The sequence below is a fragment of the Zalophus californianus genome, chromosome 11 (assembly GCF_009762305.2).
Source record: "Zalophus californianus isolate mZalCal1 chromosome 11, mZalCal1.pri.v2, whole genome shotgun sequence".
Classification (NCBI taxonomy): Eukaryota; Metazoa; Chordata; class Mammalia; order Carnivora; family Otariidae; genus Zalophus; species Zalophus californianus.
The window spans coordinates 61,435,067-61,490,145 of NC_045605.1; the positions used below are offsets into that span (position 1 = coordinate 61,435,067).

A 55,079-nucleotide genomic window follows, 5' to 3' on the forward strand; every position below is an offset into this window, starting at 1 on the left:
TGGGTACCTATTTTCCTAGAAAACTTCCTGGTTTGCTGATAATTAGGCAGGTCCAAAATTATATGACTGGAGTTACGTGATTTGTGTCTCTGGGAAAAAATTATTTTGATACCACTTCTATTATGATGAAATTGTAAGGAAAAGTTTGGCAGGTATTTATTAGTAAGGAGAAGAGACAAGCGACAGTTTATCACTTTACAGAGCTGAAAGTGATGGGATAATATTGAAGAAGGCTCAGAGGTGGATATCTGTAGATCACTGTAACAATCAGCCATGAAATTTTTATTTTCAGGCTATGAGACATATCCAATCCAAGACCATGACGGCCACATTCAACTTGAGCAGCTTCAATCCAGGTGCATTCATCCTACTGGGAATCCCAGGGCTGGGGGAGTTCCATGTCTGGATTGGGATTCTCTTCTTTATTATCTACCTTGTGGCCCTTGCAGGCAACAGTGTCCTTCTCTATCTTATTTCCGTGGAGCGCAGACTTCATGAGCCCCTGTTCTTTTTCCTCTCCACGCTGGCTGCTACAGATATCATCCTGTCTAATACATGTGTACCCAAAACATTCAGCATCTTCTAGCTAGGTCCTCAGGAAATCACCTTTCCTGCATGCCTTACGCAGATGTTCTTTCTCCACTACAGTTTTGCTATGGATTCTGCCATTCTGCTGGCTATGGCATTTGATCACTATGTTGCTATTTGCTTCCCCCACAGGAGCTTTTGTATCATCTTCCCATGTGTGTTCCTATTAAAGCGACTGCCCTTTTGCTGAAAATTCATCATACCGCACACATACTGTGAGCACATAGGTGTTGCCCAACTCGCCTGTACTGACATCTCCATCAACATCTTTGCTGTACCTATGACTGTTACATCAGACATGATCCTTATTGGCATCTCCTACAGTCTCATCCTTTGTGCCATCTTTAACCTTCCATCTCGAGATGCTCGCCAGAAAGCCCTAACACATGTGGTTCCCATGTTTGTGTCATTCTTACATTCTATACACCAGCCCTGTTCTCTGTCCTCACCCACCGTTTTGGTCACAATATTCCTTGCTCCTTCCACATACTGGCTGCCAACCTCTATGTAGCCATCCCTCCTTCACTCAATCCAATCACCTATGGGGTGAAGACCAAGCAGATTCAGAAAAAATCGTCCTACTCTTCTTCCCTAAAGGGAACCAGTGACATGAGACTGAGAGCTTGGGAAAGGAAACAGGTAACTATATTGACTTTGGTAAGCATTTCATTTTTTTTACAGCTAAAATATCTACAATGGTGATTTAAATACATATGAAATCCTAAAAGTTTTCTATGTGTTGGAGGAATCAGTAAGACTAGGTAAGGAAGTAGATGTAAAGAAGGGCAACAAAAAAAGTTGAAGAAGATATGTCTGATTGAAAAGATAGACCAGAGGGAAATTTCTGTTTCATTTTGGGATAGATTTCCAAGACTTACAGGATAGAATATTGATCGTATATAATGTGGATGAAAAAATAGAATATTATTTTTAATTAACAGGTTAAAAGAGATGACTAAAGGTCTAACAATTTGAGATATCTTTGTTGGATACCTTCCGGACGAAAGTTGGTAAAGTTAACAGCAAATGATTACCTTCCTTAGTAATCATCCAGGAAGATTAATCATCTAAAAGCATGGTTCTCAAACATTGATGAGTATCAAAATCACCTGGGGAATTTGGGAGAAATGCAAAGTCCCAGGTTCTATCCTACTTCATTGGGCCTCTGTGTTCTTTAACAGTTCTCTGGGTGATTCTGATACCTAAGAAATCTTGGACCCTTCCAAATCAGAAAAGTCCTGGTCCTTTGAAATACCCATAGACTTGGTTCTTCTAGTAATTTCCTGGGCTTGGAAGTAACATAGCTTCCTTTTATGCTCCCCATAACTGCCTCTTGCTTAGTATTAGTGATCCATCTTAAAAATCCATAACTGTAAATCTCATATCATCAAAATAATTATCAATTACCTCTACTTATTGTAGTCTTTGAAGGATTTCACTTTTGGCACAAAAAATTCTTGTCATGATTGTCGGTTCTTTTAATAAACACAGAGATGACACATTAATAACTCTGTGTGGTATTCTGTAAAGATAGCCAGAGTACTACATTCCATCTTCCATGCTTTTCTGCAGTGTGAACTTGCCATTCCCACATTACAGTTAGAGTCTAATTCTACTTATCTTGAATCTGTTGTTAAACAGCGGGGTTCCATGATAAACAGAATTCAGTGAAAGTGACATTCTGAGCCTTCTGAGGTTAGACCACAAAAATCTTTGCAGCTTCCACTTGGGTCTCTTGAAATGATTTATCTTGGTATGCTCCCTCTTGGAATCCAAATACTGAGCTACAAGTTTCCAGAGCAAATGGAAAAGCCATGTCTAAATATTTTGGTGGACAACCTAAATTGAGATCCCAGCCAACCATCCACAGCAACTATCAGTCATGTTGGTAAGGTACCTTGAGACTTCAGGTATCTGTAGGCTCAACTGGCATCTCTCTGTAATGTATGAGAGACTCAAAGAGAGAACTACCCAACCAATTGAAGATAAGTCATAGAACCACAAGAAGTAATAACTGGCTGTTTTAAACTAATAAACTTGGGGATGGTTAGTTATGCAGCAATAGATAAATGATGCAGAAATTGGTAACAGAAAGTGAGGTGCTGGTGTAGCAAAAACCTAACACAGGTAGCATTAGCTTTGGCATAGGCAGCAAGCAAAAGCTGAAAAGACCTTCAAGAAGCTGTAAATGAAGGTCAAAGACAATGAGAAAATTATCTGAGGCTGGAGAAAAAGGTATAGGTACCAGATAGTTGTAGGAAGTTTGAAAATACCATAACTTGGAAAATAGAAAATATACCTAATTAACTAATGCATTTGGCCAAGGAGATTTTGAAGTAGAGTACTGAGCATATCAACATTATTTTTATGCCACAGATGATAAGGTACAGATAAATGTAAGCTACAGTGAAATTATTCAGTGTTCAAGCATAACTTAGAGTAAATACAAAGGAGTCATGGCTGGCTGAAATCAAATGAAAAAGGAATCTCTCCCCTCCCCATCCTCTCCAAATAACAAAAGACTCTCAAAAGAAAAACAAATGTCCTCAGGGTGTAATATCATCTCTAGGATGAGACTATAAAATCCTTTGCTAAGAGTAGAGAAACATTTAAGGGTATGCCTAATTAATCTTTTCAATTAGACAAAGAAGCTTCTAGGAATCTTAAGGAAATTTGCCCAGAGAACCATAACTGTCAGGCAAAAATCAGATAGGGAGCAAGCTAGAGGTATGATTTTTTTGTAATGGAATAAACCCCTAAAGGATTAATAAAGAACCACAATTTTTAAGAGAAATGTACAGAGGTAAGCATCATCAGCTTCAACTGAAAGGGACAGAGTTAATGCAAAATGAAAAGGGGCCTTTGGGTCTCCAACTTCATTAGGCAGGAAGCGGATGAAGAAAAGTTCTCAGATGTAAACACAGGGCACTACTCAATGAGAAGCAAAGATGACATAGAATATAAAGCCAAGTGCCCGGAGGTTAGACAAAAGCCATGAAAAATCATTTCCAGGAGGCAAGATTGGGTCCTTATTAAGAAACTGGTGATATTAATCTCTGGCTGGATTTTAGAAACTCTAATGGACTAGTGACTGTAATGTGATTCTCCCAATATTTTACATATGAGTATCAATTGCAGCTCTCCGTCTCAGCATCACCAGAGTGTGTAGATTGCAGATTTTTTTCTCATTTCTTTACTTCACAGGTCTTCATATTGAAAGGAACTGCATTCAGGAATCTGCATACAAGGAACTGAACGGGAGGAGCCCTATTCACACTTGGTCCTGATTTAGAGGCTGAGATCTTGGACTTTGAACTAGTCCCATAATGGGAATGAGACCTTGGGATCTTAGGGAAGAGGTGAATGTATTTTGTTTTTATTTTTGCTTTGTTTTTTTTGCTGTGTATTTTTGTTTTTGTTTTGTTTTGTGAATGTTTTTGTGCGTAAAAGGAGATTGGTCTTATTGTGGCCTAGGGTGCACTGTTGCAGGCTTTATTTTCCAAAGATGGCCTAAACAATATCAGGCATCCAATACACTTTTCTGCAATATGATCTTGCTACTTCTCTAAGAGGTCTGGTGTAATTCCACTCCCTTCTTACCTGGGCTGGCCTTAGTAATGTCCTTGAAAAAAAAGAATGTAATAGATGTGACATTTCAGGATATCCAAGGTTGGATTATAAGAACACTTCCATCTTCCTCATTGGTGTTTTTGGATAGATATTTGCATTTTTGGACATTCTCCCTAGAACACAGCCACCATACTGTGAGAATCCCAGACCGCATGGAGAGTTCATGTGCTTAACAGCTTGGCGGAGCTCCTAGTTAACAGCCAGAATTAATTGAATTAATTGCATCAGTTGTTTAGAAGTAACTGCAGCTCCATCCACAATCTGGTTGCGGCCACATGAGAGAAAGAGAGAGAAGGAGAGACCCCAAATGACAACTGCCCGTATGATCCCAGGAGATCTACAGAATCATAAGATAATAATAAATTGTTTGAAACCACTACTTTTGGAGGTAGTTTGTTATGCAATAATAAATAATAATTGGAACAATTAGACTCTCAGTTCTCTGAATTTTTCTCTAAAGATCTTGACCATCCTACCTCATCTACTTTATTACTTAATTCCTTAGAAACACCTTCGAATTTGTGTTTCCACAAATATATGCAAGTTATGAATAATCTAAATTTTAGGCATTCAGTTCCTGATCCATCACCTCCTATTTTCACTTTACCTCAAATCCTAGTCCAATAATCTACTCTTTTTTTTTAAGATTTTATTTATTTGAGAGAGAGAGAGAGCACAAGAGCAGAATGAGGGGCAGAGGGAGAAGCAGACTCCCCACTGAGCAGGAAGCCCGATGCGGGACTCAATCCCAGGACTCCGGAATCAGGACCTGAGCAGAAGGCAGCCGCTTGAGCAACTGAGCCAGCCAGGCGCCCCAATCTCTCTCCTTCAATGCATTTATAATAAATTGATCCTATTACCTTTTTACATTTCCTTCTTTTTCTCCTTTTTCCTTCCTCTTTACCAGCATTAATTTCATGATTCATTCTTAGAATTACTGTTGATTACAAATTATTTCTCTCTTTTCACCCTCCTTCCTTTGTAACACACACACACACACACACACACACACACACACACACACACACACTTCACTGTGCTTTTCTAGTAACTTTTTTCTACATCTAACTGCCCACTCTATGTCTGCAGCTATGGGAAAATTGTAAATATGCTGACTCACCTTATTTTAAAAGAATGTTTTTAGTTATAAAGAGACCACAATAATTTGATAATGATAAGGAAAGATAATTTCACCTAGACATAGGTATAATGTCATAATATCATATCATAATATCATATCATAATATCACCCAGATATAAATTGGGACTTTCCTGGGCAAGCTGGAATATACAGCACCTAAATTTTTTAATTCATGGCAATTATATCACAGTTCTCTATTTATTTTCATACTCTTTTTTGTTTTGTTTTGTTTTGGGGTTGTTGGGTTTGTTGCCCCCTCAGACACTAAGGTTCCCCAGCAAGCAGCTGCTTCCCTGGGCTCTGTGAGTGTCTTGGGCAGTTTTCTGGCTCTATGTGCTGTTTGGCCCTCCCAACTTTCAAAACCTGGAGTTATGGCATCTCAATGCCCCAGAACCTCCTAGGCCCTGCCTGGTCCCAGACCGAGGGCCAAGTAAAACCCTCCTATTTCATTTTGCTAAGGAGCCTGTGAATGAAGTGCTATTATTATCTCCATTTTATAGATGAAAAAACTGAGGCCCAGAGAGGGTATCACTTTGTCCAAATTCACACAGCTAGAAAATGGAAGAGCTGGGATTTTAACGCACGCAATCTAGTCTCAAAGTCCACATTTTCAACCACTAAACCTTAAATCTTGGGGAAGACACAGGGAGGGGAGTGGATTAAGTTTTAAATTCTATGCACTATCTTACCTTTACTGAATTTAGTTTCAGAAAGAATATTTCCTGGCCACTGGGATGTGTGTTTGTGGGGTGGGGTGTATCCCACGAGCTTTCCTCGGCCATTGGGACTCTCCATCTCCCAGTTACAAAGGCCTGCCTGACTGGATAACTTCCAGTCCTCCCTAAAGGCCCTCAGGCTGCAGCCACCCGCACCTCCAGATCTTCACCAACCCAGAGCCATAATTGTCACACTACTAATTCATGAAATGCCCTTGCTGCCTCAGTATCCATGCCTCTGCCCATGGCCTCCTGCAAGCTCCTCTGCCCATTGCCTCCCGCCCTGCCTGCCACCAAGTGCCCCATGAGGGTTGGTTTAGGATGTGGGTGCTAGGGGGAGAGACCTCCTGGGTTCTCCAGACACTTTAACCATTGAAGTCACCTGGGGCAGGGGACCTATGAATCTTAGCATTGTTATCTGTAAATGGGGATGAAGCAGATACTGTAGGGATGGTGTTTAGTACCTGCTTAGAGAAAGTCTCAAAAAATGCTAGCTCTGTCACCTTTTGACCCCCTTCAACCATTTCTCAACCCCCACCAACTACCACCAATCATCTGTTCCCTGTGTCCATGAGCAAGCTGTTTTTTTTTCTTGTATTCTACATGTAAAAGAAAGAAAGATGGTATTTACCTTTCTCTGAGTTATTTCATTTAGCATAATGCTCTCTAGTTCCATCCATGTTGTTGCAAATGGTGTGATTTCATTTTTATTGCAGGATAATATTCCATTATACACACACACACACACACACACACACATACACACCACAATTTCTTTGTCCATTCATCTATTGATGGACACTTAGGTTGTTTTCTTATGTCCACAAAGTCTTACAGCAGTTGACAACTCTCAAGGGCAGTTTTTCTCCATGCAGTGACTCAGGGACCCAGGCTGCTTGTAATTTGCAGTTCAGTGATGGCAGCATGGCCTCCTTGTCACTGCAGCAGATGAAGAGAAAACAGAGTGTACACACTTGTTCTTAAACATTTTAGCCTGACATGACATTTGCCATTTCTATTCTAACCTCATTGGCCATAAAAAGTCACATGGCCCCCTCTAACAATATCAGGAATGCACTTATATAGAGAAAGGAGAGAGAAACCAGATAGATTTGAGAATGAAAAATCTCTATTACAGAATCTAACACAACCTTGACTTCTTGTGCATTGCGGGTCACATCTACTTCTATGTTACCCTGACTTACATGCTTTTGCCATACTTGTCTTCTTGAATCTTCCCAACTACACCAAGTACATTCCCCCTCAGAACCTTGATAATCTCTACCTGCTATCATGCTTAGGTTTCATGCCATATAAATTAAATCAGCATGGTTGTGGGTAGGATTAAGACATCTGCATTTTTTAAAAAGCCCCCAGGAAGTCCCAGCGTACAATAAAGTTTTGGAACCACAGACTTATGGTGTAATCAATAGCTCTATTCTGCAGATGAAGAAACTGAGGGCCTGAAAAATTAAACAATCTATTCAAAATTTCTCATCTAGTAAATGTCAGACCTGGGATTCAAATCTATATTTCTCTCATTTTAATTTGCTTTATTTTCTATAAAATAGATTCTCCTGTGTAGCAGCACTAGATTAAGGGGAATCACCTTTTAAGTTTCTTTATACTTCCAAATTACTTTTTTTAAAAAAATCTTTAACCAATTTACACACCAGCTTGCATGAAAGAAGTCACAGACAAATTGTCAATATTATTGTGCTCTGAATATGTACTTATAGTTCAATACTAATGAGTCAGATGCTTAGGGCTGGAGTGAGGGAGAAGAGGCATAACTAAGATGTTTATAGTTCTATGAGATCTGCCTGCTAAGTACAGTTGAAATGAATCTGAGTCCACTTTGTCCATTCTTCCTAGAAAGCTATCTCCCATGGCTCAGATACACCCTAGTCTTGGAGAGTTCCAGATGACAGTCCAGTCCTGGGAGGAAATGCTATTGTAAGTTATAAGAGTCTCTCCTGACCCAATCAATTCAACATATATTTTGCATCTTCCTTCCAGGTTATTTAGCAACTTGGCCTGAGTGAGACTTTGATGAGGAATAAAGAGAAACATTTCAAAGGGCCACCTTGTCATTACCTCAGTGTGTTATGGGAGAAGAATGCATTTTACACTGGACTGTAGCAGTGTCTTTGAATCAGTAGCTTATCCTCTCATCCAATGAGATGAAGGAGAAAAGACAAAGAATTACCCTAATGAAGACACCAACTGTTAAAGCGAGGGGCGCCTGGGTGGCTTAGTCATTAAGCATCTGCCTTCGGCTTGGGTCGTGGTCCCAGGGTCCTGGCATAGAGTCCCTCGTCGGGCTCCCTGCTCCACGGGAAGCCTGCTTCTCCCTCTCCCACTCCCCCTGCTTGTGTTTCCTTTCTTGCTGTGTGTCTCTCTCTGTCAAAATAAAATAAAATCTTTAAAAAAAAAAAAAGAGGGGAGGAGTAGGAGACCTGGATTTTGTCTGGTCTCAGGAATTCAGCTGGATAGGGATCAAACCATTCTGAACACCTACGAACTCAACAGGAGATCAAAGAAAAGAATAGCAGCAACTCTCTGAACAGAAAAGCGACCACTTTCTGGAATGTAGAACAGGCAGAGAAGTGAATCCGAGGCGATATTCGGGAGGATAGATGGCGGGGGAGGGAGGCTCCGTCGGCCGGTTCTGGCAAGTGATAGAGCCGTGGAGCACAAAATCGGAACCTTTAGAAGACGGTTCCGCTGAGGGACGTCACTCCAGTGGCTAAGCGGGGGATGGAACCCTCGCGGGACAGTGTGGTCTCAGGACCCTCAGGGTCACAGAAAGACCAGGGGTGCCTGAGTGCAGCAGAGCTCCCAGGTATCGGAGCGGGGAAGCCAGCTGCAGAGACGGACCCAAGGCGCGGGCTCTCAGCTCGGGGTTGCCATAAACTGTGATCGGGGATACAGTCAGGCCACTGCTCCTCCAGCAGGGACACAACAAGCACCTGCACTGCAGGGATCTGCTGGGTTTGGAGACTCCACACGGGGTCGGGTGCCAGAGATAGAAACACTTGGTCAAAGGCCGGGTGAAGCATGGAGTGCGGCCAGAGACCGGGGAGACAGGAGTGACTGACTGCTTTTCTCTGGGGGCGCACTGAGAAGTGGGGCCCCAAGTTCTCTGCTCCTCCCCAGGGGGAGATTGGGAGGCCGCTATTTTCACTCTCTTCCTCCAAAGCTGTACGGAAAGCTTGCAGGGAACAGAAGCTCCTAAGAGCAAACCTGAGCTGATTACTTAGCCCAGACCCAGCAAGGGCGGGGCAATTCCGCCTCCGGCAAAGACACTTGGAAACCACGGCAACAGGCCCCTCCCCCAGAAGATCAGCACAAATAGCCAGCCAAGACCAAGTTTACCGATCAATGAGAACAGGAGAACTCCAGCGCTAGGGGAATACTGCACATAGAATTCATGGCTTCTTTTTACCAAGATTCATTAGTCTTTCAAAGTTAATTTTTTAACTGTTTTTTTCTCTTTTTGAATTTTTCTTTTTCCCTTTTCCAACCAACAACTTATCAATCCCTTTTTTTAAAAAAAACATTTTTAGTTTTGATTTTTAGAGTCGTATTCTATCCCTTCATACTAGTTACCTTTATTTTAGGCATATATATATATATATAAGTTGTTCTCTCTTTAAAATTTTGAGATACAGTTTCTTCTAATGTATCAAAATATACCCTAAATCTCTAGGGTATGGCTTTTTTCCAGTCTCCTGCCTGATCACATTCTCTCCCCTTTTTTTTCTTTCTTTCTTTCCTTTTTTTAAAATCCTCTTCTTTATTTTCTCAAACACCTGATCAATTCCTTTTTTAAAATTTTTTATAATTTTCATTTTTACCGTCGTATTCCATCCCTTCATTGTATCAACCATTATTTTGTACTTATATAAGTCTTTCTTTCTTTAAAATTTTAGGAGGCACTTTCTTCTAACACAAAAATACACCCAAAATCTAGTGTGTGGAACTGATCTATGCACCAGCCTGATCATATTTGATCATATTCTGTTTTCTTTGTTTTGTTTTGTTCTGTTTTTGTTTTTATCTTTTTGTTTTTCTTTCTTTCCCTTTCTTTTCCCCCAGTTTCAGGTATCTTCTGATTTGTTTAGAGTATATTTTCTGGGGATGTTGTTAACCTGTTAGTATTTTGTTCAATCATTCATCTATTCTTCTCTGGACAAAATGACAAGACAAAAAAATCACCTCAACAAAAAGAACAAGAGGTAGTACCGTCTGCCAGGGACCTACTCAATAGGGACATTAGTGCGATGTCGGACCTAGAGTTCAGAATCATGATTTTAAAGATACTAGCTGGGCTTGAAAAAAGCATGGAGGTTATTAGAGAAACCCTTTCTGGGGAAATAAAAGAACTAAAATCTAACCAAGTTGAAATCAAAAAGGCTATTAATGAGGTGCAATAAAAAATGGGGGCACTAACTGCTAGGATAAATGAGGCAGAAGAGAGAATCAGCGATATAGAAGACCAAATGATGGAAAATAAAGAAGCTGAGAAAAGCAGAGATAAACAACTACTGGATCATGAGGGCAGAATTCGAGAGATAAGCAATATGATAAGATGAAATATTAGAATAATTGGGATACCAGAAGAAGAAGAAAGAGAGAGAGGGCAGAAGGTATATTGGAGAAAATTATAGCAGAGAACTTCCCTAATGTGAGGAAGGAAACAGGCATCAAAATCCAGGAGGCACAGAGAACCCCTCTCAAAATCAATAAAAATAGGTCAACACCCCGACATCTAATATTAAAACTTATGAGTCTCAGTGACAAAAAGAAAATCCTGAAAGCAGCTCGGGGGAAGAGATATGTAACCTATAAAGGTAGAAATATTAGATTGGCAACAGACCTACCCACAGAGACCTGGCAGGCCAGAAAGGACTGGCATGATATCTTCAGAGCACTAACCGAGAAAAATATGCAGCCAAGAATACTATATCCAGCTAGGCTGTCATTGAAAATAGAAGGAGAGAGAAAAAGCTTCCAGGACAAACAAAAACTAAAGGAATTTGCAAACACAAAGGCAGCCCTCCAAGAAATATTGAAAGGGGTCCTCTAAGCAAAGAGAGAGCCTAAAAGCAGCATAGACCGGAAAGGAACACAGACAATATACAGTAACAGTCACCTTACAGGTAATACAATGGCATTAAATTCATATCTTTCAATAGTTACCCTGAATGTAAATGGGCTAAATGCCCCAATCAAAACACACAGGGTATCACGTTGGATTAAAAAACAAGACTAATCAATAGGCTGTCTGCAAGAGACTCATTTTAGGCCCAAACACCGCCAGATTGAAAGTGAGGGTGTGGAAAACAATTTACCATGCTAATGGACACCGAAAGAAAGCTGGGGTGGCAATCCTTATATCAGACAAATTAGACTTTAAACCAAAGACTGTAATAAGAGATGAGGAAGGACACTATATCCTACTTCAAGGGTCTATCCAACAAGAAGATCTAACAATTGTAAATATCTATGCCCCGAACATGGGAGCAGCCAATTATATAAGGCAATTAATAACAAAAGCAAAGAAACACATTGACAACAATACAATAATAGTGGGGGACTTTAACACCCCCCTGACTGAAATGGACAGATCATCTAAGCAAAAGATCAACAAAGAAATAAAGACTTTAAATGACACACTGGACCAAATGGACTTCACAGACATATTCAGAACATTCCATCCCAAAGCAACAGAATACACATTCTTCTCTAGTGCCCATGGAACATTCTCCAGAATTGATCACATCCTAGGTCACAAATCAGGTCTCAACTGGTACAAAAAGATTGAGATTATTCCCTGCATATTTTCAGACCACAGTGCTTTGAAACTAGAACTCAGTCACAAGAGGAAACTCAGAAAGAATTCAAATACATGGAGGCTAAGGAGCATCCTACTAAAGAATGAATGGGTCAACCAGGAAATTAAAGTAGAATTAAAGAAATTCATGGAAACCAATGAAAATGAAAACACAACTGTTCAAAATCTTTGGGATGCAGCAAAGGCAGTCCTGAGAAGAAAGTATATACCAATACAAGACTTTCTCAAGAAACAAGAAAGGTCTCAAATACACAACCTAACCCTACACCTAAAGGAGCTGGAGAAAGAACAGCAAATAAAGCCTAAACCCAACAAGAGAAGAGAAATAATAAAGATCAGAGCAGAAATCAATGAACTAGAAACCAAAAGAACAGTAGAACAGATCAACGAAACTAGGAGCTGGTTCTTTGAAAGAATTAACAAGATTGATAAAGCCCTGGCCAGACTCATCAAAAAGAAAAGAGAAATGACCCAAATCAACAAAATCATGAATGAAAGAGGAGAGATCACAACCAACACCAAAGAAATACAAAGAATTATAAGAACATATTATGAGCAACCCTATACCAGCAAATTAGATAACCTGGAAGAAATGGATGCATTCCTAGAGATGTATCAACTACCAAAAATGAACCAGGAAGAAATAGAAAACCTGAACAGACCTATAACCATTAAGGAAATTGAAGCAGTCATCAAAAATCTCCCAAGAAACAAGAGCCCAGGGCCAGATGGCTTCCCAGGGGAATTCTACCAAATATTTCAAGAAGAATTAATACCTATTCTTTTGAAACTGTTCAAAAAATAGAAATGGAAGGAAAACTTCCAAACTCCTTTTATGAGGCCACCATTACCTTGATCCCCAAACCAGACAAAGACCCCATCAAAAAGGAGAATTACAGACCGATATCCTTGATGAACACGGATGCAAAAATTCTCACCAAAATACTAGCCAATATTAGCCAATTAGCCAATACTAGCCAACAATCCAACAGTACATTAAAAGGATTATTCACCATGACCAAGTGGGATTTATCCCTGGGTTGCAAGGTTGGTTCAACATCCACAAATCAATCAACGTGATACACCACATTAACAAAAGAAAGAACAAGAATCATATGATCCTCTCAATAGAGGCAGAAAAAGCATTTGACAAAGTACAGCATCCTTTCTTGATCAAAACCCTTCCGAGTATAGGGATAGAGGGTACATACCTCAAAATCATAAAAGCCATCTATGAAAAACCTACAGTGAATATCATTCTCAATGGGGAAAAGTTGAGAGCTTTCCCCCTAAGGTCAGGAAAGCGGCAGGGATGTCCACTATCACCACTGCTATTCAACATAGTATTAGAAGTCCTAGCCACAGCAATCAGACAACAAAAAGAAATCAAGGGCATCCAAATCAGCAAAGAGGAAGTCAAACTCTCACTCTTTGCAGATGATATGATACTTTATGTGGAAAACCTAAAAGACTCCACCCCAAAACTGCTAGAACTCATACAGGAATTCAGTAAAGTGGCAGGATATAAAATCAATGCACAGAAATCAGTGGCATTCCTATACACCAACAACAAGACAAATTAAGGAGTCAATCCCATTTACAATTGCACCCAAAACCATAAGATACCTAGGAATAAATCGAACCAAAGGGGCAAAGGATCTGTACTCAGAAAACTATAAAGTACTCATGAAAGAAATTGAGGAAGGCACAAAGAAATGGAAAAAGTTCCATGGTCATGGATTGGAAGAACAAACATTGTGAAGATGTCAATGCTAACTAGAGCAATCTACACATTCAATGCAATCCCCATCAAAATACCATCTACTTTTTTCAAAGAAATGGAACAAATAATCCTAAAATTTGTATGGAACCAGAAAAGACCCCGAATAGCCAGAGGAATGTTGAAAAAGAAAAGCAAAGCTGGCGGCATCACAATTCCCAACTTCAAGTTCTATTACAAAGCTGTCATCATCAAGATAGTATGGTACTGGCACAAAAACAGACACATAGATCAATGGAACAGAATAGAGAGCCCAGAAATGAACCCTGAACTCTATGGTCAACTAATCTTTGACAAAGCAGGAAAGAATGTCCAATGGAAAAGAGACAGTCTCTTCAACAAATGGTGTTGGGAAAATTGGACAGCCACATGCAGAAGAATGAAACTGGACCATTTCCTTACAGCACACACAAAAAGAGACTCAAAATGGTTGAAAGACCTCAATGTGAGACAGGAGCCCATCAAAATCCTAAAGGAGAACACAGGCAGCAACCTCTTCGACCTCAGCCGCAGCAACTTCTTCCTAGAAACATCGCCAAAGGCAAGGGAAGCAAGGGCAAAAATGAACTCTTGGGATTTCATCAAGATAAAAAGCTTTTGCACAGCAAAAGAAACAGTCCACAAAACCAAAAGACAACTGACAGAATGGGAGAAAATATTTGCAAATGACATATCAGATAAAGGGCTAGTATCCAAAATCTATAAAGAACTTCTCAAACTCAACACCCAAAGAACAAATAATCCAATCAAGAAATGGGCAGAAGACATGAACAGACATTTTTCCAAAGAAGACATCCAAATGGCCAACAGACACACAAAAAAGTGTTCAACATCGTTCGGCATCGGGGAAATCCAAATCCAAACCTCAATGAGATACCACCTCACACCAGTCAGAATGGCTAAAATTAACAAGTCAGGAAACGACAGATGTTGGCGGGGATGTGGAGAAAGGGGAACCCTCCGACACTGTCGGTGGGAATGCAAGCTGGTGCAACCCCTCTGGAAAATAGTATGGAGGTTCCTCAAACAGTTGAAAATAGAGCTACCATATGATCCAGCAATTGCCCTACTGGGTATTTACCACAAAGATACAAATGTAGGGATCCGAAGGAGTACATGCACCTCAACATCATAAGGTGCATGTACTATATATAGTACATGCATAATGTTTGTAGCAGCAATGTCCACAATAGCCAAACTGTGGAAAGAGCCAAGATGTCCATCGACAGATGAATGGCTAAAGAAGAAGTGGTATATCTGCACAATGGAATATTATGCAGCCATCAAAAGGAATGAGATCTTGCCATTTGCAATGACGTGGATGGAACTGGAGGGTGTTATGCTGAGTGAAATAAGTCAATCAGAGAAAGGCATGTATCATATGACCTCACTGATATGAGGAATTCTTAATCTCAGGAAACAAACTGAGGGTTGCTGGAGTGGTGGGGTGTGGGAGGGATGGGGTGGCTGGGTGATAGACATTGGGGAGGGTATGTGCTATGGTGAGCACTGTGAATCATGCAAGAGTGTTGAACCACAGATATACCTCTGAAACAAATAATGCAATATATGTTAAGAAAAAAAAAAGAAGAAGAAGATAGCAGGAGGGGAAGAATGAAGGGGGGTAAATCGGAGGGGGAGACGAGCCATGAGAGATGATGGACTCTGAAAAACAAACTGAGGGTTCTAGAGGGGAGGGGGTTGGGGGGATGGGTTAGCCTGGTGATAGGTATTAAAGAGGGCATGTTCTGCGTGGAGCACTGGGTGTTATGCACAATGAATCATGGAACACTACATCAAAAACCAAAGATGTAATGTATGGTGATTAACATAACAATTAAAAAATTTTAAAAAATTAAAAAATGAAAAAAAGACACAAACTGTTAAAGGGAAATAAAGACTCAGGCTCAAGGTCAATGTGGGGAAATTCAGATTAAGCAGAGTGATTATTTTCTTGAGAGCAGGTAATATGTGGTATTGAATTAGAAACCAAAGGAGTCATGCAAAATCTAACTGAAGGAATATCTCTTCCCAGTCTATCTTCATCCCATGTCACCTCCTTTCTCCCTGAATTTCCCCTCCCCAACCATTTGACACAATTTGGCTATGTGGGGTTTTGTTTGTTTTTATTGTTTGTTTTGTTTGTTTGTTTTGTTTTTGCGTGTGTGTGTGTGTGTTTTGTTTGTTTGTTTGAACGCTGGGCAGATATCAACTTACTGTAGGATAGTAATGACACTTCCCTTGCCTTAAAAAAATGTCTAGCCTTTATGAGAAGACTCTGATATGACTGGTGTGTCTCTCCAGGGATCTTATTTGCAAATTCACCTCTCCTTTTAGCAGCTGGGACCTTTGGTACTCTGAGTCACACCACAGTCTCCCTGAGTCAAAAAAGTCTTCGGAAGGTGGAGATAAATGAGACCAAATCATACATCCAGGAGCTATGTTACTTGTGCAAGATCAAGATTTCTCCAGTACGGCTAACCGCCAAGGCTGGGGTAAGAGTTAAATGGATGAAATGGACAGAAAATAAGGTTCAGGACAGTTCTGTAAAGCCAGGAGGAATGGTAGGGGAAGATACAGAGGGATGGAAATCATACAAAGATAATGATGTACTTGGCCACTCCGGAGGTCATATCAGATTATCCCCTGACTCCATTATGAGAGGTACAGTTTCCTGAATTCCTCAGGTATTTGCATAGTCTGATTGCATATCAAAATGTATCATCAGTAATTCCTTTTTTCTTTGCATTTCAGTCCTTTATGTTGCAGTTAGAGATTTTAGTCTCTTGTCATTTTCCTTTTGGGCTCAAGGCAAGTCAGTCAGATAAATCTCTGGGAACAGTCTTTCTTAAAGCAATGATGAATTCAGAATTTCTTGATAATAGCTGTATTTTGTTCTCACTCATATCAACTTGGCAGGAGTGAATCCATCTATCTATCTATCTATCTATCATGTATCTATCTATCATCTATCATCTATCTATCTATCATCTATCTATCTATCTATCTATCATCTATTTATTTAATCATCTATCAATTAGAGAGTAACCTTGTGCTTGACTACCTAAAATTCTCACAGTGCCCCCAGAAAGCCTAGGGGATCAGCAAACTCATCTGATTTCCAGCCTCACCAGGGTCCAGGTATAGCTGTCACCCTTTCAATCAATTCTCTAATTCTTTCCAGTAATTTCACATGTAGGAAACTTAGAAGCCCACCAAACTGGAATCTCTGCTTCAGTATCTCCTGGTTCTATTGTCTTTTCCAGGGCAAAACCAGATGACTGTCTTATTGAACAGCCTAATAGAATTTCTTCCTTTAACTCAAATAAGATACACATTTTTCTTCATCTTTACTGTCTCTTATTGGCAGCACAGAACATGCTTGTTCCTGTTGTACTGAAGGATCCCAAATATCACAATTGTTTCTTGGTCTCCAAAGGAGATTAATGAGGGGAACTCAATGACATTATCATATTGATGGGATTGGGATCATTGAGAAGCCATTCTATCTCAGATCTTGGGAGAGTCCACCAAATCCAGCTGAGAAGTGGTCTTGGATATCTCTGAAGATCTTAATTTAAAAGTGGATGAAATCACAGTGCCTTCACCCTTGGATTACAGACTCAAGAAAAGCCAGTATGTCTTTCAACTTGAGGTACTAAATGAAGTTTCTTCTTCTGAGAGGCATTGCACTCTGACATGTGCAAAAGTATGAGAAATATCTGTGTTATAATACATGCTTATTAAATTACAGAAACTGTATTATGTTTTACATGATTTTTCTCAATTCCTTGACAACCTTATAAAGTAAGAATTATCATCTGAATTTTATATTAAGAAACTGAGAACAGAGGGGAATAAGACAATTAGCAAGTAACTGCAATTAGGCCAGACTTTAAACCCAGGCTGTCTGAATTTAGTCTCTGATCTCTTATTTTGCAGACCACATAAAGAGGGTGACAATCCTAGGAAGTGAGTTGCCTAAGAGATGTTTGAAGCATTTGAGGAAGATTCAGATTTGGAGACTAAATTTTATTTCCTTTGTGAAGCTTTCTCTGAATAAGAACTGGCTTGTGTATCTTTTCTTCATAGCATATATCAACATAGCATTTCCACATGTATATTGGAGATTATCTGATTAATTATGTCTTCTCATTAGCAAGACTAATGTATCATGGAACTTGCATATTCTTACTCTTTAGTATATACAAAACATCTAGAAGAGTGTCTGGAACATAGTAGTCTATCAATAATGTGCTTTTTGACAAAGAAGCAAAATGAAAGAACAACTTTAAAAATGATATTAATTTCATAAAATTGGAAACCTAAGACACTGAAGAGGAATAGTGCTTGTCTGATGTGGATTGTTTACAAATATTGACTTAAGGAAAAGAGAAATACTTTTAGACTCAGAGGGTCTGAAATTGAAAATGGATGCTTCAAGAAAGCATAGATTTTCTGCCATTAGAGTTGTATAGGCAACTTCCAGGTGACCACTTTTCAGGATATCACATTTGGGAGCCAAGCATCATAAATTATTGAACTATACATGCTTTGCAACTTATTTCCAAAATAGATGAAAGAGCATATTCCATTAATTTTTCTATTGTTTAAAAACCAAAGGTATTCCCCGGATAGAAGTAAAAAAAATATTTATACTTTCCAAGATGGAAATTGAAATGTTTATACTCACTTGCTTTTATAACTTGATTATTGGATTTTTAAGGACATAAAAAAATGACAATAGAATTGTAGTAAATTCTATTTTACGGCTTAGAAAGTTAAGCAAAATAATAATTCCACTAGTAATTAAAACTTGTAATAACATTATAACCTAGGTGATTTGTAGCTATAGTAATTGTTAGCATGAAGTAATAAACTTGCAGTAGTGTATGAGAAATGCATATTGCAATTAATAAAACAAACAAAATTAGTTGGTCTTTTATTTTTTTAAATTTTTTCTTGTTATGTTAATCACCATATATTACATCATTTGTTTTTGATGTAGTGTTCCATGATTCATTGTTTGTGCATAACACCCAGTGCTCCATGCAGAATGTGCCCTCTTTAATACCCATCACCACACTAATCCATCCCCCTACCCTCCCCCCGTCTAGAACCCTCAGTTTGTTTTTCAGAATCCATCATCTCTCATGGTTCATCTCCCCCTCTTACTTAGTCCCCTTCATTCTTCCCCTCCTGCTATCTCCTTCTTTTTCTTTTTTCTTAACATATGTTGCATTATTTGTTTCAGAAGTACAGATCTGTGATTCAACAGTCTTACACAATTCACAGCGCTCACTATAGCACATATCCTACCCAATGTCTATGACCCAGCCACCCCATCCCTCCCACCCCATACCACTCCAGCAACCCTCAGTTTGTTTCCTGAGATTAAGAATTCCTCATGTCAGTGAGGTCATATGATACATGTCTTCCTCTGATTGACTTATTTCACTCAGCATAACACCCTCCAGTTCCATCCACGTCATTGCAAATGGCAAGATCTCATTCCTTTTGATGGCTGCATAATATTCCATTGTGCAGATATACCACTTATTCTTTATCCATTCATCTGTCGATGGACATCTTGGCTCTTTCCACAGTTTGGCTATTGTGGACATTGCTGCTATAAACATTGGGGTGCACGTACCCCTTTGGATCCCTACATTTGTATCTTTGTGGTACCCAGTAGTGCAATTGCTGGATCGAATGGTAGCTCTATTTTCAACTGTTTGAGGAACCTCCATACTGTTTTCCAGAGGGGTTGCACCAGCTTGCATTCCCACTGACAATGTCGGAGGGTTCCCCTTTCTCCACATACCCGCCAACATCTGTCGTTTCCTGACTTGTTAATTTTAGCCATTCTGACTGGTGTGAGGTGGTATCTCATTGAGGTTTTGATTTGGATTTCCCCGATGCCGAACGATGTTGAACACTTTTTTGTGTGTCTGTTAGTCATTTGGATGTCTTCTTTGGAAAAATGTCTGTTCATGTCTTCTGCCCATTTCTTGGTTGCATTATTTGTTCTTTGGGTGTTGAGTTTGATAAGTTCTTTATAGATTTTGGATACTAGCCCTTTAACTGATATGTCATTTGCAAATATTTTCTCCCATTCTGTCAGTTGTCTTTTGGTTTTGTGGACTGTTTCTTTTGCTGTGCAAAAGCTTTTTATCTTGATGAAGTCCCAAGAGTTCATTTTTGCCCTTGCTTCCCTTGCCTTTGGCGATGTTTCTAGGAAGAAGTTGCTGCGGCTGAGGTCGAAGAGGTTGCTGCCTGTGTTCTCCTTTAGGATTTTGATGGACTCCTGTCTCACGTTTAGGTCTTTCAACCATTTGGAGTCTATTTTTGTATGTGGTGTAAGAAAATGGTCCAGTTTCATTCTTCTGCATGTGGCTGTCCAATTTTCCCAACACCATTTGTTGAAGAGACTGTCTTTTTTCCACTGGACATTCTTTCCTGCTTTGTCAAAGATAAGTTGACCATGGAGTTGAGGGTCCATTTCTGGGCTCTCTATTCTGTTCCATTGATCTATGTGTCTGTTTTTTTTTTTAATTTTTTTATTGTTATTTTAATCACCATATATTACACAATTTGTTTTGGTGTAGTGTTCCATGATTCATTGTTTGTTCATAACACCCAGTGCTCCATGCAGAATGTGCCCTCTTTAAAACCCATCACCAGGCTAACCCATTCCCCTACCCTCCTTCCCTCTAGAAACCTCAGTTTGTTTTTCAGAGTCCATCACTCTCCTGGTTCGTCTCCCCCTCTGACTTACTCCCCTTCATTCTTCCTCTCCTGCTATCTTCTTCTTAATCTTTTTTCTTAAAATATGTTGCATTATTTGTTTCAGAAGTACAGATCTGTGATTCAACAGTCTTACACAATTCACAGCGCTCACCATAGCACATACCCTCCCCAATGTCTATCACCCAGCCACCCCATCCCTCCCACCTCCGACCACTCCAGCAACCCTCAGTTTGTTCTGAGATTAAGAATTCCTCATATCAGTGAGGTCATATGATACATGTCTTTCTCTGATTGACTTATTTCACTCAGCATAACACCCTCCAGTTCCATCCATGTCATTGCAAATGGCAAGATCTCATTCCTTTTGATGGCTGCATAATATTCCATTGTGTATATATACCACCTCTTCTTTATCCATTCATCTGTCGATGGACATCTTGGCTCTTTCCACAGTTTGGCTATTGTGGACATTGCTGCTATAAACATTGGGGTGCACGTACCCCTTCGGGTCCCTACATTTGTATCTTTGGGGTAAATACCCAGTAGTGCAATTGCTGGATCGAATGGTAGCTCTAATTTCAACTGTTTGAGGAACCTCCATACTGTTTTCCAGAGGGGTTGCACCAGCTTGCATTCCCACCAACAGTGTAGGAGGGTTCCCCTTTCTCCACATCCCCGCCAACATCTGTCGTTTCCTGACTTGTTAATTTTAGTCATTCTGACGGGTGTGAGGTGGTATCTCATTGAGCTTTTGATTTGGATTTCCCCGATGCCGAGCGATGTTGAACACTTTTTCGTGTGTCTGTTGGCCATTTGGATGTCTTCTTTGGAAAAATGTCTGTTCATGTCTTCTGCCCATTTCTTGATTGGATTATTTGTTCTTTGGGTGTTGAGTTTGATAAGTTCTTTATAGATTTTGGATACTAGCCCTTTATTTGATATGTCATTTGCAAATATTTTCTCCCATTCTGTCGGTTGTCTTTTGGTTTTGTGGACTGTTTCTTTTGCTGTGCAAAAGCTTTTTATCTTGATGAAATCCCAAGAGTTCATTTTTGCCCTTGCTTCCCTTGCCTTTGGTGATGTCTCTAGGAAGAAGTTGCTACGGCTGAGGTCGAAGAGGTTGCTGCCTGTGTTCTCCTTTAGGATTTGGATGGACTCCTGTCTCACGTTTAGGTCTTTCAACCATCTGGAGTCTATTTTTGTGTGTGGTGTAAGGAAATGGTCCAGTTTCATTCTTCTGCATGTGGCTGTCCAATTTTCCCAACACCATTTGTTGAAGAGACTGTCTTTTTTCCACTGGACATTCTTTCCTGCTTTGTCAAAGATAAGTTGACCATAGAGTTGAGGGTCCATTTCTGGGCTCTCGATTCTGTTCCATTGACCTATGTGTCAGTTTTTGTGCCAGTACCATACTGTCTTGATGATGACAGCTTTGTAATAGAGCTGGAAGTCCGGAATTGTGGTGCTGCCAGCTTTGGTTTTCTTTTTCAATATTCCTCTGGCTATTCGGGGTCTCTTCTGGTTCCATACAAATTTTAGGATTATTTGTTCCATTTCTTTGAAAAAAAGGGATGGTATTTTGATGGGGATTGCATTGAATGTGTAGATTGCTCTAGGTAGCATTGACATCTTCACAATGTTGGTTCTCCCAATCCATGAGCATGGAATGTTTTTCCATTTCTTTGTGCCTTCCTCAATTTCTTTCATGAGTATTTTATAGTTTTCTGAGTACAGATCCTTTGCCTCTTTGGTTAAATTTATTCCTAAGTATCTTATGGTTTTGGGTGCAATTGTAAATGGGATCGACTCCTTGATTTGTCTCTCTTCTGTCTTGTTGTTGGTGTATAGGAATGCCACTGATTTCTGTGCATTGATTTTATATCCTGCTATTTTACTGAATTCCTGTATGAGTTCTAGCAGTTTTGGGGTGGAGTCTTTTGGGTTTTCCACATAAAGTATCATATCATTTGCAAAGAGTGAGAGTTTGACTTCCTCTTTGCCGATTTGAATGCCTTTGATTTCTTTTTGTTGTCTGATTGCTGTGGCTAGGACTTCTAATACTATGTTGAATAGCAGTGGTGAGAGTGGACATCCCTGCCGCGTTCCTGACCTTAGGGGAAAAGCTCTCAGTTTTTCCCCATTGAGAATGATATTCGCTGTAGGTTTTTCATAGATGGCTTTTATGATGTTGAGGTATGTACCCTCTATCCCTATACTCTGGAGAGTTTTGATCAAGAAAGGATGCTGTCCTTTGTCAAATGCTTTTTCTGCATCTATTGAGAGGATCATATGATTCTTGTTCTTTCTTTTGTTAATGCATTGTATCACGTTGATTGATTTGCGGATGTTGAACCATCCTTGCAGCCCAGGGATAAATCCCACTTGGTTGTGGTGAATAATCCTTTTAATGTACTGTTGGACCCTATTGGCTAGTATTTTGGTGAGAATTTTTGCATCCATGTCCATCAAGGATATTGGTCTGTAATTGTCCTTTTTGATGGGGTCTTTCTCTGGTTTGGGGATCAAGGTAATGGTGGCCTCATAAAATGAGTTTGGAAGTTTTCCTTCCATTTCTATTTTTTGGAACAGTTTCGGGAGAATAGGTATTAATTCTTCTTTAAATGTCTGATAGAATTCCCCTGGGAAGCCATCTGGCCCTGGGCTTTTGTTTCTTGGAAGATTTTTGATGACTGCTTCAATTTCCTTAGTGGTTATAGGTCTGTTCAGGTTTTCTATTTCTTCCTGGTTCACTTTTGGTAGTTGATACATCTCTAGGAATGCACCCCTTTCCTCCAAGTTATCTAATTTGCTGGCATAGAGTTGCTCATAATATGCTCTTATAATTGTATTTCTTTGGTGTGGGTTGTGATCTCTCCTCTTTCATTCATGATTTTGTTGATTTGGGTCATTTCTCTTTCCTTTTTGATGAGTCTGGCCAGGGCTTTATCAATCTTGTTAATTCTTTCAAAGAACCAGCTCCTAGTTTCGTTGATCTGTTCTACTGTTCTTTTGGTTTCTAGTTCATTGATTTCTGCTCTGATCTTTATTATTTCTCTTCTCTTGTTGGGTTTAGGCTTTATTTGCTGTTCTTTCTCCAGCTCCTTTAGGTGTAGGGTTAGGTTGTGTATTTGAGACCTTTCTTGTTTCTTGAGAAAGGCTTGTATTGCTATATACTTTCCTCTCAGGACTGCCTTGGCTGTATCCCAAAGGTTTTGAACAGTTGTGTTTTCATTTTCATTGGTTTCCATGAATTTTTTTAATTCTTCTTTAATTTCCTGGTTGACACGTTCATTCTTTATTATCATGCTCCTTAGCCTCCATGTATTTGAGTTCTTTCTGACTTTCCTCTTGTGATTGAGTTCTAGTTTCAAAGCATTGTGGTCTGAAAATATGCAGGGAATGATCCCAATCTTTTGGTAGTGGTTGAGACCTGATTTGTGACCTAGGATGTGACCTATTCTGGAGAATGTTCCATGGGCACTAGAGAAGAATGTGTATTCTGTTGCTTTGGGATGGAATGTTCTGAATATGTCTGTGAAGTCCATTTGGTCCAGTGTGTCATTTAAAGTCTTTATTTCCTTGTTGATCTTTTGCTTAGATGATCTGTCCATTTTGGTTAGGGAAGTGTTAAAGTCCCCCACTATTATTGTATTGTTGTCAATGTGTTTCTTTGCTTTTGTTATTAATTGCCTTATATAATTGGCTGCTCCCATGTTCGGGGCATAGATATTTACAATTGTTAGATCTTCTTGTTGGATAGACCCTTGAAGTAGGATATAGTGTCCTTCCTCATCTCTTATTACAGTCTTTGGTTTAAAATCTAATTTGTCTGATATAAGGATTGCCACCCCAGCTTTCTTTCGGTGTCCATTAGCATGGTAAATGGTTTTCCACACCCTCACTTTCAATCTGGGGGTGTCTTTGGGTCTAAAATGAGTCTCTTGCAGACAGCATATTGATGAGTCTTGTTTTTTAATCCAATCTGATAGCCTCTGTGTTTTGATTGGGGCATTTAGCCCATTTACATTCAGGGTAACTATTGAAAGGTATGAATTTAGTGCCATTGGTTTGCCTGTAAGGTGACTGTTACTGTATATTGTCTGTGTTCCTTTCTGGTGTATGCTGCTTTTAGGCTCTCTCTTTGCTTAGAGGACCCCTTTCAATATTTCTTGGAGGGCTGGTTTCGTGTTTGCAAATTCCTTTAGTTTTTGTTTGTCCTGGAAGCTTTTTATCTCTCCTTCTATTTTCAATGACAGCCTAGCTGCTTATAGTATTCTTGGCTGCATATTCTTCTCGTTTAGTGCTCTGAAGATATCTTGCCATTTCTTTCTGGCCTGCCAGGTCTCTGTGGATAAGTCTGTTGCCAATCTAATATTTCTACCATTATAGGTTACATATCTCTTCTCCCGAGCTGCTTTCACGATTTTCTCTTTGTTTCTGAGACTCGTAAGTTTTAGTATTAGATGTCAGGGTGTTGACCTATTATTATTGATTTTGAAAGGGGTTCTCTGTGCCTCCTGGATTTTGATGCCTGTTTCCTTCCTCACATTAGGGACGTTCTCTGCTATTATTTGCTCCAATATACCTTCTGCCCCTCTCTCTCTTTCTTCTTCTTCTGGGATCCCAATTATTCTAATGTTGTTTCATCTTATCATATCACTTATCTCTCGAATTCTGCCCTCGTGATCCTGTAGTTGTTTCTCTCTCCCTTTTTCTCAGCCTCTTTATTTTCCATCATTTGGTCTTCTATATCACTGATTCTCTCTTCTGCCTTATTTATCCTAGGAGTTAGTGCCCCCATTTTTGATTGTACGTCATCAATAGCCTTTTTGATTTCGACTTGGTTAGATTTTAGTTCTTTTATTTCTCCAGGAAGGGTTTCTCAAATAACTTCCACGCTTTTTTCAAGCCCAGCTAGTATCTTTAAAGTCATGATTCTGAACTCTTGGTCCATCATGGTACTAATGTCTGTATTGAGTAGGTCCCTGGCTGACAGTACTACCTCTTGTTATTTTTGCTGTGGTGATTTCTTTCGTCTTGTCATTTTGTCCAGAGGAGAATAGATGAATGAGAGAACAAAATGCTAACAGGTTAACAACGTCCCCAGCAAATATAGTGTATACAAATCAGAAAAGACCTGAAACCAGGGGAAGAGAAAGGGAAAGAAAGAAAAAGAAAGAGAAAAAAAAAGATAAGAACAAAAACAGAACAATACAAAAAAACAGAATACGATCAAATATGATCAGGCTAGTGCATAGATCAGTGCCACACACTAGATTTTGGGCGTATTTTGGTCTGTTAGAAAAAAGTGCCTCCTAAAATTTTAAAGGAAGAAAGACATATATGTACAAAATAAGGGTTGATACAATGAAGGGATGGAAGATGATTGTAAAGATGAAAATTATAAAAGATTTTATAAAAGGAATTGATAAGATAAGTTGTTTAAAAAAAGAAAGAAGATTTAAAAAAAAAGAAAAAAGGGAGAGAATGATCAGGCAGGAGCCTAGAACAAAGGCATACACTAGTGATTTAGGGTATATTTTGATCTGTTAGAAGAAACTGTATCTCAAAATTTTAAAGAGAGAACAACTTATATATATATGCCAAAAATAAGGGTAACTACTATGAAGGGATAAAATATGACTCTAAAAATGAAAAATAAAAAATGCTTTTTTTTAAAAAAGGTATTTATAAGATGTTGGTTGAAAAAGGGAAAAAGAAAAGTTTAAAAAAGTTAAAAAAGTTAACTTTGATGAACTAATGAATCATGATAAAAAAAAAGCCATGAATTCTATGTGCAGTATTCCCCTAGTGCTGGAGTTCTCCCATTCTCCTTGATCGGTAAACTTGGTCTTGGCTTGCTGGCTCTTCCTGCTGATCTTCTGGGGGAGGGGACTGTTGCCATGGTTTCCAAATGTCTTTGCAGGAAGCTGAATTGCCCCGCCCTTGTCGGTCCAGGCTAAGCAAGCTGCTCGGGTTTGCTCTCAGGAGCTTTTGTTCCCTGAAGCTCTCGGTACAGCTTTGGAGGACCAGGGCTAAAATGGTGGCCTCCCAATCTCCACCAGGAGGAGCTGAGAACTCGGGGCCCCGCTCTTCAGTGCGCCCCCAGAGAAAAGCAGTCACTCCCGTCTCCCTGGCCTCCGGCCGCACTCCATGCTCACCCGGCCTGTGACCGAGCGTTTCTATCTCTGGCACCCGACCCCGTGTGGAGTCTCCAAACCCAGCAGATCCCTGCGGTGCGTTCCCGCGCCGCTCCTCCCTGGGAAGGAAGGGGAGTCTCCCCAGCTCTGCCATTTGTTGGGTCCCTGCTGGAGGAGCAGTGGCCCGAGTGGGCCGCGGATCACAGTTTATGGCAACCCCGAGCTGAGAGCCCGCGCCTCGGCTCCGTCTCTGCAGCCGGCTTTCCCGCTCCGGTACCTGGGAGCTCTGCCGCACTCAGGCACCCCCGGTCTTTCTGTGACCCCAAGGGTCCTGAGACCCCACTGTCCCGGGAGGATTCCACCCCCTGCTTAGCCACCACAGCGACGTCCCTCAGCGGAGCCGACTTCTAAAAGGTCCGATTTTGTGCTCCGCGGCTGTAGCACTTGCCAGAAGCGGCTGACGGAGGCCCCCTCCCCCGCCGTCTATCCTCCCGAATATTGCCTCGGATTCACTTCTCCGCACGTCCTACCTTCCCGTAAGTGGTCGCTTCTCTGTTCAGAGAGTTGTTGCTACTCTCCTCTTCGATTTCCTGTTGAGTTCGTAGGTGTTCAGAATCTTTGATCCCTATTCAGCTGAATTCCTGAGACCAGATGAAATCTAGGTCTCCTACGCCTCCGCCATCTTGTTCCACCCCCCCAGTTGGTCTTTTAATAATACAGTTGGACATGAATAGGGGATTGAAGGAAAGATATTCTTTTTAATTATTATAGAATTTTTTATCTTGTGTTAGATGTTTGCATATTCTAAATTCTTTTGAGGGGAGGACAACTGGATGAACTTAATGTCCCTTCTAAAAAAGAGGATCTTTGAGTCCCAAACACTGGAGTTCAATAAGGTAGGAATGATGACTCTGACTTCACCTACAAGGATCTTTCAAGGCAAGATGACTCCAGGGAAAGATGCCTCTCTCACTCTTTTCTGCTTGGCTATTGTCATAATCTCAATCTATAGCCCAGTCTCTCCCAAAAATCTTCCCTGATTTAATTCACCTGTGAGCCCCTGGTCTCTGACTTTCTACTTTCCTTCCCATGGCATGCTTCACTTGGAGAGTTTAGGGAGTACCCACCTGTGAGGCTCCTGGCCTGACTGATCATATCAGGGCTCATACTTTAAGGCTAACAAAACAGACTAAGGCAGATATGTTTTACAATCCAACTCAATCATATGGCCAATCAAGAAAACAGATAGAGGTTTATTATATATGTAGATTAGATTAGACTACATATGTATTGAAGAGCTAAATAGGAGCACATCCTGGAGTATATTGAGTGAAAAGAACATGATGGGGATCATAGATCTGGTGTGAAAAGATCTTGTCTGATCCAAAAAACACCATTTTTTAACTGTGGTCACTTACAAAAGTCTGTTAAAAAAAATCATTTGCTGTGTTCAATCTTTTATCCATTTACTTGTCAAATGTGTTTTTTTCTTTTGGCCTTATGTATGTAAGGCATTAATGCTAGTTGTAGAAAAAAAAATGAGACTCAAATTTCATAGTATAATGGGGCAAGAGACATACACATCATCAGAAAATAGCTTATATTTCCTAAGGGAGGTATACTGAAGATGTATGACTGTCTCACCATGACAGCAGGGACCACAGAAGGGCTTCATCGAGGGAGACATATTCCTGTGGGTTTTGAACTATTAAATAGCAGTTCACCAGGTGACCAATGGGAATAGCTATTCTGTGCCCCCCAAAAGCAGCATATGAAAAAGCATGCAGATGTGACAAAGCATGCTTTTGGACAATTCAAAACACTTAGATATGGCTGGAACATGAAGTATGTGGTGGAATGGGATGGTGAACAATCTGAGATGTGGGAAAGCGTGAAAGCAAGAAGAGCTTTGCACGCCATATCAAGATCCTAGCAGGAAATGGAGCTCACAGCTACATTAGGAACATTCAGGGCAGTGTAATACAGAAACCATTTTCAAAGATGTGGGTAAGTGTAGGGAAGTCACAAGTGCTTGTGAACTTCCTGGATTAGTAACAGCAGGCACTGGTATTGTCCCTTGGACTGAAAGGACAAGGGGAAGACATGGAGACAAGGAGAAACCAAAGTCAGAGAAAGATATTTACAGAGAGATAAAACCAGCTTGCAGCAATTCTGCAGGGAGGGAGCTGAAGGAATAAATCTCTCACCTGCCTTTAATCCTCTGTTGGTGTTTCTTATTGTCAAATCCAATCAGAAGTGAGAGGGCAGGGGAGTCTCTGGATGTAGTCCAGTGTCCCAGGACCTAGAACATGATGGGAAGTGGTGGAGGGTAGACCAGAGGAGGGTGATACAAGGGATTCTGAAGAGCACACACTAAGAAAGGTTATATTTGTGTTATTGTTGATGAATTTCACATGATAGAATACTTCCTTAGCAATGTAGAGGCTTCACTGGAAGATGGAAATCCTAGAAGTAGGCATATTAGTTACAAAGCTATTTTAATACCCCAGGCAAGACGTGAGGAAGGCATGAATTGGAGTAGAATTGGTGGGAATGAAACAGAGGCAAGAAATTGAATACGTGGGAGGAATAAATAACATCTAGGATGATTCATTTCATTTTCTAACCACTTTCAGGGAGATAAAGCCGTGTGTTTTCTTCATCATTATGCTTTCTGCATCAGTCACCAATGACACTGCCTTCCATCCTTCCACGTTTATTCTGCTTGGAATCCCTGGGATCCAAGACCAGCAAGTGTGGGCTGCCATCCCCTTCTGCTCCATGCATATCCTTGCTCTCGTTGGAAATGGCACCATCCTTTACATCACCATGACAGATAGAACTCTGCATGAGCCAATGTACCTCTTCCTGTGCCTACTTTCTATCACTGACCTGATTCTCTGTTCCACCACATTGCCCAAAATGCTAACAATCTTCTGGCTTAGGCCCCACATAATTTCCTACCATGGCTGTCTCACACAGATGTTTTTTGTTCATACTGTCTTTGCCACAGAGTCGGCTGTTCTACTGGCCATGGCTTTTGACCGCTACGTGGCTATCTGCCGTCTGCTTCATTATACATCCATCCTTAATGCCACAGTGATTGGGAAGATTGGTCTGGCATGTGTGGTCTGTGGCCTCCTCTTTGTTTTCCCTTTGTCATCCTCATTGAACGTTTACCCTTCTGTGGACATCACATCATCTCCCACACCTACTGTGAGCACATGGGCATTGCCAAGCTGACTTGTGCCAGCATCAAGCCCAACACCATTTATGGTCTCACTGTGGCACTTTCAGTCACTGGCATGGATGTGGTCCTCATCACCACCTCCTATGGCCTGATCCTGCGGGCTGTGCTACACCTGCCCTCCAAGGATGCCCAGTTCCAAGCATTTAGCACTTGTGGAGCCCACATTTGTGTGATTCTTGTTTTCTATGTACCTGCCTTTTTTTCTTTTTTCACCCACCACTTTGGTCACCAAGTACCTCCTCATGTCCACATTGTACTTGCAAATCTCTATCTCCTTGTGCCCCCTGTTCTCAACCCCCTGGTCCATGGCATTAATACCAAACAGATCCGCCTGAGAATATTTGGCTTTTTTATGGGAAGGAGGTACCTAGAATCTCTACGTACCCCAAGGACCAATGGGAAAAGTTATAATTAATCTGTCACCTTCCTTGGACTAGAGATTTCTGTTTCTGCTAATTCTAGCAAGCCAGTATCATGTATTATCTGAAACTTTTTGAAGTATTTAGAACAACACATTGATACCTGCTAAACCTACAGATTACTATTTTCTTGTAAGGCTATTATGTGGCTCATCAATAGGCCTGTAGGTTTTGAATCTTTGTAGGAAAACATCAGGAGGCATTGTTGTAGTACATTTGACAGTAAGAGCCAGTAAGTTACTCTATGTTCAGAAAACCCAGCGCTGGAAAGAAGAAAAGTGATCAAAAAAGATCTCCTCACGTATAGCTTTAAGAAATTGAGAATAACACACACATACACATTGATTGATTGATTGTCGGCACTTTCTTAAACCAAGAGTGTTTGCAGTAAGAGTATCAACCCTAGAAGAAAGATGGTCTGAGGCAGCCCAGGATCCTCTGGATCCGGCATTAGATTTAAACAGATGGAGATGGGGCGCCTGGGTGTCTCCGTTGGTTGGGCGACTGCCTTCGGCTCGGGTCGTGATCCTGGAGTCCCGGGATCGAGTCCCGCATCGGGCTCCCTGCTTGGCGGGGAGTCTGCTTCTCCCTCTGACCCTCTTCCCTCTCGTGCTCTCTATCTCTCATTCTCTCTCTCTCAAATAAATAAGTAAAATCTTTAAAAAAAAAATTAAACAGATGGAGATGACTGCTAAGTGATACTTTGTAAGAAGTCTGGAAGCACATGTATCAACGGGAAAGCCGCAACTCAATTTTCTCAAAGAATTGCTTCAAAAAATGACACTTTGTAGCTAATATATTCACTTCATTTCTGTTGATCTTTGCATTTTTCCCTGATATTCTCTGAGATGAACTTGATTTACATGTAAGTGATTTTGTGGGCCACTAGGGAGGTAGTCTGACCTTTTGTTTGCCTCATTTAGTCAACGCTTTGGGTATATACAAATCCTGGGGACACAGAGTTTCCTGCTAATGCTAGCCAGCGTAACACAGGTTAATCAGAGCTGACAAGTTGCTTTCTGCAAATAGCTGGCCTTCATGCTTTAGCACACGCTGGCCTTCTGTAAGGAGCTGGGGTGTTTGTTTTTGGATACCTCGAAAGGGATGAAAGCAAGTAACCAGTCTACCCTCATACACAATACATCAATCTTCTCCTGAGCCACTTTTTCACTGTATGTTGTCTTTGACCAGAAATTCTCCATCTTCTAAGGCATTTGTGCCACTTTTCAACTTCAGTATCCTTATCTTTCTTTTTCTAAGATCTGAGATTCAACTTATAGACTTGATTTAATTTGTAATGTGTTGTTTGAAGCATAAGCATAAGGGTCATATATAAGCAGAGATCAAAAAGAATTTTTATTGTGCTATTATAAAATATATCACATAAAATTTGCCTTTCAAACCAGTATGTTGTATAACTATTAGCACTATGTATTTCCAAATATTTTTTTAAAGATTTTATTTATTTCTTTGACAGAGAGAAGGAACACAAGCAGGGGGAGTGGGAGAGGGAGAAGCAGGCTTCCTGCCAAGCAGGGAGCCCAATGCAGGGCTCGATCCCAGGACCCTGGGATCATGACCTGAGCCAAAGGCAGACGCTTAACGACTGAGCCACGCAGGTGCCCCTGTATTTCCAAACATTTTGTCACCACAAATAGAAACTTAATAACCATTATGCAATAACTCCCCATTCCTACCTCTGCCCAGTCTTTGGACATCTCTAATCTACTAACAACAAGAAAAATAGGCCTTTTGCAAGAACTTTAGAAAGACTGTTTATTTATTTACCCCTTTAGATGAACATTCATTCAAAAGTATATATTGAAGATCAACCATGTAATAAGTACAATAGACACTGAATTTCACAGGTGAATAAGACACAGCATGTGACTTCGGAAAATTCACACTCTAGAGAGAGAGGAAGTAAAGCAATTCAGCAAAATATGGCATTTGCAGTGACAAGGTGTAAAAGATACTATTAAAGAGGAAAATACGTACATGTTAAGATAATTCTATTTTTTCTTACAACGAAGTAATCATTAATTTATGATCCATCCTAATACTAGGCCCTCTTTCCACTGGGCTGAGGCAAAAAGGTACGACCTGTCTGTATCTTGGTTTTGATCTTCTCAGGGTTCCCATGACAAATAACTAAGCCATCTCTATAAAAAAATCTATCAAAAAGTAATTGTAATAAGGTGCTTCCTATACTTTGGGGAAAGGACAATTAAGTAACAGTGATAACTATCTCCTTTGTTGAAAATTATTAAAACCAATTCAAGACTGGCAAAATACACCAAACTATGATAATATGGAAGATTAATAATAAAGCAAATTAATAAAGGAGAACAGAGATCTCAAAAATTAACCTTGGTTTGTTTTCTTGCCTAGCAGCTGGACACTTTGTGTCATCATCTGATAATCAGAAAATTTAGGGTGAGCTGTTGCCCTTCAAGGATTTTCTGCTTCTGGAGGATTCTTAAGGTTCCAATATGTGGACTCCTTAATAATTTTCATTAGAAAAGGGACATTGTTAGCTGGAAACATGTATTCAAGGATTATTCTTTGAGACTTCACTGCTGTGCTGGTTATTTACAGTACCTGAGAAGTCTTCTCTAGTGAGGATCAGGGTAATCTTTTTTTGATGATGTTTCCAAAATATCCTATCTCTTCTTTTAAGATTGTATGGTAGAGGGTAAATAGGTGGTTGGTATGGGAATGCAGTTGGTGATAATCTGTTGGTGATAATCTTAAATAGCTACAGTCAGTTTATCATCTTAACTAGCATTATCAAAATGGAATTCCCAACTGATAGATAACACACAATTAACTTTTAAAGATTTTTAATCTGTGATTACCCTTTTAGTATCATATAAGTATCCTATTAGTAAGAATTGATTATGGACAGTAAAGATATTAACAAATCTTCAAGGATCTTGTTTATTCCATGATGTATGTTACTAATACATTTTTGTATCTTTAAATATAAAAATCTGTACCTCTGAAACAAATAATACATTATATGTAAAAAAAAAAAAGAAGAAGAAGATAGCAGGAGGGGAAGAATGAAGGGGGGGAAATCGGAGGGGGAGACGAACCATGAGAGATGATGGACTGTGAGAAACAAACTGAGGGTTCTAGAGGGGAGGGGCATGGGGGGATGGGTTAGCCTGGTGATGGGTATTAAAGAGGGCACATTCTGCGTGGAGCACTAGGTGCTATGCACAAACAATGAATCATGGAACACTACATCAAAAACTAATGATGTAATGTGTGGTGATTAACATAACATAATAATAAAAATAAATTAATTGATTAAAAAAAGAATATGTTTTATCTAATCTAAAAAGTGAACAATCATCAAAAAATTTATCTTAATATAGATAATGAGAGAGCTTTCACAATAGAATTAAAATTTGGAGAATGCCAAAACTATAAGAGACTCAACTATAGGGAACAAACTAAGGGTTGCTGGAGGGGAGGTAGTTGGGAGGATGGGGTAACTGATGATGAGCACTTAAAGAGGGCACCTTTTGTGATGAGTACTGGGTGTTATATGCAACTGATGAATCACCAAATACCCCTGAAACTAATAATACACTATATGTGAACTAAATTGAATATAAATTAAAAAATTTAAAAAAAGAATGTGAAACAAACCTAATTATTTCTATTATGCTTTTAAAAAAAAGTATGCAAGCAAATCTTTATGATAAGTAATGGTTATTTAGACAACTCAAAGATAGTTTAAGTATCAAGACATCTTACCATTTTTCTTATTTTGAAATCAGAGCCTTACTTTGGGAAATATAAAGTCAAAGAAAATTATCAGAGAAGACAAGATATGAATATAAGGCATAAATAATGCAAGATAATAAAGGTAATATACTGAGAACACAAGGCCATAAGAAACTTGCTTATTAAAACCTTTACTATATTTTTTAAAAAAATGAACTTTTGGTAAAGCAATTAAAAGCCAAAAAAGAAAACGTTTAAAGATCTATATTTTTGAGCTGTTGTATTATTTTCTTCATTATTTATGGATTTTTAATTTTTTTTGATGTATATTTGTATCAATACAAATAGAATTACAGAAACATACAAATATGATACAATTATAAATTAAGGGCTATCAACTTAAGTTTTAAAACATAACCAATTATATTAAGATAATAAATAAAACAATGTATATATTGTAGAGAATTTATAATCTTAATAAATTTCAGCCATTTTTTTAAAAGAAAAAATAGGTTAATTTTATATTATATATATTAGATTTATCTGGAACAGACAATTTTAAAGTGGGCATAAACCAAACGAACAATTTTGGGGGCCAATAATCCTTAAACTTTTGTAAAAGAGAAGCAGATAGAGAAGGAATAAAAAGGGAAAGGGAAAGAGACAGAGAGAGAGAAAGAAAGAGAAAAAGAAGGAAGGAAGGGAGGGAGGGAGGGGGTAAGGAAGGAAAGAGGGAGGGAAGGAGGGAGAATTAGCCACAGATTAACATGGAAAAATGTTACATGTTGGAGCAGAGAGAGAGTAAGAGGTATGTTAGAAATCATATCACTTTAAATGATTTTCAGGACCATGTCAGTTAGTCTTCTGCAGTCACAGTTTTGCATCTTCTGGCTCTACCCAGACAGAGTGTAGGAACTTAATAGGTCTTTAATAGGCTTTTCCCTTTTTGGTGTGACTCAGGAAGATAACAGGGAGACTTTTGAGTCTGTAATATGTTTGAAACACTACTCACGCTAGTTAAAGAAAGCAGATCATTGGCTACATTATTTACTTTTTGTTTTAGGTGCCTCACAAATGAAAAATCTTGTGCACATCAAAATCTCCTCCAAAGACTAACCTTTGGGCAGCTTTTATTAGAGCACAGAATTTTTTATTAGTCAGGTTTTCCAGGCAAACAGGACCAATAGGAGATAGATTGATAGATGATTACAGAGATAGATAAATAAGTAGATTGATGGGAAGATGATAGACAGATAAAAGAAGAGATTTATTGTGGGATCAATTATGTACTAGGTATAATGGGCATTGAATTTCACAGTTGAATAAGGCACAGTATGTAACTTCAGGAAACTCACGCTGTAGAGAAAGAAGTTAAGTTAAAAAAAAAATGGCTCATACAATTTTAGAGTCTGTGAAGCCCCACAATCTGCTGTCTGTCTGTAAAGTGGAGTCCTGGGAAAGCCAGCAGTGTAATTCAGTCTGAGACTGAAGGTTTGAAAGCCAAGGAGCTGATGCTATGAGGCTCAGTATGAGACCTGAGGCCTGAGAATCAGGAATGCTGATGTTCAAGGGAAAAAGATGGATGTCCAGTTCAAACAGAAAGCAAATTCACCTTTTCTCTCCCTTTTAGTTCTATTCAGGCCCTCAGTGGATTGGATGATGCCTGCCCACATTAGTGACTACTATCGTTACCTAGTCCACCTCCGGAACACTCTCACAGACACACCCACAAACAGTTTTACTAGCTCTTTAGGCATCTCTTAGCCCAGTCAAGTTGACACATAAAATTAACCATCACAAATTCTTAGTGGGTTTGTAATTGGGCTTGTGCTACATTATTTTTAAAAAGAATCAGGGATATAAACCCCTTATTGGATATACCATTTGCAAATATCTTCTATTCAGTAGGCTGCCTCTTTGTTTTGTTGATGATTTCCTTTGCTGTGCAAAATATTTTGGATTGATATAGTCCCACTTGTTTATTTTTGGATTTGTTTCCCTTGCCTGGAAGACATATCTAGAAAAATGTTTCTATTGCTCTTGTCAGAAAAATTACTGCCTATGTTTTCTTCTAGGAGTTTTATGGTTTCAGGTCTCACATTTAGGTCTTTAATCCATCTTAAGTTTATTTTGTGTATAGTGGGAAAGGATGGTCCAGTTTCATTTTTTTTTGCATGCAGCACCATTTGTTGAAGAGACTGTCTTTACCCCATTGTATATTCTTGCCTCCATTGTTATAGATTAGTTGACCATAGAAACATGGGTTTATTTCCGGACTCTCCATTATGTTCCATTGATCTGTGTGTCTATTTTTGTGCCAGTACCATAGTGTTTTGATTACGATAGCTTTGTATTATATCTTGAAATCGGGGATTGTGATACCTCCAGCTTTGTTCTTTTTCAAGATTGCTTTGGCTATCCGGGGTCTTTTGTGGTTCCATACAAATTTTAGGATTATTTATTCTAATTCTGTGACAAATGGTGTTGGTATTTTGATAGAGATTGCATGAAATCTGTAGATTGCTTTGGGTAGTATGGACATTTTAACAATACTAATTCTTCCAATCCATGAGCATGGAATATTTTTCCATTTGTTTGTGTCATCTTTAATTTCTTTCAATTTTTTATAGTTTTTAGAGTCCAGGTCTTTCACCTCCTTGGTTATATAAAGAACTTGTACAGCTCAATACCAAAAACCAAATCATTCAAGTAAAATAAGCAGAGGACCTGAATAGACATTTTACTAAAGAAGATATACAGATAGCCAACAGATACATGAAACGGTGTTCACCATCACTCATCATCAGGGAGATGCAAATCAAAACTACAATGAGATATTGCCTCACACCTGTCAAAATGGCTAAAATTAAAAAAAAAAAACAAGAAATATTAAGCATTGGTCAGGATGTGGGCAAAAAGGAAACTTCTTGCCCTATTGGTGAGAATGCAAATTGGTGCAGCAATGTGGAAAAGAGTATGGGTGTGCCTCAAAAAATTAAAAATAGAAGCACCATACAATCCAGGAATTCCACTACTGGGTAGTTACCCCCTTCTCCCCCCAAAAACCCCACTAATTCAAAAAAAGAAAGATAGTAATTCCACTACTGGATATTTATCCCCCAAGAAACAAAAACACTAATTTGAAAATGTTCATTGCAGCATTATTTACCTTAGCCATGATATGGAAACAACCCAAGTATCCATCCATAGATGAATGGATAAAGATTATATATAAGATGAAATATTACTCAGCTATAAAAAAGAATGAAATCTTGCCATTTGTAACAACATGGATGGACCTAGAGGGTATTATGCTAAGTGAAATAAGTCAATCAGAGAAAGACGAATACCATATGGTATTGCTCATATGTGGAATTTAAGAAACAAAACAACAAAGAGACAAATGAAGAAAACAGTCTCTTAAATACAGAGAACGAACTGGTGGTTACCAGAGAGGAGGTAGGTGGGGGGGGGGGGGTGAAATAGATAAAAGGTATTAAGAGTACACTTATCTTGATGAGCACTGAGAAATGTATAGAATTGCTGAGTCTTATATTGTACACCTGAAACAAATATAACATTGTATGTTAATTATACTGTAATAAAAAAAGGAATCAGGGAAATGAAGTGAATCAGGATTGGGAATATTGGAATCTCTGTCTATATACATGTATCCAATTTGCCTTAGAAAGAATTTTAAATTTAATGATGTCCATGGCAGATGATGAAAACATAATTACACCAATGTATCCTATTCTGCATTCTTCTAACAAAATGACCTTGACATTCCACTGAGAGATACAAGCTATGTTCTCTCCCCTTAAATAGGAGTTGGCTTTAGTGTCTCAGTGCTAGTGTCAGAAGTGACAGAGTATGACTTACTTCTGAAGCCACATTATGGAAGGAAATACAGACCAGTCTCTCTCCTCTCCCCACTGTCCCCTCACCATTGCCCTCCTTCTTCCTCTTGGTTCTTCTCTCTCATTCACATGTAAGTATTCCAGCTTCTCTGAAGTTGCCATTATATCATCTAGAAATGAAGAGAGATTCATGAAGATTCCTAGCTGTTCCAGCCTTTAGCTATTAAATCCTCCCAGCCCAGACACCAGACCCTGGAGTAAGCCAGTAGCCAGATGATTCCAGTCCCTTCCCTGATGCCAAATAGAACCAGCCTTCAATCTGTCCCCATCATCACTGGGGGAGCAGAAACAAGCTGTCCCTGCTGGGCACTAAAATTTCACTTTCGTGAGCAAAATAATGTTGATTTAAGCTCCTAAGTCTGTAGTGATTTGTTATACAACAATAAATAACTGAAACAATGTCTAACTTAAACAATTTTCTACATGATTAATAATCTAAGAAAACTAAGAAAATGAATCTCTACCCAATGCTTATAGTTACTTAGGGTTGGCCAAATTACCAATTCTGGACTCCAAAGGCTCAAGTGAGCATCCCTGGTTGTCAGTAACACCGTGTATAGTCGAAAATAGTGACCAAGAGGAGGTAGCACCCATTGGGAAAAGACAACCAGAAGCTTCACACTTCAACCTTTCCTGAAAACAACCCTCAACCATTTGAGTAATAAGGAAAATGCAATAAAAACCACTTAAAAAAACACCATTCGGATTGGCAAAATTAAAACAAAAATCAAATAACACTAACAATTAGTGATGATATAGAGAAATAAGAACATTTATTCATTGCTAGTGGGATACTAACTATGAATCAACCACTTCCAGGATCGATTTACTATTTAGCAAAATTAGAAATATATATATCCTATAAAACAGAAACTTCACAAATACAAGCCTGAGAGGCACAACACACAAGTGAATAAGGTAGACTTATATAAGAATATTATCAACATTAGAATTATAATAATTGTAAACCAACTAAATGTTTATCAAAGAAAAATGAATTAGATTATCTTCTTTCAAATAAATCTATGAATTATATGTGGTACTGTTGAAAACAGACATCCATACTTCAAAGCCAAAATAGAAGGCAAAGACAGAGTTTGGGATCAAGAGGATAATAGCTTTATTGTTTTGCTGGGCAAAAGGAGCCTGAAACAGGCTATGACCTTCAAGAAACTGCAAGTCTGCGTGGAGTAAAGGGCTAGGGAATTTTATAGGGAAATGCAGGATCTAGCTGCTTTTCAGATATTTGTTCTTCCAGTTAAATTTCAGAATTTTGTCAAGATTCTAAAAAGAATGAATCATTGAAATTTGTTTGGATTGGCCCTGATTTATGAATTCATTGAAGAAGAAGGCATGGCCTTCAAGTAGTTGTGTCTTTGCTTTTTATGGAGACAAGAAAACAAACCATGTGAGATCTCATAAACTAGGACACAATTAATTCATATTTAAAGAACTTATTCATGGGCTTATTCATTCCCTTATTCATTTATTTGATTCTTATTATCTGCCCGATATGTGACAAACATGATGCTAGTGATCAGGGTACAGTACTTGGGGAGAAATCAGACCAGGGTTATTCTCCCTGAGTAGTGTGATTATCCAAAGAGCAAGCTTAAAACTTGTGACTGAGAGGTCACAGATTCTGGGCAACACCATGGCACTTAGAAAACTTTGGAATATTCTACAAGAAAAGATTCTTTAGAAGTATGCAGGGAGTTCTCTGGATTATGAATGTAAAACTAAGACAGTAGGGCTAGGAAAAAAGGAGTCTTGCTGGTTACTACCTGTCATTATTATCCATCAGGATATCCCTGGGGCAGAGAGGAGAGAATGACTGAGCCCAGAATTTTGGCATGATACTAGAACAAGCTTTCTTCAGGGGGAGCTGTGCAGATGTGTCTATGAGCAGATGCATTGCTGCTTGCCTATTTTTGTTGGTGATTCTTTCTGTTGATATATAGATTGTGTCAGGTCCTTTATTCTGCTATTCTTTCTCTCAGCCACTGCTTCCCTCCAGCTGACACCTGACTCAGAACAAAGACACCCTAGAGGGCCTGTTTGTAAAAAGAACTTGCACTACACCATGATTTAGAATCTGGTCCTCTGAGTCCCACTCCTGAAATGATTTTGCTTGATTTTGCATGATTTTGACAATGTATGGTGTTGGTTTATGCATTCTGCAATGGACATGGCAGAATTTTTGACAAACTTTCTTCCTCTGAACTAATAAGAAAGAAACATGGCCACATCTGGACCCAAAAGTTGAGGGGATATTGGAACATGAGAGGTGGGATTGCAGAAAACACCTTGGGGGCTGGGGGAGAGAGAATGTCTGGGGTAAAGCCATTGGCCAGAGAAACAAGATAGAGTAAAGAATCTGGAGGATGCTAAGGATAGATAGAACTAGAGCAGCTAAGAACACTTGATCAGGGTGTCCAACAACAGGCGCAGTGAGATGGCATAGGCTTGCAGGCCCCTTGCGAGCCAGGGTCATTCAAGGACTGTAGTGAGAGTTAGGAAAGCCAGGCAAACCTGAGCAAGGAGGAGAAAATGTTCTCTTCCCCTTATCTCATGTTGCAAGTTCTGAATGCCTGGATCAGCAGGAAGTGGCTCTTGCCTAGATTAGAGGCGTTCCTCCTTAGGACAAGAACATACTGTTCCTTGAAGAAGGGTGGCTGGGAGAATTCTTTAACTCTGCAAACATAAACAGAATACATGCTGTTCTTGATAAATCTTGTGTATCTTTCTTCAAAGATGTTAGTTTAATCCCATTATGTGTGAAGGTACATATTGTTATGCTTATCTGATTGCTGCAAGTATATAACCGTGTGGAAAATAAACGACAGCATGCAGTTGCAAGTGCTGCCTTTGCTCTGCATCCCCTGTGTCCCGGTGATTTCGCGACCCTTACCCAGGGACCCCAATGCACTAGACGTTGACAATTGGCGCCCGAACAGGGACCCTGAAGGACGTACAGGAAGGGTGAGTAACTTAAAATAACAGGGTTATGGGACAAGAAACTTCTACTCCTTATGTTCGAATGCTGAAGCATTCACTTGCTGTCTATGGCATTACTGTTGCTTCTCTTAAAAATCCTTTCCTTTCTACTGCTTTGGCTGAGCTTGATGCGCTAGGAGATAGCGATGATGAAAGTGAGGCTGGTAATTCTGTCTTTGCTTTTCCTGTTATTAGGCCTCCCCCGGTCCAGGGAGTAGCACAAGTGCCATATTATGAAGGTATCGGAATAGAGGATATCGGTCGCTTGAAAAAGGCAGTGTCTCTATATGGACCACAGTCACATTATGTGAAGGAGCTACTTAATGGATTAGCTCGACATTATAATAATTTCTCTCCTGAAGATGGAGGGTCCTTTGTAGAGCCCTTCTGAAAGAGCCTGAGTATCTGCAATGGCAGATGTGGTTTTCTGAGCTATGTATGGATCGGGCTCGCCAGAATGCATTAAGTCCTAACCCTCGTATACAGGTTATAACTTATCAAATGTTGGCAGGGATAGAACAATATTCTGATATTGCTGCTCAAATTAATACCCCTGAAGAAATTCATGAGCAACTGCGGGAGATAGGTTTAGAGGCTTGGGAACGTATCCGGCCAGCAGGGGAGCATTATGGATCATGGACTAAGGTTATTCAAAAGACTAATGAGCCTTATGTTGAATTCTTATCACGATTAAAACTGACTTTGGAAAGAACTGTTATTGGAGAGGAAGCTAGACAACAGTTGTTGAGGTTACTAGCATATGAGAATGCTAATGAGGATTGTAAGAGAGTTATATTACCTATTAAGGATACAGGAGACATTAATACTTTTATGAAGGCCTGTAAGGATGTAACATCAGAAAGTCGAAAGATGCAGTTGTTTGCTGAAACCATGGCCACTACTTGGCATTCCTTACAATCTAAGCAGTTAGATAACATGAAGTGTTTTGGTTGTGGTCAATTAGGACACCTAAAAAGAAATTGTAGAGGAAAAAATCAAATCTGCCTTTTTGACCCGGATTGATCCCTCATTACCTTTAAAATTATACATCCTTAATACATGGCAATATCCCACAGCTATACTCGGTCAAAATGAGTTACCCATTGAATGGATCTATACTAAACATCATTTTTCAAAAAATATTACTCCATATGGTATTCAAATAGCATATCTAATAGAACAAGCCCGAGATAGGGCTGTCACTATAACTGGTTATGACATTATGGACATTATTATCCCCTTGTCCAAGGATCAATTTTCATTTTTGTTACGAAATATGGAAGAACTACAAATTGCTCTAGCAGGGTATGTTGGTCAAATTAATTACCACTTTCCCAAAGGGGAATTTTGGGACTGCTTTAGTAAACAAGAGTTTGTTATTCAGGATATCATCAGTGATCAACCCCTAATTGATGCACCCACAGTCTTTACTGATGGTTCAAAAACTAAAAGTGCTTACTGGACCTCTTCCAAATATTGGGTTCAGTATACAGACTTTAATTCAGTCCAACAAAATGAATTATTTGCTATTGCCCAGGTGTTAAAAGACTTTTCCTCTGCTGTAAACATCCTCGCCGATTCTGCTTATGCTGTAGGAGTCCTTAAAAATATATGCACTGCTGTGGTACATTCACCAAAGTCTAGTTTACTCAACCTATTTTTGCTCCTACAAACCTTATTAAGGAATCGGAATGCCCGTATTTATGTGACTCATATTCGTTCCCATACTAATCTTCCTGGTTCATTGACACATGGTAATGCTCAAGTGGACGCTTTGGTGTCTTTTGTATCTGCGGAGGAGGAACATGATTTATTACACACCAATGCCGGCAGATTACATGTTCAATATAAAATTCCATACCGTCAGGCAAAATATATTGTAAAACAATGTCCAATCTGTAGACCTTTACATCTGCGCACTATAAAGGCTGGGGTAAACCCCCGAGGAACATATGCCAATGAACTTTGGCAAATGGATGTTACTCATGTGACACAATTTGGTCGATTATCTTATGTGCATGTTGTAATAGACACATATTCTCAATTCATATGGGCTACTGCACAAGCTGGTGAAACCGCACAACATGTCATCACTCATCTATTAGAAACTTTTGCTGTGATGGGTTTACCATCTACTATTAAGACAGACAATGGCCCTGCATATAGCAGCAAAAAATTTCAAACCTTTTGTGAACAGTATGATATACTACATAAAACAGGCATTGAGTACAACCCCCAAGGACAGGCTATTGTGGAACGTGCGCATAGTACTTTAAAGTTGCAAATTAAAAAATTAAAAAGGAGGAAAAAGGATCATATATTATCATTCACTCAATCTAATGCGCGTTCTATTTTGATACAGGCACTATTTACACTGAATTTCTTGAATCTTCCGCAGGGAGATATTCTTTCCCGAGCTGAAAAGCATTTCATAGAAGGAGAGGCGGCTCCTCCTCCGTTAAATGAATATATATGGTTTAAACCGGTTGCCGATGCAGAATGGCAACCAGGGCTATTACTTTATAGAGGGAAGGGTTATGCTTATGTCTCCACAGAGGATGGACGGACCTGTTCCTGGCTCCCCGCAAGATGGATCCGGTCGAGGACCAATTCGCACGGCTCCGTATCCCACCAGACGACGGATGGGGAATCCAAACCAGGATGAACTTCCGATACAGGCCATGGCACACTTAAACCTGGGGGGAAGGCGTCGCCGTCGGCAAACATTTGCTACTGCGTTGCCTACCTGGGGACAAATCAAAAAGCTTGGTGGGGAGATGGCGGCATCGCAGACCCTCGTATATCACATCAGAAATTTCCTGATCATATTCAAACGCACTTATGGAAAATTGCAGCTGCGCTTAAGACTGTTAGAATTTACAATGGAACTTTTTCTGGCACAGCGAACTCTGCATCAACTTATAATTTCACTATTTCTAAAGAAATGAATGTAACTGCTTGTGTACCTTTGCCATATCTATTTCTGATAGGGAATTTTAGCTTTGATAATGGAATTAACTGTACCCAATGTCGACTATACTCTTGTATTAATAGTTCTATAGAATTTGAACCGGGATATTATGATTTTGCAACAGCGTTCTCACATTTGGCTTCCGGTAAATCTAGAACGACCATGGGCTCAAAATCCCGTGGACGCCTTAGTTTTGGAGTTTTTCAAAAAGATGCTGAAACGTACAAAACGTTTTGTTGGCATTATTGTAGCGGTTGTTTTAAGTTTGATTACAGTTACCGCGCTGGCCGCGGTATCTGGTATAGCATTACATACTTCTCTGCAAACCAAACATTTCGTGGAAAATTGGCACCGTGATTCCCGAGACCTTTGGCTTTCCCAAACCATGATTGATACTCGCTTGCAAACACAAATAGATGTCCTTAGGCAGACAGTGGGCTGGTTAGGGAAGAAGGTATTGACACTAGAGAGGCAAATTTGGCTTCGTTGGGATTGGAATTCTACGACTTTTTGTGTTACCAATTTAAAATATAATAAGTCACAGCATGATTGGAGCGTTATCCAAAGGTACTTAGAAGGTAACTCGTCAGCGACTGACATGATCAATAATCTGCACACAAATATTCAGGAGATCTTTGGTAGACCATTTGAGACTGAAGATGCTGCCACTCTGGCAGACTTGTTCCTTAAACAACTTGAGGGATTAGACCCAAAAGGTATCATTCAGAGTTTAGGGCATACTGCTGGAGGAATGGGCATTGTGTTGCTAGTTGTTATCTTATGCTTTATGCTGCTACATTTTTGCTATGTAAAACCGTCCCAGAATTCTATGGCCACCCTTTGGAAGGCACTTTTATTGAAACAAAAGAAAAAAGGGGGAAATGAGATGGCATAGGCTTGCAGGCCCCTTGCGAGCCAGGGTCATTCAAGGACTGTAGTGAGAGTTAGGAAAGCCAGGCAAACCTGAGCAAGGAGGAGAAAATGTTCTCTTCCCCTTATCTCATGTTGCAAGTTCTGAATGCCTGGATCAGCAGGAAGTGGCTCTTGCCTAGATTAGAGGCGTTCCTCCTTAGGACAAGAACATACTGTTCCTTGAAGAAGGGTGGCTGGGAGAATTCTTTAACTCTGCAAACATAAACAGAATACATGCTGTTCTTGATAAATCTTGTGTATCTTTCTTCAAAGATGTTAGTTTAATCCCATTATGTGTGAAGGTACATATTGTTATGCTTATCTGATTGCTGCAAGTATATAGCTGTGTGGAAAATAAACGACAGCATGCAGTTGCAAGTGCTGCCTTTGCTCTGCATCCCCTGTGTCCCGGTGATTTCGCGACCCTTACCCAGGGACCCCAACGCACTAGACGTTGACAGCGCAGTACCTCTGATGCCTTCAGGACCATGACTACCCCTGCCACGGAGTAAGGCACGGCTGAGCTCCCACACCTACACTCACTTGGGAAAGAGGGCTTTCAGGATACAAGCTCCCAGACCCTAATCTAGTTCCAGATTCAGCTTTAACTTCACCCTCTTTCCACAGGCTCCTCCGTGACTGCCAAAGACTGCAACATGCCCAGAACCCCTGGGGTCAACCAGCCCCATCTCCTGGGAGCTCAGGGAAACCCCTAGGGTCAAGTTCGTGCATAAGAGCAGTGGTGACTGGTCTGTGTGTTTTTGGGGACTGAGGGAGTGGCAAAGAGCTAATTCTGGGCACCCAGGGGGCCTTTCCTTAGGTGACTTAGATGGCCACACCAGGGCTTCTCGGGGCCCAAGAGTGAGGAGGGGGACAGGCAGGGCCCTGAGTGTGTTGTCCAGGAGCCATGCTGTGCATGTACATACAGTTACAGACAGCTGTCCACACTCAGACACACACATTTGAAGAAGTTGTCTGGGCCCAGCTGCCCACCCTCTGCCTCACATTCAGGTGAGTGGTTCCTGGTTTGGTGCGCTTCACAGGCCCACTCTGGCAGCCTAGTCTCAGGTGCCCAGAAGCTTGTCACCTGATCCCTTTGTTCCTCATAGAACAGTTGTCATCAGAGGTCCCTGCAAGTCCCTTATGTGCTGCAAACGTGGATCCTTCAAGGTTTGGTGAACAATTCTGTTAAGCACTTAAGCTATTTTATTCGTGGAAAGCTCTTTTGTTGACCTATTTCATCTTATGTTTACTGTAAGTGGTATTAGATATTCTGTCATTTTTCATGGTATATCTATCCATTTTTTGTCTCATATTCTTCAGGTTCCCTTCTTCAAGTGGAGACACATTCAAAAATTCACAAAATATATTTTCATATACTTAATGACATGCTTTATATGCGAACAATGATTAAGTGCATCCTTAATAAAACTATTCCAAATGAATATATTCTGTGAGATATTAATGTTGGAAGACCACATTATTATTATGGAATACTTCAGTATGTTATATAATAAGGCATATAATATTCAACTATGATATGGAAGATATATCGCCTTGATTTCAGAAAAATTTTTGTGTATCTAAGCACTCCACCTTTTGCTTTCCACTTTGAAACCCTTGATTCTTTTACGTTTGAGGCTCATGAAGGATTTTATTGTTCTTCTCAGGAACTGCACCAGGTGACACCATGACCGTTTGCAATACCTCCCTGGGTCATCCTCCTTTCTTCATTCTCCAAGGCATTCCTGGGATAGAGGACAAACACAGATGGATCTCTATCCCCTTCTCTTCCGTGTACTTTGTCACCATTCTTGGGAACTGCACCATCATCTTCATCATCTGCACAGAGCGCTCCCTGCACAAGCCCATGTTCCTTCTCCTCTGCACGTTGGCCTTCACAGACCTGGGCATGTCCACTACCACCATTCCCAAGGTGCTATGCATCTTCTGGTTTGGCCAGAGTGAGATGAGCTATGTGGGCTGTCTGGTCCAAATGTTCTTCATCCACTCCATATCTGCCTTTCAGTCTGCCATCCTGATGACCATGGCCTTTGACCGCTATGTGGCCATCTGTGAGCCCCTGTGCTATGCCATCATTCTTTCCAATAGTCACATTGGGCTCATTGGCCTACTCAGTTTAGTGAGAGCCATCTTTTTCATTCTGCCCATGCCTGTCCTCCTCCAGAACATGCCTTTTCATGCAAATCATGTCATCCCAACCACCTACTGTGAGCACATGGCTGTGGTGAAGATGGTGTGTGTGGCCACCACAGTCAACCGGATATATGGTCTGGTGGTGGCCTTGTTGGTTGCAGGGCTAGACATCTCAGCTATTGCCTCCTCTTATGTGCTTATCATCTGGGCTGTTCTGCGACTGTCTTCTAAAGAAGCCCACCACAAAGCAGTCAACACCTGTACCACATATATCTGTGTTATGCTTATGCTTATGCTTATCTCTTACACACCTTCACTGTTCTCTTTTCTCACTCACCGCTTTGGCAGGAGAATTCCACCCCATGTGCGCACCATTCTTGGAAACCTCTACTTCCTTGTACCTCCAATGCTCAATCCTATTATTTATGCAGTGAAAGCCAAGGAGTTTTGGGACAAACTGACCAAATATGGGTGCTGGGAGAAGGAGCCCATTACCATTGTCCATGGTCAGAAGCTTGTCTGATCATCCAGCACTGGTGGGTATGAGGAAAAAATGTTAAATGGAAACAGTTTCTGGGCAAATTTTCAAGTGGCAGAAATGTGTCATGTGGTCAGACTGACTACCAGAATCCTTAGATACAGAGGCTAAGTCACAGGAGACTTCCTTGTTTTCAGTAACTCCGAAGTAAGACTATCATCCCCTTTGAAATGAAGGTAGTGATACAGTCTCTCCATACTGACATGTTGGTTGGGCAAATTATATGTGATCATGTTTGTAAAAGGACTCCAAATAACAGCACTTGCTGAACACACGTGAAATAAGGTGGAATGTTTCCTATGCAGGCAACATAAAAGAAAGAATGACTTGCCCACCAACATGCCATGCAAAGCCAAGGTGTGTTGGGTGTGAGTGTGCATTTGTATTTGAGTGTTTAAGGAGAAGTGGAGGTGCAGACTGGGGACAGTGAGAAGGGACAAGGAAAGTACAAGATAGTATTTGTAGTTACTATGTTATTTTCTTTGCTGGCTGGCTTTACCTGTGGGTAGAAGACTTTATTGTCTCCATGAAGAACCAAGGAATATGCATAGGAGATATAATCTGTAACACTCAGAGACATTTCAGAGGAAAAGGAAAAAATGGAAGCTCCTGAGACTAAAGGTTTAAAAACATTTGACCTAATTTTATACTTGTAAAAACTCCCAGAGTCACCTCTCCTGCTTCTCTCAACTAATTCCCTGTTTGGCAAGATTCTCTTACAAGGAGAACTTTTGAGAATGTCCCGTTAGTGGTTTTAGTTGTAAAAGTCTGTTTTATACTGGAACTCATTAATTACAAACCTCTGCAAGGCAGTTTCTGTGGGTGTCCAGGGAGAAGTCCTGAACAGGTACTCATGGCAGCTGTGGAGGTCAGATCCTGTGCCCAGATGTGGGAATTCATTACATTCAGAGGATATTCTTTCTTCTCTAGAGAATTAATGTGGTTGTAATGGCAAGTACTAGAAGCTGCATGGAGCTTGAAAGCAGAAAGATTCTAGTGTTTTCATCCTATTGTAGAACTTGTATATGAGGCAAAATTCAGTGAAAATATGCCTATCCTTAATGCCAGGTGGCCACTATTTAGATGGAACTCTTACGATACTTCAACTGGAGGGAGATGAATGAAACTTCTTTAGAGTGTTGTGCCTGCTGTAGGAAATAATAAATGAATGTTTCCAGTAGCCTGAACAGTTCAGTAACAAGGACTGAGAAAGGTAGGATATTTCAGAACTTGAAATAAGGGGCACAACCTTCAAGGCAAAAAAATGAGGATTGAATCGGAAGTGTCTTTTCTATGAATGGAAGAATCAGGAGCAGAGGGTGAGGAGCAGAGTCCCGCCTGTCTGAAAGGAGTACCAAGGTCAGACATTGAATCCTCCACAAAACATAGACACAATTCAAACCAAAACAAAACCCTGAGCACAAGGTTTGATGATTAATAATTTAATTGACAAATAAGTACCAGAGAGTGAACAGGCCTGAGGCACTCATCATCTGAGGAGCTGTGATAGCAGGAGGCTTAGGTTTCGCTGAGATCTGAGAGTGGTTTTCTTTTCATCTGATTTGAAAGGATTTCGGGTACAGAAGGGAATCCACCTGCTGCAAATAGTTTTCCTTCTGTTTTTTGGTGAGCTGTTCTATAAACATGAGAAGTCTTTCTTTGTTGCACTGATATTGTGGGCTAAAAATTTATTAAGTCTTGAACACTATACATTTGGGAGAATGTGTGGGGAACCCTGGCAGTAGCAGCTGACTCCGGGAAAACTTGGGGAACTAGAAAATCGAAGAAGCCACCACAGGAAGCCTGACTATGTCTGCCTTTCTCACTGAGCATTTTTCCTTCTTCACAAGTGTTATTAATCTGTGGTTGATTGTTCTTACTGCAGGATGAGCTTGATTTCTCTCCTGTGGCCTTGCTGTAAATGTGCCAGATGATGATATGGGACACAGTACTGATTCCCAACTCAGGGTTGGCTGCTTGCTGCTTGGAAAATCCATACCAGATAGACAAGTGATGGTGGGGAGAAAGGTTGCTTTTTCAGGAAGCCGGCAACTTGGGAAGTTGGTGGACTAATGTCTCAAAGACATCTTCCCTGTCCAGGTGCAATCAGAAGGTGTTAAAGGGAAGGCTTGGGGAAAAGTTGGGGGGCTCTGTGTAGGAGAAGGAGGTGTGCAGGCAGTTACTCTCATGTGGATATCTGAATGGACCCTCTGGTGTCCCTGGCAGCTATTTTTGAATATAGTCAGGACTTATCTTCTGGGAAAGTTCTGGTCCTTCATTCCTCAAGGCTGGTTGTCTGCAAATTTCAAGGAGAGTAAATTTGTTCTGCTACAGAGCAAGGCCTCATGTCAGCAAGCAAGGAGTTCATAAGCTTGCAGCTAGTTAACCTTAATACTGGTTGCAGTGTTGTTATGTTTACAAACATGTCAACTGACTAGTTTACCCTTCACCCTATAGAATTGTTCCTAGCCATGCAAAAATCAGAACAATGTTCATATGTTTTGTTATCTTGGTCAAGTTTAAATCACTTTCTGCTTGGCTGTCAGGTCTTTGGAGGCTGAAACAATGTTGAATCCATTTCATTTTCATTATCTTTCCTGAGGGATTTCTGCCTGGAGATGTCCTAAACCCCCAGATAAATTACAGATTATTATAACAAAATGATTATATAATGGTTTTGTGTATAATTAACTCCTAAAAAATTCTTAAGCAGGCAACAACTCTCACTGGAATCTGAGGTACTAGGGCAGAAGACCTGGAGTTTTCACCACTGAGGAGTATATGCTGGGTGTTCCAGAAAGCAGGGCCTAAGACAAAGGCTTGCATATTAGCGCCTTATTTAGAAAAGTGATCACAGGAGGTGTGGTGTGAAAAACAGGTGGAATGAAAACTGAAAAGAGGAAAAGCCAATACAGGGAATTTTTTTATCCAGTTACGGAGGACTAGTGGAGACTGGTGTCCAACGCTGCCAGGACCAGCTGAAGAGTCTTAGGAAATGCATTTAAGAATTGTCATCCCCGAGAGCTGAGAGGATTCTACCCAATGGCTCCTATGGAGCTCAAGGCTCCTGTGGGGCTCACGTCCTCAACCCCAGTAATTCGTGGTTGTATACACATGGCAGCAGAGCTGCTGGCTGGGCTGTCCCATGCCATGGAGTTGGCGAAGTCCCATGGCAAGGAGCTCCAGGTACTAGGTGTGACCTGATGCTCACTATCTGATTACACCTGCCTGGAACTGGTCACAGCACCAGTAGCTGAATAGGAAGTGGGACCAAGGGCATTAGGAATTGGCATGGGGATTATCTACTGAAACAGTCCACACGACTGAGGACTCACAGGAGGCCTGTGGACTGACTTTGAGATTAACAGGGAGCTCACATCTTGAGCCCATCCAACAGAATTATTATCTGAATTTTCTAACTTTTAGTAACAAAGTCATCTATCTTTATTATGATAACGCAATTTCCACAGTTAAAGTGAACTTAGGTAACCTGGGCAGATATTCCCTAAAAATAATCCTTAAAAATATTTTGAAGGGCTCCTAAAAAGAGTTTCTAATGATGTGCATGGTTCTCCTCAATCCTTATTTTTCTCCGAGTTTTCTTTTTCACCCAGAACTAAATAAGAATGTTGTTTATGAAAAAAAAAAAAAGAATGTTGTTTATGTTTGCTATCCCAATTTCTGTTGTTGCTGTTAAAATAATACATGTACTCGGAAAGGCAATCAAATATGGTAGGATACACAACAGGATGTAAAATTGTCCATCTACTTCAACGTGGTGTCAGTTCCCGAAGTCAAGCCTTTAGAAATCTGTTATGTATACTCATAATTACCTTACATATTAAAATATTAATGCATAAATACAAGCATCTGGATATAGTTCCCTTTCTCACAGTGATGACTCTCCCATCCATATTCCTAGATACTTACTTAGTTTTCTTCTTTTACTTGCAGCAGGTTTTTTTGTTTTGTTTTTTTATTTCCTTTCTTTGCTGTTGCCAGTTACAAGTTAGCTTTCCTCCCCTTTGACATCAGCCAACAGGCATATTCTTTATTTTTTTGTTTTTTTTATTCATTCATTCCTGGATGTTTCTACTTTGTTTCTTTGGTAAATCACACTTTCCTATCCATGTGCCTTCTCCTCCAACTCAAATGTTGTGAAACAGACCCAGGAATAGAGACAAATGAAGCTGGCAGTGCCCTTCCTTTGATCACCCTGTTCCCCTCACTGTCTGGTAGTTCTGAGAAAGACCATTTTTCTTCTTTCACTGAAGGGGTCCTTTTCCTGTAGTGCTTTCTACCTTCTCCTTTGGTTGTGAACCTGAGCCATGTGGAGCTCATGCTCCATTTTGACAGAAGTGAAAGCACCACTCCAAGCCTCTCCTGAGTGTCTCCCATGGGTGTGCAGGAGCACAGGCATTTGTGGGAAACTTGGTCATTTTCTTTATTCTTATCTGAAGTGTCAAATGTAGCTTTGTGAGCCTGTTTAGTTTGTATGTTTAAATAGTTCATTTCTGATTGTGTGACACACAATTTCATATTATGAGGCTGAATACGCTTTTTCCAAACATACCTACTATGAGTTAAAAATGGATATTTAGGTGGGGTGCCTGGGTGGCTCAGTTGGCTAGGCGGCTGCCTTCTGCTTGGGTCATGATCCCAGGATCCTGAGATCGAGCCCCACGTCAGGCTCCCTGCTGGGTGGGGGGTCTGCTTCTCCCTGCCGCTCTACCTACTTGTGCTCTCTGTCAAATAAATAAATAAAATCTTTTTTAAAAATGGATATTTAGGTGAGTTTTTCTGCTCTACTTAAGCACCACTGCTTTGAAGTTCTGTTCTTAAAACTTCAGTCATGTGGCTGGCTGTTTTAATAGATCAATACACCTAAGAATATGTTAGCATCTTTACAACTTCTTAGCTTATTGAGTTCATATTAGCAAACCAAAGCTATTAATCTCTTGTGTGTCTCTTGTTGAAGTTTGCCTGATCGTTTTTAAAATATCATGTTGTTTGGTCTTGGAGTCTTACAAGTCAGTAACTATATCAAACAGGTCAATACTCCAGTCTGTCTGTATACATATACACATACATAAATCTGAGAGTTTGATACTTGGAATATGTGCCACCAATGGAGGACCTCCTTTTCCAGTGGTCAATTCTTCAGCTTTTGACAGACATTGCTTTCTTTTGTTTGTTTGTTTGTTTGCTTAAGGTTTACAGTTTAATGCAAAAAAAAAAAAAAAAGTCCTGTTATCATTTTGGGGACTATTAGGAAGTTCTCAGCATTTTTATATTATAGTTCAACAGAAGAAGCTATAGATTTGATACTTTCTCAAATGTTTTCAGGACAGAGAACAGAAATTGAGTATTTAAATACTAATTCAGGGTGGGGGGATGGGTTAGCCTGGTGATGGGTATTAAGGAGGGCACATTCTGCGTGGAGCACTGGGTGTTATGCACAAACAATGAATCATGGAACACTACATCAAGAACTAATGATGTAATGTATGGTGATTAACATAACAATAAAAAATAAAAATAAAAAAATAAATACTAATTCAAATAGTTAATAAAAGGATAGAAGTGAAGTCAAACAAGTCATGCAAAACCCTGCTGACAGCAACGGAAGGAAACTCCATCACACTTCAAGAGATTTTGCTGTGAACTGTGGGCTGTGGATACCAGTCACATGTAGCAGAGCTGTCTCAGAGGTGGTCTGATTTTAGGGAAGTTCCACTTCGGATTACTGAGCTACATGCCTACAATCTGACGAGAGAAAGTTTAAGCAATGGTTGACAGGTGAAAAGAAAAATTTCAATTTGTATCAAGTCTCCTTCAATTGTATTTTATTTGAATGGTCTGCCATTTGCTTAAATGCAGTATTAAGGGGAACACCAATTGTTTTGTGCTTAGATGTTCTAAACATATTACTTTTAATAACATATTAATAACACAATAACATTAGGACATTTTGCCCATTCGAATATAATCAGTTCTTGTTTTCTGGATAACTTAGAATCCTGAAAAGTAGGACTGAGTCACTGATATCTAAATATATGCTATAGTTGAGTACCACTATAAATTTGATGATAGAATATTCTAATTTTTATTTAATTTCTAAGTGAACTTAAAGAAATGCATCTTTTTTTTATTATGTTCAGTTAGCCAAATATAGTACATCATTAGTTTTTGTTGCAGTGTTCAATGATTCATTAGTTCCATCTTTTTAAAAATATATTATTTACTTCTTTATTTGAGAGGGAGGATAGTATGGGCACAAGTGGGCGGGGGAGGGGCAGTGGGAAAGGGAGAGGGAGAAGCAGATTCCCAACTGAGCAGGGAGCGGGATGTGGGGCTCAATCCTAGGGCACTGAGATCATGACCTGAGTTGAAGGCAGACGCTTAACTGACTTAGCCACCTGAGTGCCCCAAGAAAATGCATCTTAAGATAGATGTCTACATGTCTTCTATAGAAAAAGTTTTATAGTGAAAATTAAACAAGAAATAACTTCTGCGGGCAAAATTGAATTAATGTTTATAATTTACACATGTGAGAACACCCTATAAATGTTTAAATGTGTTTACTTAGTGTTACTTCTTAGCAATTGTGTTTTATCAGCAAAAATAGACCTATTTTATCCTTTGTGACTCCTGAGCATTCCTTCATATGATTGTCAACATTTATTCCAACAGTCACCTAATGATGGACTGATGTTTGTTTCTTAAAAAAGTCTTATGAGCATCTTGTTATACTGACCATTTTTCCCCTGCATATGACAGGTATTATTGAAGTAGAAATGTGATTATTAGAGGAAAGAGTATATGCATTTTTTCTTTCTTACTGTAGCTCTTTTTCACCTGATCACCAAAATATACTACATGAAATATAAACATTAAAATAAAGATATAATATAAACATTCCAGTCAGCTAATGACTGGTAATAGTTCATATGTCCACTTGTTTCTTAGGGCTTAAAACAGTCTAGGTCACTGCAGCAATCCGCATTCCCAACCGGGCAAGAGGCTTCTCATTTCTCCACACCCTCGCCAATATCTGTTGTTTCTTCTGTTGTTGAGTTTAGCCATTCTGATAGCTGTGAGGTGGTATCTTATTACAGTGTTGATTTGTATTTTCCTGATGATCAGTGATATTAAGTATCTTTTCATGTGTCTGTTGGCCACATGTGTGTCTTCTTTGGAAACTGGTGCAGCCACTGTGGAAAACATTACAGAGGTTCCTCAAAGTGTTAAAAATGATGAGATGAGCACTGGGTGTTATATGCAACTAATGAATCATTGAACATTATATCAAAAACTAATAATGTACCATACTTTGGGTAATTGAATTTAAATTAAAAAAAAAATAGAACTACCTTATGATTCAGCAATTGTATTACTAGGTATTTACCCAAAGAATACAAAAATACTAATTCAAAGGGATACATGCACCCTGATGCTTATAGCAGCATTATCTACAATAGCCAAATTATAGAAATAGCCCAAGTGTCCACTGAATGATGAATGGATAAAGAAGATATTATATACATATATAATGGAATATTGCTCAGCTAT

The 55,079-nt window shown here is 39.8% G+C and overlaps 3 protein-coding genes and 1 pseudogene across 4 annotated transcripts; all 4 read left to right on the plus strand.

The window, feature by feature from the left end:
* The window catches only part of LOC113914621, a 5,837-nt pseudogene extending 1,282 nt beyond the window's left edge, over positions 1-4,555 (plus strand).
* Positions 4,556-29,272: 24,717 nt separating this feature from the next.
* Positions 29,273-30,270, plus strand: LOC113913645 (olfactory receptor 52D1-like). Its single transcript, XM_027577902.2, is given in 2 exon segments — positions 29,273-29,750; positions 29,753-30,270. Coding segments are annotated over 2 exon segments (996 nt in total).
* A 10,119-nt stretch (positions 30,271-40,389) lies between these two features.
* Positions 40,390-45,207, plus strand: LOC118356104 (endogenous retrovirus group K member 7 Env polyprotein-like). 2 transcript variants are annotated; one of them, XM_035723080.1, is made up of 2 exons: positions 40,390-40,914; positions 43,485-45,207. In XM_035723080.1, the coding sequence occupies exons 1-2, from the start codon at positions 40,780-40,782 to the stop codon at positions 43,875-43,877; spliced, it is 528 nt and encodes a 175-aa protein (XP_035578973.1). In that variant the 5' UTR covers positions 40,390-40,779; the 3' UTR covers positions 43,878-45,207. The 2 variants fall into 2 exon arrangements, with proteins under 2 accessions (XP_035578973.1, XP_035578972.1); XM_035723079.1 differs by having other exon boundaries at positions 40,773-40,914.
* LOC113913643 (olfactory receptor 52E4-like) lies at positions 45,179-47,492 on the plus strand. Its single transcript, XM_035723129.1, has 3 exons — positions 45,179-45,277; positions 45,922-45,982; positions 46,483-47,492. The coding sequence occupies exons 1-3, from the start codon at positions 45,179-45,181 to the stop codon at positions 47,490-47,492; spliced, it is 1,170 nt and encodes a 389-aa protein (XP_035579022.1).
* Positions 47,493-55,079: the final 7,587 nt, after the last annotated feature.

Excerpts from the sequence above, each read along its gene's own strand:
- LOC113913643 (XM_035723129.1), top strand. The coding sequence starts at position 45,179 with ATGCAGTTGCAAGTGCTGCCTTTGCTCTGCATCCCCTGTGTCCCGGTG. Across the intron at positions 45,278-45,921 it reads CACTAGACGTTGACAGCGCA|AACAGTTGTCATCAGAGGTC; the intron begins GTACCTCTGATG and ends TGTTCCTCATAG. Across the intron at positions 45,983-46,482 it reads GCAAACGTGGATCCTTCAAG|GAACTGCACCAGGTGACACC; the intron begins GTTTGGTGAACA and ends TGTTCTTCTCAG.
- LOC118356104 (XM_035723079.1), top strand. The coding sequence starts at position 44,010 with ATGATTTTGCAACAGCGTTCTCACATTTGGCTTCCGGTAAATCTAGAA.